Source organism: Salvia hispanica, unplaced genomic scaffold (genome assembly GCF_023119035.1).
Source record: "Salvia hispanica cultivar TCC Black 2014 unplaced genomic scaffold, UniMelb_Shisp_WGS_1.0 HiC_scaffold_746, whole genome shotgun sequence".
NCBI classification, from domain to species: domain Eukaryota; kingdom Viridiplantae; phylum Streptophyta; class Magnoliopsida; order Lamiales; family Lamiaceae; genus Salvia; species Salvia hispanica.
The window spans coordinates 2,213-65,609 of record NW_025952517.1 but is presented as its reverse complement, the minus strand read 5'-3'; the positions used below and the strand labels follow the sequence as shown (position 1 = coordinate 65,609).

The 63,397-nt window shown below is 38.9% G+C and overlaps 1 protein-coding gene, 2 long non-coding RNA genes, 1 other non-coding gene and 5 pseudogenes across 4 annotated transcripts; 4 read left to right on the top strand and 5 right to left on the bottom strand.

Moving 5' to 3' along the window:
* Positions 1–3,831: 3,831 nt before the first annotated feature.
* Positions 3,832–4,898, top strand: LOC125199939 (annotated as a pseudogene).
* Positions 4,899–7,888: 2,990 nt separating this feature from the next.
* LOC125199941 (superoxide dismutase [Fe], chloroplastic-like) lies at positions 7,889–9,723 on the top strand. The gene is made up of 8 exons (XM_048097782.1): positions 7,889–8,047; positions 8,186–8,257; positions 8,390–8,578; positions 8,648–8,819; positions 8,894–9,012; positions 9,138–9,164; positions 9,263–9,286; positions 9,367–9,723. Exons 1-8 carry the CDS (start codon positions 7,961–7,963, stop codon positions 9,577–9,579), a joined length of 903 nt encoding a protein of 300 aa, XP_047953739.1. The 5' UTR covers positions 7,889–7,960; the 3' UTR covers positions 9,580–9,723.
* Positions 9,724–9,931: 208 nt separating this feature from the next.
* Positions 9,932–10,565, bottom strand: LOC125199942. Its single transcript, XR_007172645.1, has 3 exons — positions 10,369–10,565; positions 10,183–10,281; positions 9,932–10,107 (listed from the first exon to the last, which is right to left on the bottom strand). It is a non-coding gene; the product is annotated as an uncharacterized LOC125199942 (long non-coding RNA).
* Positions 10,566–11,548: 983 nt separating this feature from the next.
* On the bottom strand, positions 11,549–14,259 carry LOC125199940 (annotated as a pseudogene).
* Positions 14,260–16,173: 1,914 nt separating this feature from the next.
* LOC125199938 lies at positions 16,174–18,104 on the top strand (annotated as a pseudogene).
* A 280-nt stretch (positions 18,105–18,384) lies between these two features.
* On the bottom strand, positions 18,385–20,345 carry LOC125199937 (annotated as a pseudogene).
* Positions 20,346–40,681: 20,336 nt separating this feature from the next.
* Positions 40,682–41,224, bottom strand: LOC125199934. Its single transcript, XR_007172644.1, has 2 exons — positions 41,124–41,224; positions 40,682–41,047 (listed from the first exon to the last, which is right to left on the bottom strand). It is a non-coding gene; the product is annotated as an uncharacterized LOC125199934 (long non-coding RNA).
* A 141-nt stretch (positions 41,225–41,365) lies between these two features.
* LOC125199935 lies at positions 41,366–47,158 on the bottom strand (annotated as a pseudogene).
* Positions 47,159–52,902: 5,744 nt separating this feature from the next.
* On the top strand, positions 52,903–53,007 carry LOC125199943. Its single transcript, XR_007172646.1, has one exon. It is a non-coding gene; the product is annotated as a small nucleolar RNA R71 (small nucleolar RNA).
* The last annotated feature ends 10,390 nt before the right edge of the window (positions 53,008–63,397 follow it).

The window sequence follows — 63,397 nt, the reverse complement described above, 5'->3', positions numbered from 1 at the left end:
CATTTTTAATGCGTTTAAGATTTGGTACAGAAATAATGTACAAATAGTATCTAATAATGTGCACGGATCGTGAATAATGTACGATTGAAGAGAATAATGTTGAAAGGAACTGAATTCATGCCATTTGGGTTTAGCAATCCATGGGCTAGGTTAGTACTCACTTACATTATTTCATGTATTGTCTACATTATTATATTAACAATGATATTATGATCTACTTTACTGATTACTAAAGGTTTACATTACTTTGAAGTATATTCACATTATCAAAATATTAGGGCACCAATATGTATGTATGTTCAATAATAATGTATATGTTTTACATAAAGTAATGTAATGTTGGGATCCTCTCTGTCCACATTATTTGATAGATAAATATTAAGTACACTATTTAGATGTGAATGTACATCACAACTCTTTTACATCCCAAAATCTAAGTTTAAAGTTTCAAAAACATTCATTATTTTACTGTTTCCATCATATTACAAAAAAAAAAAAATAATTTAATAAAGCGGACTCCTCTTGTCATCAAATTCGACCGGACCTCTTTGTACCTATTCATAACATATACATTGATTTGTCAAAATGTTACATTACTTGGTTAATACGGATTTCATTACTACAAATAACAAATAACACTAATGTAACACATCAAAATAATGTTGATCGAAGACAATGTCTAAAGGCCTAATGTATGCATATTTCTGTAACTTATGGCCGGTTGGTAAAAGTGTATCAATATAACAAAAATAATATGTAACCATCAAATAATGTAAAAAGAGTAGATAATTTATAGAAAAAAAGAAAAAAAGTAACAGATCATACTATAAAACAAAATAATGTAATGTAAATATTGGTTTAAAAAATGTGCATGTGACTTTTGAAAGTAGATAAAGGACCATATAGAGGTAAAAAACACAATAATTTGACACGAATAATGTAAAAATTTTTAGTAATTAATGTATAGAAAAAAAGAAAAAAAATAACAAATCACACATTCATACTAAAACAAAAAAAAATGTACACATAAAATTTTAAATAATAAAATATTGGGGTTTAAAAAATGAGAAGCCTTTTGAAAGAAATCAGGACCATATAGAAAACCGTAATCAAAAAATTTAAAATGGATCCCAATAACAACCCATTCAAATTAAAATTCGAAAAATATAGAAAAAAACATTTCATAAAACACACAACAGCCAAAATGACCATATTAACGATCAAGATTCAAATTTGACAAAAATTGGGTCCCAATAACAACTCATTTTAATATGAAGCTAAGTAATTTAAAAATAAGTGTATAAATATACACACCCTTATATACACACAATAATGTAGATCAAATTGTATCAAATAATGTAAAATGTTTGAGTAAATTAAATAATGTACCAAAAAATGAAAAAATGTAACGAGATCATACTATAACACAAAATAATGTACATCGGTATGGTAATGTAAATATTGGGTTAAATAATTGCATATGACTTTTGAAAGAAGATCAGCCATATAGAGCGAAACCGTAACACAATAATGTAGCACATCGTATCGAAAAATGTAAAATTTTGAGTAAATAATGTACGATAAAAATGAAAAAATGTAACAAATCACACATTCATACTATAATGTAGCACATCAATATGAAGTAATGTAAATATTAGGTAAAATAATGTGCATATGCCTTTTAAAAGAAGATACGAGGACCATATAGAGCAGAACGTAACTCAAAAATTTAAAAATTGGATCCCAATAACAACCCATTTAAATTAAAGTGAACTACATAATTAATCAGATCTTGTCATAGAAATACACAATGGTCCCTAAAAATTTTTATAGATTTTTGGTACAAATTGGATCCATAACATACCATTGAGAAAATCTCTAATGACCATCAGTGCATTTTACTTTATCCGAAAATTACAATTTTGAGTACATAACTTCAATCATGCAAATTTTGAACTAGTACAGAAAGCACCTTTACGACAAAAATAATTTTCTTTTGAATTAATTCACTTGAATTTTTAAATAATTACTTCATAATGTACAGATCACTTTAATATTTTTAGTAAAAAAATGTTACTTACAAATTCGCTTTAATTTATATTAGATATAATTCACTTAAATTTTAATAATTATATTTAAAAAATATTCTTCACTATACTATATTTTAATTAACGAAATTAAATATCTATTTTTCACTTAAGTATAGTAACATTTAAATATTTAAGTAACATTTTCTAAGTAAAAAAATTAACTATAGTTCACTATAATATTTTTTCTTCTCAAATTTTAAAAAAAATAGTAAAATTTTTGAGTAAAAATAAATCCCACAAAGAATTTTCTATAATTCACTTTAATATTTATATTTAAAAATATTACTATTAAATATAATATTTTCTTCGCAAATATATATATTAATTCGTATAAAAAATATTTTAAATTTTAAAAATAAATAAAGCATAATTAAAACATATGGTTTCTTATTTAAAATTTTGAAATCATAAAGCATCAAACATTATTTAAATGAAAGTATAATTGAGTTTATAAAAGAAAATGGTGATGAAAGAAAAAATTAAAAAAATTAAAAGGGGAATAGAAAGGTCTAAAATGCCCCAGAACTTAAAATATTCACACTAGTGGTGCCTAGGGTTACTTTATACCAAAAATTATATAAAAAAATTTTAGGAACCATTGGTGCATTTTTTGACAAGATCAAGGACTATTAGTGTAGTTAACTCTAAATTAAAATCAGAATAATGTAGTAATAAAATATTTCACAGAAACACATAACTATGCACAAGAAATGACCAGCAGCGTTGACAAAATTGGATCCCAATAAGAAAATGTATAAACGGCTTGAAACAAATAGATAATATATCAATTTCATCAAATAGTAAATCAATTAATCCGGCAGCTTTGAATATGAATTTACACTAATTGCATGCATCAATTTCATGAACTAGAAGATTACATTATTAATCATTACTTCGGCGGACGGAGCCGGTGACTTTTGATGGACAATTACCTTACTTGGTGGACGAAGCTCTCTTTTAGCGATGATCGGTGATTTTTTAAAGGAAGATTGCAATACTTCAGCGGATGGAGCCCTCGATTTGGAGATGACCGATGATTTGACCACGTTTTTTCGACGACGGACGAAGCGGGGTTCTTTTCGACGCCAATTTGGGGCGACTAGGGTTTTTTGTGGAGAGAAGAATTGAGGGACGTGGTTGATGGGAGAGAGCAGAATGATGGAGTGAGAAGGGCATGTCAATTAGTTCCCAAAAATCCCTTAATTATTGGATCTCGGTTTTTAAACGCGTGATATAAATGCTTTGTTTACATTTCTACCCTTATAATGTACAAATTCCATCTAATAGCATTAAACATGATCTCTCCTCAGCATCTAGTCCGTCCAAATCCTAATCTATTTTTAATTCTTTATTGTATTCGATGTCAAGAGTTTTATCCCCTCTTCTATCAACTATTTATTCCAGATCAACATTATGTTATAGTAGTATATTCTAATATCTGAAATATTATTGTTGATGTCAATAATTCTACAAATTATATAAAAACTAAAGGTCAATCAATTCCTTTTCTCTATAGCTATAAAGAAATAATTAAAAATAAATCAATATTTGATTTTAAAAATGAAATATTAACCACATTTGTTTTCTATATATTGGAAATATGAGATGGTGTACTTGGTGGGGCAGAGATATAAACTAGAGGCTGGGATTGTGTATTTGTGTATAGACAACACTAGCCTCAAAGATAACAACCCCATCCATCCCCCTATCAAACCAAACAAACACCACCTCTCATCCTCCCATGGCTGCCGCGCCTCCTCTCTTCTCCCTCCTCTCCATCTCCAGAATTTCACCCTACAGACCCGTGACATCCTTCCTCCACGCCCGCTCAACTCCGTTGAGGCTCCGAGCAGAGGGCCCCAAAAACATCGACATCCTCGGAGACTTCAGCACGGGGCCCTTTCCCCGCCGAGATCGAAAACAATTTCGCCGACAAAGTTCAGGGAAACGTCAGCACCGAGCACAAGATTTTGATACCCAATGCTTCCGCCTCTCCCTCGCGCAGATGCAGTGCGCTGCCATCGCCGACATCCACCACCCTTGTCCCTCGACGATGCCAAAAAACTGCTCTTCAAGGTCTCACCCCTCTCTTTCTTAACCTTATGAGGATTATATAAAAAATTACTCTTTTCTGAAATTAAGGTAGTTGGATGGAAACTGCTTGATGAGGAAGATGGTTTGAAGCTTGAAGGGGTGTGGAAAGTTAGAGATGAAAAGTGTGGGGAAGAACTCATCAATCGGATCAATAGCAAAGTCGAATCCACAGGGCATCTACCTCAACTTCATTTGAGGCGCTAAATCTAGTTAGAGCTCGCCTTTGGACTCCCTCACTTGGTATCATCTTATTCTTATTTTATCTTTCTTTACTTTACATTATTTACTAAATCTTGTGAACTAAAAGAAATGACTCTACTGTTAAAAAATGATTGTGTGGTCACACTATTAAAAATGAGAAAAGTGAAAGTAGCAAATTTTTAGAGACAAATGAAAATATAAATATGGACAACTTTGATATATTGATTTTATAATAGAATCTGCGAGTATAATGGGTTAATTGAGGTCTATTTACTTAGAATGAAAAAAATGTAAATTGAATCAGAACATCAGAAGTAGCGAAATGAGACGTTACTTAACAGACGGAATATGGCAAGTGGAGTATCTAACTATTGTTTGTCTGGTTTATGCAGGTGGGCTCAGTTTTAATGACTTCATCGTTGCTGCTAAAATAGACGAGATTAAGGTATCAGATCTTCAGCCGAGGCTCAGAGTGTGGGCTTAAAAGTTCTCAAATGCTAAATTTTCATAGATTTGTATTGTTTCTTACCTTTTATAATTATTACATACTAAAATCTTGACAATTATAGTACTACTATAGTAAACAGTAACAATACATGCCAAAATACAAAGCAATATCCAATCGTTACAATTTTCAAAACTGCAAACAATTTAAATAAAGTCAATCAAGAGGGAGACAGACTTCGACGCTGGTGGTCTTCACCATACCGCAAACAGGGCAGCACTTGGCGGCAGCATCACAGCGTTTGCAGACGCAGACGTGGCGGCACGGCCACACCATCATGTTCGCCAGCTCCCTCTCGCACACCTTGCAGTCGAGCCTGACAGGCCCCACGCGGTCAGGGTCCTCGAGCGCGACTCCCCTCCTCCTCCACCGCCTCAGCATAGTGGCCCGCCGCGTTGGCCTCCTGCAGGCCCTCGCTGAGCGACATCACCGCGTGCTCCAAGTACCTCACCCTCGCCAGCAGCCGCTCGCCTCCCCCTTGTACATCGCTGCCAGCCTCTCTAACTCCTCGTTGCGCTCCGCCTGCGCCTTCACCCGCTTTGCCACTGTCTCCTCCACCATCCCCACCACTGACTGCCGCAGTTTCTCATTCTGTCAGAAACAAAATTCATTAATTAGTTACACTAACTGAACTAATAGTAACATGTTTGGTAGCGAGATAATTCATATCTGTTCTACCAAACATGCGTTTAGTGCTTAAAAAGTTCGTCATGTGATTACATGGTAAGTTATAATTTGATTTATTTGGTCGCTCTGGTCCATAATGTTGTCGTTGTCGTCAACATCGTCGTTGGCAGTCAACAGGGCCATGTACGACAATGGCGCGGCGGCAGCGTTGTTGAGTAATTTGTGAACATGAGAGCGGCGGCGATCGACGGGAGTACTGGTGGAAGCGAAGTGAGGATTGAAGGTCTCAACTTCTCTCACCTTCCTTTTCCTAGCCTCTTCGCGGCTGCAGCGTTGCTGGGAAACATCGTGTATTGAACGATGTTTGAAGCCGGGAAGAAAAAGTGAAAATGGGAAGAAGAGAAACCAACCTGTGGAAGGGAGGGAGAGTGGTGGAGGGGATCAACGAAGGAGGATTATTATAAAAGAGGGAAACGGTGGAGGCGATCCATCCCAACTATTCATTACCAACAGACGCCTACTTCCATGAAATATGCTTCCATCAAAAACAACAATTTAACGGACTTGAAAAATAACTGACCAATTTGGTTTTAGTTTCTTTACAATAATCTTTTTTAAATATTTAAAAAGTAATTAATTCACTTCTAATTATGTTTAGAGAAAAAATAAATGTACATAAATTGTATATGATATCCTTAAAATTTACAAATTTAATTAAACTTATTTAAAAGTTAGTTTTGTTATTTATTGTATTTATTGGTTTTAGTTTCTTTATCATAATATTTTTTAAATATTTTAAAAGTAACTAATTCACTTCTAATTATGTTTACAGAAAAAATAAACGTATATAAATTATACACGTACATGATATTCTTAAAATTTTTAAATTTAATTGAATTTAATCAAAAGTTAGTTTTGTTATTTATTGTATTATATGTAGCAATTAGAAAGAAGCGATATTAGAAATTTATGTGAAATCGTAACATGATTTGAGCTTGATTCGAATTAGGTATACAATATTTAGTGAAAAAATATTTTTTTCTTAAATTTACAAATATTTAAGTTAAAATTTCAATTATTTTTGAAGTGTTGCAAAGCTGATTAGTAGTATGGAATTTATTTTAAATCAATTCTTGTTTATAAATCGATTTTCAATGTAAAATTTTAAAAAAAATTTGATTATGCACGTTTATCACTACCCGTATGTTTAATACTCCTTTTGTCCTATTAAAAATGAAATGTTTTCCTTTTTTGGATTGTCCTATTAAAATGAAACATTTCCTAAAATAAAAATAACACTACTACTTTTTCATCTCTCTTACATTATTATCTCCTCATCAACTCACAAAACAACACCACATAAAATTTCATGCCAAAAAGCAAATGTTTCATTTCTAATAGGATGGAGGGATAAGTGTTGATTAAAAATATCCTCTAATTTTGATGCATAACGCTTGCGTACTACAAACCAATGGAATAATTTTCCCGCCCTCAACTAAAATCAATATTTTCACTCTTGTAGTTAAGTCATTTGTAAAACAATTCAATTTGTGATTGGAGGTTAATTTTCTATTTCGGTCCGTTCGTGTCGTCCATAACTTGAAATTTCAATTCATTTTACTACTCTCTCGTTCCACTTTTAGGTGAATCATTTATTTTGGGATATCCCACTCTAAATGATACATTTTTAAAATAGAAATATCTCTCTCTATTTTTTTCCTCCTCTCTTCTTCTTTTCCGATTAGAGGTCACGTTCTTGAATGACAGGATTTAAGATGAAATAGTTGAGTGTGATAAAGTAGAGTAGAAAATGTGATTGAATATTTTAGTGAGGAGAGAGAAAGAAGAGAGAAGAATATCTTGAGTGAGAACTCAAAAGAAAAGATGGACATCTTAAATGATATAGAAGAATATTTTATTTCTCTACTTAACATAAAATATACTACATAAAATCTCATATTAAAATAAAAATGTTATACTTAGAATGGGACGGAGTGAGTATAAATAGTAAACAGACTTCGTATGGTATTAGTAATTCATTTTCTCAAATTTTATGATATATAAAAATAAAACTCACTTAATCTAATAGTAGTATTCTATAAAGATTACCCCACTTTTGGAGGAAATAAAGTAAGATAAATATGTTTATAAATGTGTTGAGTATACCAAAAAGAAATATCTCAGCGAACTGAAATGTTCCATATGATGCTAAGAGGATAATCTTTTGACATAACCTAAGACTGAAGTCCTTCCAGAACCTCGTAGCTCGACACTACTGTATGATTTTGTGCACCACAACTTTACAAAAACTAATTCTGTACTGCGTTGTAGTACATCATTGTACTACAAAACTCATATTCATACACTCAACTACGTTTATCTCGTGTCACACACACGCATTGCATCGTAGCTCTCCTTTTCTCTAACATTTTTATCTCAAGTTATGGCAGCGGCTGTTGCCACTCCTTTAAAATTCACCTTTTCCAGTTCCCACGGCTCCACGCGCCACCTTCAATGGCGGAACAATCAGGTTGGTGCTCGCTTCTTTACTTCCATTGAATTTCTGATTCCTATTGTTAGTGCGGATTAGGTGTTTGAGTAAATGATGCATCAACTTTTTGAAAAACTAGCTTCTCTGTTGATTGCTGAATTGATTTCCTCATTGCAGCGAAGCATCAAGAGGCCTTATCGCGGTGTGATAACAGCGAAGGTCGAGCATAAGCCCCCGCCTTACTCACTTGTAAGATAATTGAACATTGCTATCGCATTTCTCAATTGGTTGTATGTATATCTGCTCAGGCTTGGTGTGTGTTAACTATAATACTATCTCTGATAATTTCAATGATGGGGCTTTGTTGAATTGAATGTGTAGGAAGCTCTAGAACCTCATATGAGCCGTGAAACATTTGAATATCATTGGGGGAAGCATCACAGGGCATATGTTGACAACCTTAACAAGCAAATTGTTGGGACTGAACTAGATACATTGCCCTTGGAGGAAATCATACTTGCCACTTATAACAAGGGTGATCTCCTTCCTCCCTTCAACAATGCTGCTCAGGTATATCGTATTCATCTTCAGTCAGCAATTGGAGTTGTCAAATGTCATCATCTTGTTCATTATTGCTAGGTGTGGAATCATGAGTTCTTCTGGGAGTCAATGAAACCCGGTGGTGGAGGTCAGCCATCTCAACAAGTTTTAGATTTGATAAAGAGAGATTTTGGCTCTTTTGAAGCTTTTGTCACTGAATTCAAGGCGGCTGCAGCAACGCAGTTCGGTTCTGGTTGGGCTTGGCTCGTGTGTAAGCATTTCTCCTCTTACATTGTCTTCAAACTGATAACGAGAGTTGATGGTTCTGGTTTCTACACGTCGCAGATAAAGCAAATAAACTCGACGTTGGAAATGCAGTGAATCCTGTTCCATCGGAGGAAGACAAGAAGCTAGTGGTGGTGAAGAGTCCAAATGCTATCAATCCTCTTGTCTATGATTACTCTGTTAGTAAACTTTATTCTCCAACTCGTCTCATCGCAGTCTTTCAATTGGTATATGTTTATTACAGCTGTGCTTATTTTTATACATATATGTTGTTTTCTTTTTCGTTTTGGCTATGGTGTTGCAGCCGCTGCTGACGATTGATGTTTGGGAGGTAAGCAAAATTGATAGCTAAGTAAACACTTCAAAATTATAAATGGAAGGCCCCAACTAATTTGCTTTCTTGTTGATTTTTCAATTGTCTCTGTTCAGCATGCCTACTACCTTGATTTCCAGGTAAATCTTCCATCTGTTTAACCATGATACTCGTGTTTATGTGCTTTGTCTGTAGTGATAAAAAAGTGAATTTGTTACAGAACCGGCGGCCTGATTATATATCGACCTTCATGGAGAAACTGGTTTCTTGGGATGCCGTGAGTTTGAGGCTTGAAGCTGCTAAAGCTAGAGCTGCTGAGAGAGAAAGAGAGGAAGAGAGAGCGAGAAATGAATATGAAGGGGATGACAGCCAATCTGATCCGCAACCGGTAGAAATGTATGTGACTGATTCGGATGATTCTGAGGCTGATTGAGTTCAATCCCTATTTCCCACATGCTGTTATCAAAGTTTTGATATAATGGCGGAATCTTAGAAATAGCCAGAATGCGTAGAGCTGTCTGTCCAACAAAACTATAATTTGTTAAATATAAATTTCTGGCATCACTATCTTTATGGATTTTCTCAGTGATCCCAAATAAAATAAAAAACTGAGATGAACGACAATCACAACAAAATAAGGATTGTTGCAATAATACTGTTTGCAACAAATTCAGCTTCCTTGAGTTTCCCTTGAACTTCAAACTCATTTCTCAACTCTTCAAGGCAGCTGAATCCCTTTCTCAAGCAATTCATAGTATAGGCTAAATAAATGCCTCCGTTACACAATGATGATTGAATCTGTAAACGTGATGGTTTGGGCTCATCTTGCATGCGTTCCACAAGTAGACTCGAGTATCATTTGCACCACTGGCTAGCATGCTCCCTGCGGCCGACCATTTCAAACCAGAGACTTCACCCTTGTGCACTTTCACATGGCACACTTGACTGTTCCTCACTCTCACTGTCACAACAATTTTTAAGGATAACTGAGTCTTGAGACTATATTAAGGATGAATAAAGAAGCAACCTCATTTACCATCATGGTTGATGATAGCTCCACTAGAGCTTCCACAAGTTAGTGTGTGACCATTCCACGCTATCCCACACGTCCACGCTGCCCCTCTAACAACCTCACCTACGTAAAAAGACATAACAAGAACTGAAAACCAACGTCGTTAACAGATAAATAGTGCGCAATCAGCTTGTTCATCGGGCCACTTACTAGATGGAGCGACTCAGCATCATAGAGATGAATTTTAGAGCAACTATACCCCGCTGCTACAACTTCTCCATTTTCAGACCAGTTTACACTACCAAGATAGTCGGCTCGCTCGCTTCTGATACTAATTCAACTTTATAAGTATTTGCATTCCACAAGTATAATTTTCTGTCAAGAGAGCAGCAGCTAGCAGGTTTGTCTTCCCCAATCAATAACATTGAGATAATAGTCGTGACTGATTCTTGGCTTAGCGCATCCAAGATACGAGCTTCCCCTGGCACGACAAGCTAGTTATCATCAAAGGAAGACTGAGCAAGATCTTGGAAACACAACTATTTCAGTGAGTCTGAAGAAGCAAACGTAAGGTAGTTAAAGGAAAAACTCTTCACTAATAAGGGTATGTTTGAAAAATTCAGAAATATTAATAAATGATTATGAGCTATTAGAATCAACAATTCAATACTCCCTCCGTTTTTAAAAATAGCAACTCTTTTCATTTTAGTCCGTTCTTTAAAAATAGCAACTTTCAAACTTTCTATTTTAGAAATCTTTACACTCCTATACATCAATTTATTTACCATTTATACCACTATAATTAACAACTTAAAGTGGATCCCATGATCCACTAACATTAATTCCATTACTTTTTTCTCTCCCTCTCTCTTACTTTACCAATTTTTCTACACCCTCTCTTACTTTACCAAATTGTGCATTAAAACCCGTGTCGTTTCAAACCTTCCACTGGAATGTTGGCATCTTTCACTGCTTCCATCTTCACCTATACTTTGCTGAAGGCACAATACATACAGTAGAAAGCTGCAAGTAGTGCAACAGCCACATTTTGCAGATGTAAACACTTTAAACTCTGTGCCTAATGTTACAAACACTAAAAATGGAACAAAGAAAGGAAAGTTACCAGAATTTGTTTTTTTAAGTTTTGATCACCACAAACCCAATTTCATCATTGAGCTAAAAAAACCGTTACGAAATAAGTGCTCACAATAATCCATCTATTATACCACCATTGCAAGGTCAGGAATTGCACGATTGTGATTGCGTAAACCCAAAGGGAGCGCTATAATCAGAAGCCATGCATCTGTAAAACATAAATTCAAATAAGAATTGAATGGTTGAAAAAGCATGACCGAATGACAATTGACAGAACCACATTATTTATAAGATAATCAGAAGTAACAAAATTAATGTTTATTCAATCCAAGTCAGGCAGAATTTCTTCTCTGTGAATAAATTAAGATGCAAATTTGAAGAAACTACAAAAGCATCACACCTTCCTTCAAGATCAGATCTAGCTTCCGAAACAGAGCAAAATGCTGAAAAAGCTACCAAAAAATCAACAAAAAACAGAAATAAAGGAATACATATAAATAGTAAAGAGCAGCAGCATCTTAAGCCAGCAATGAAGTTTTAAATCCTGACATTAATCAGAACAGTAAAGAGCATCGCGTTGCAAGCTTGAAACCTTTAATGCAAAAATGGAAACCATGAGGGGGTAAGAGAGTAGTTACTACTGTAAGTGATGCAAGAGCTTAAGCTAGGAGAGAGAGAGAGAGAGAGAGATTTGTGTTCGTCCCTTTCTGTTGATCCCAAATAAAAAACTGAGATGAACGACAATCACATACAAAATAAAGATTGTTGTTTCGATTCAGAGTGTTGCTAGCATGCAATAATTCTCTTTGAACAAATTCAGCTTCCTTCAGCTTCCCTTGAGCTTCAAACTCATTTCTCAACTCTTCAAGGCAGCTCACAGGTAGCTGAAACCCTTTCTCAAGCAATTCATAGTAAAGGCTAAATGCCTCCGTTAGCTGTCCAGCTTCACAAACTCCAGTCACCACTGCAGCGCTACCTCCACGTCTACATTCTGGTCATTTTTCAGGCTAAACCCCAGCAGCTTCGATGCCTCCAAAAACTGATTATCCTTGCAGAGGAAGGATATCACATGTCCTATGTTCACAACAAACCCCTTTTCATACACACTCTTCACAAGCTCAAATGCCCGCTCCTTCCTCCTAGTCTTGAACAGCAAATATAATGCATCGGTCGATAGATTGATATTCGGTCTAATCTCATTGTTCAACATCAGCATCAACAAGTCTGCAGATTCACTAGCACGTCCCTTTTCATTGAGCTCCATAAGAATACGATGGACGCAGACGTCCTTGGGAGATGAGAGCTTCTCACCATCCTCTCCAAAGTGTCTAGTGCAGCGTTACCTCACCTTCTCTCAACAAACCATCAATCAGTGACTCGTAAATCTTCATACTAGGCACCAAGTCTCTTCTAAGCATCAAGATTAGGAGCTTGTGCCCATCCTCAAATGCCCCTCTCGACACTGACCCAAGATTAAGGTTTCAAAAGCAAGAGGATCAGCTTCCCTCGTCTCATGAGCTGCCTAAACACTCTCTCAGCTTTTTAGTCTTTCCATTTGCACACAAATGCTTAAACACCGGATTGTATGACGCAGTAAGAGGTGTGCTGCTCTTATCACGCAACAAAATCTCCTGCTCGTATACCTCATCAAGTAACTCCTCCGCCTTGTCAAAACTCCTCTTGTTGCACAAGGCGCGAATGAGATGCTATAGGTAGCTGAATCCTGCTCGACCTTCATCTCCTTCATCTTCTCAAAAACATTGAATGCCTCGTCCAAACTCCCCCTATCACAATGTGCACTCAAAATCGTGTTAAAAGTACACGAATCTGGAACAAATCTTACACCATCCTCATCCCTAAAACCTCTTTCACCATATCCAACCTCTGAGCCTCACAAAGCCCTTTAATGATAGTGTTGTAAGTGATGTGGTTAGGCTTAATTCCTTTACCAACCATCTCCTTCAACACATCCAATGCCTCCTCAATCTCTCCCTTCCCACAATATCCTCTTATCAAAGTTGTGTAACTAACCACATTTGGCCTCAAATTCTCACATTTTTTATGCATACCATTCATCACATTACGCGCAATATCAACCTTCCCAGCCCTACACAATCCATCAACTATCGTGTTGTACGTCACCAAATCCGCTCACCCAAATGTATCCATTTCCCTGAAAAATCTAAACGCTTCATCAACCATAGAGTTCTTGCAAAAGCCCGAATCAAGGACGTTAAAGGTGTAGATCGGCTTCACCCGAACGTCTTAAGCATTTCATGATACAGTTGGAAGACCTTCCCAACCCGCCCCTTTTCAGCAGGATCAAGAACAAGCTATTGAATGTGACAATCGAGGGCGAAATGGCCATTGACTTCATGGCCTCAAATACTTGACGGATTCCTGAAGAAGGCCAGCATCGGCGTAGCTCCGAATCAAGCTGTTGAAGAACTTGTCGGTGAGAGGGACGGAGTTGCCGGACTTTTTGGGTATGGATAGGAGGAAGTTTCGGGCCGGTTGAGGTGGCGCGCCCGGCCGAGGATTTCGAGCATCATGAAGTAGGAATGTGAGTTGTGAGTGAAGCCCGAGTGGTGGGCCCAATTGAAGAAACGGAGGGCTTTGGATGGGGTTTTGATGCGGCGGAGGGTTTGGAAGAAGGTGGTCTGAGAGAGAGGGGTGAGGAGCGAGAGACAGGCTTGGAGCTGGGCGGACCAGGGGCTGGTGTTGATGAGGGCGGAAATGGTTCGGGCTTTGTTGCTTTTGAGGGGATTTGCATTGTGAGTGGATGTGAGTGGCGGGTTTTGAAAAAGATGTTTGAGAGTGGGAGGGAAGACTGAGGTGGAAAAGGAACGAATTGTCGAAATTGAGTTGTTGGGTATGCTTTTAGTTTCGTGCGGTTGAGAGCAATGACGGATCCACCCAGAATCGTCCGTCGACCCATGCTGCTCCAGCTCCGACGCCGCGCTATGGCTGAAGATGACAAGGAGAAGAGAGCGCAGCGCTCTTCTGTTAAACCTATGCTTCTTTTTTAATTTTTTTTCTCAAATTTTTAACTTAATGAAAAAGTATACTTTAATACAGTCTAAGTTAATTGAAAATTATACAGAATATTATTAAGAAATTGGTAATAAATACGACCCATTAATTTAAATTTTATTTTGTTTTAATTTTGGGTTTTAGGGATTTTTTTTTGATATTTTAAAATTTAAAAATTTAAAAAAAATTACTTTTTAAAAGGGCTTTTTCTTTTTTTTTCGATAAAATTTAAAACCCCACAGCTACAAAAAAGGGGTCTTTGAAAGGGGTCGGTTGGGGCTGGCGCTTTGGGAGGTATTTTGGGGCCCCAAATGGATCCTCGGAGACAATGGGAAATTTGGGGCTTTTTTTTCCCCCCGTTTTTGGTGTTAAATCTGAAAACTCCCTTTTTTTTTTTTTTATAAAAAATGTTTTTTTGCCTATTTGAATTCAAACATTTTCACTCCTCACATTATTTTCTATAAATTTTTTTTAAGTAGGTTGTTCCGTTTTAAATTTTTTTAGAAGTTGAAATTTTTTGAATTTTGGGACAAATTTTTTTAATTTCTAGGGTTTGTAATTTTTTTAAAATTTCTATGGTTTGTAATTTATAATTTCCCAATGAAAAATGAATTTTTTTTAAAAAATAATTTTCAAAGTTTTTTTAATTTTAAAAATAAAATAGTTTGTTTTAAATATTCAAATTTTAAATTTGTTCGAATAAGGCGGGTTGTGGGAGTTGTGTCTTCAAAAATGGTTAATGATGACGTGGCGGGGGCGAGGCGGTCAAAAATGGGGTTGTGGGCAGGAAAACTCGCTTTTGCAATGTTCACAAAATTCTCAAAATATGAAAATAGGGGAAAAATTTTCAAATCCATGTCAATGGATTTAGCTTTTATTTTTTTGGGGCTTGGGAGAATAACAATGTCAATGCCCTAAAAAAATTTGCCATAGCTATGATTTTAGATGGTAGAGCATCGACAATACTTTCCCCCGGGCCGTGACAATCCCAAATGAGATACTATCTCGGGGTTATCTACCCAAAAGGGGACGACCTTTTGAACGCAAAAAGGCCTCAAAAATTGTAAAATGTTGAGGTTTTAAACACTATTGGTTATAAAAACCCCGTGTGTTTAAAAACTTTCTACATTTTTTGTGTATTACCCTAAAAAACAAGATAATTGAAACCCGGGGGGAAAGAAAATTTGTTATGAAAACCCCCCGTCTCCCCCAAAAGAACTCTCCCTAGGATGCACCAACACTATTTTGTGACCCCTGATTGGGGGGCTGTCCGTTCCCCCATGCTAACCCCCGGGATAATCTAATGAACATATTTGTGGGTTTGACAAAAGTAAGAGTTTCGGTCAAGTGGGGCCATAAATAGTAAAAGGGAATGGATTTTTATGGATGTATAATTGCGGTGTATCTTTTAAATAAGGAATGTATAAAAAATTTTGAAAGGAAGAATAGGAGGGGTTAATTGTTATGAAAACTCTTCTCTTCCAAACCATTTCGACAAAAATTCTTAGTCCTTAAAAAAAAAAAAGCGGAAAATAATTCGGTGGTACTTGAAAAAATCTTTTTTTCTTTTTGATAAAATATACTATCTTTATTAACTTTTTTTGAGTAAAAAATCTTTCTTCATTTTTTAAAAATGGCTTTTTTTAAAAAAATAAATTTTTCTCTTTTCTTTTTTTTATTTTCTTTTCCTTAACTTCAACAAATTGTAAAATCTACGGAAAAAAAATGTTTTATTATTAAAAAAGGAGTATAATATAGAAATATTCTTTTAAATTTAAATATAATATAAATAATTAATAAAATTACTTTTAATAGTACGTATTTACACTAAAATGTTTTAAATATTTTTTTCTTTGGAGATTTCGATGGGTAAAAATGATTTTGAAAATGACGTAGTCAATTTTTGACGATCGTGTTTATGGGCCTTCTTCGTATTAAAGCCCCAAATATCGTAAAATTTCTCAAACCCAAATCAATTTTTCTCCCCTCTCTCTCTCTCCCAAAAAAATCGACAACTGCGCCCCTCCCCCAAAAATCCGACATGGTTCACGATCCCTCTTCAACAGAGCCTCCGCCACATCCAGAGGTGGCGCCCCCAAAACCACGGATCCCCCTGCGGAGACGGGAAGACCCCAAATTTTGTGGAGCCCTGGAAAAAAAATGAACCCAATATGGACCCCCCTAAGACCCCGTCGGCTCATAAACCTCGGCCCCCCCCCTCCCAAACATTCCCTCCAAGCTCACTGTCAATTTGGTGTTTCCCCTTATGATTCTTTTATCCTCAAAAGAGTAATTTCATTATAATCATATCGTTGATGTCAATTGTCCCGGTATTTTAAATTGGAATTGTCTTTTAATTTTGGCTATTGATTGAGGTTATTTTTTTTCCCCTTTTTATTTTTGGCTATGGTTGTATGCTTGTTGGCCCCTATAGGTGGATTTGCAAATCTGAATTTTGCTTTCCAGTTTATCTAAATTCGGTTTCGAGTTGAAATGAAAATGTTTTATCGCTTTGTAAGATGGGTTGTCCATACGCATTGATCTTATTGTAGAAGACCGAGACTTTCAGTTAAAAAAGCTTGGCTAGGTGAATTTGCATCTTTTTTATAACTTGTTTTGTACTTGTAGACAGTAACTGTAGTTAGGGCCTTAATATTTTTTACATGGCTGCACGTTATGGAGCAAATTATAGATTTGTTCCTTATTTATTTAGTCCCATGGATTACTTGTGTTCGTGTTGTCTTATGGTTTGTTCTCTTTTAGGTCTTGGGAAGGACCTGTAAATATTTCTCCTTATCAGTTTCTTGATAAGTTAATTGTATTTTTATGTTCAAATCCAACCACTCTTAAAAATATTACTCTTTCGGGGGTTTGGACTAAACTCTTTTAAAAGTCTTGGGTTTGGTGTAAACATCAGGTGCTCTCGAAACATTTACAAGTTGGGTTATCTTTTATCTTCTTTTTAGATCCGAGTATCACTGAGAATAGTATGCTCATACTATTCAATTCCACATCTTTTTTCCCCTGTCTATTTGACGTTACTGTAGTCTCCTGTCAAGTTAATGCAGCTAACAGTATATCCATGTTTTGAATTTGGGAAAAGCAGTAGGACAGTTCATGGTTAATTTTTTTTCCCCAGTTGGAAATTTTCCCCATTTTAATAGTACTCCCAGCAATTGCCACTATTTCCCCTATTTGGACTTAAACCAAAGATCCATATAAAAACAAGTCAGTCATTTAATTTAATTTATTGGAATCAAATAATCAATGTATCATAGGTACTTCATTTGTTTCACTTCTTGCTCTGATCTGTTCAAGGGGGTTGATGTTGTAGTCAAAACTTGTAGAGAATATGTATATTGATGACTGTCGCCTGTTGTGTCTAAGGTTGATATGGTCATAGCCCCGGGCAACTACGGGAAAAATGGGTGTTTTACCTGGTCATGTAGCTACAATTGCTGGCAAACCTGGGGTTTTATCTGTTCTGAAGACATGTGCTAAGTATTTCCTGAGCAGTGGTTTTGCTTTTTTCCATCAAACTCTGTTGCAGATATAATTGCTATTGAGGCCCACCTGATCCCTGGACCCAAATTTAGTTCAGAAAGGCCTTGCAGACTTTCAACAAAAAAAACACTGCATCAACAGGCGGGGAAGCTGAAGCACAAATTGGCATAGCTACACAGTGCTCTCAATGCTGCTCTTACAGGGTTTAACGTCTGTGGGGTCGATTATTTATTTCTGCTAAGGAATTCTTTTTTGTACCCTTTTTTAAGGCTTTATGCTTGTTGATCAAACTTCGATCTCAGAATTTGTTGTGAAAGGATTTCTCAAATGAATAATCTCCCATCTGGGTCTGATGCTTTTCCCTTTCTTGTGATCTGGTGGTGGTAGCCAGAAAAAAAATTTACAATTGGATGATTTCATCTTTACAAGGTCATAATCCTGTATTCTTAACTCAGTTGCCATAAAACTTGTGTATTGTAGTCGATAAATACAATGGTATGTTGATAAAAACTGTTGTTGTGTAAACTATTGCATTCTAGATTCATATAACAGCCCACTTCTTAAGCTACATTAGTTGGAGAGTTGAAAATCTCATCACCTTATGGCTGATGTCTTGAAGAGAAAGGCCCCCAAATAGGACATCCTTGAATTCCGGGGCTGCTGGCCCAAATACATTCCAGAATCGAAGGGCCTCGTCTTCTCCGGCTGAGCGACAGTCAGACCATCAGGGCTCTGTCGGACTAATAATAAGTATACACACACATTGGTAACACTACAGTTCTTATTGCATCAGGTTATAAATCAGACCTGAGTTAGATGAAAAACCCAACGTCGCGTTGGCAGACTCTCCTATTCGGGACAGGGAAAGGGGGTACTTCCACAAGCATAACTGGTTTTGGCATTCGTAGCCGTAGCCATCCCCGCAATAACTCTTTGTGATGCCTGTTCCCTTTTAGCCCCCATATCTGTCAACAAAATCATCCCCTAATCAATAAATCTTCTGATCCAAAAAAGGGAAAACAAACAATCAAACTCGCCTTGACTTAGTTTCTGTGCTAGAGGTGCAGGTCCCTTTTTGAGTGTTCCATACTTTTTATTGCCATCGTCCAAGCCACCCCGGATGCCCGCACGTTATATCTGAGGGGACCAGAAACTTTCCCCCAATGATGATGAATCTGTAAACGTGATGGTTTGGGTCATCTTGCATCGTCCCACAAAATAGACTCTAGTATCATTTGCACCACTGGCTACATGCTCCCTGCAGCCCCACCCCTTCCCCGAGACTTAATTTTGCACTTTCCAGGGCCCTTGACTGTTCCTCACTCTCACTGTCTAAAACTCTGTCATTTCAACAGCCGGGTATATTAAGGATGAATAAAGCAACCTCTTTACCATCATGGTTGATGATGCTCCACTAGAGCTTCCACAAGTTAGTGTGTGACCATTCCACGCTATAGATCCCACACGCCCACGCTGACCCTCTAACAACCTCACCTACGAAAAACACATGACAAGAACTAAAAACCAACGTCGTTAAGAGACAAGGAGCAATCAGCTTGTTCATCTGGCCACTTACTAGATGGACGACTAAACATCTTAGAGATGAATTTTAGAGCAACTATACCCCGCTGCTACAACTTCTCCATTTTCAGACCAGTTTACGCTAGCAAGATAGTCGCCTTCGTACTTCTGACACTAGTTCAACTTTACAAGTGTTTGCATTCCACAAGTATAATTTTCTGTCAAGAGCAGCTGCTAGCAGGTTCGTCTTCCCCCAATCAATAACGTTGAGAAATAGTCGTGGCTGATTTTTGGGCGCATCCGGGATACGAGCTTCACCCTGGCCGGCAAGCTAGTTATCATCAAAGGAAAAAACGAGAAAGAGCTTGTGAACACGTTTACCTTGGGAATCTTGCAAGCGGTCTACAAGTAAGGTCTCGTTGTTACAACATCGCGTCTCATCAATCATAGGGCTCAGTTTTCTACTTGATTTGGGACTGCCCCTGAAAACAAGCATTTGAAATGGCCTACCTTCAGCATTCAAGGTCAGATTGCTCAAAGATTTCCTATATTCAATCTGTGATGAAAGAAAACATCAGTGGAACAGCTCATAAACTCAATTGCCACAAAGTAGAATCGAACAAAGCATCATAACTTTTGAATTTTGAGGCCATTGAACCCAAATTTAATCCCAATCCCAAAAAATACTGAATTGAATTTGAAATTCAAAAATAATTCGAAAATTGAAGAACTGACACTAGATTTGGTATGTGTGGGTCGTGCCAGTGGTGTTGGTCAATGTACCGTGGGCTTGATCGAGATCCATAAGACTCCGATTTGGGATAAACCTATCGCCCTTGTCAAACAAAACAACAAATTGACAGAAATATAAAGTAATTATCGAAGAAATTGCGAGAAATCATTCAAAAGAATAGGTACCGGAAAATCATATTTGACGGGGCTGTCGTGGAGGCGAGTTGGAGAGTACCAATCGGAGGCCAGTCTCCAATCAGTCTCATTATCCATTGTTACTGCTTCAAAAATTTTGCGGAATAGTGAAAATTATGGTTGAGAGGAATTCATTTTCCAGATGAAGACTGATGCTATTTGGCGCCAAAGGCGTTGCGTTTTGTTGCCGTTGGATCTTGTCAAAACCGTTAATTTTTTAACCCTTCCTCTTCTTAATTTCATTTTCTTTTCGATTTTTTTTTAAATTTTCTTCGAGTCAAAATGAAATATGTCTATATATAAAAGAAGTTGTTGAGATAATTACCGCCTCCAACCATACACCAAATTCCATTTTTGGTGTAAAAATGTTCTCTAACCATACTCCATATCCAAATCCATTTTGATTTTTTTTTTCTAATGAAACAACACCAAATTTAAAGTAAACACCAAATTGAATATCTACTGCAAAAAAAATTTATATATTGCATAATAGTTCTTATAATTAAATAATTATACTGCCATAATTTATGTACTGCTTAGATAGTTGAATCAGCCACATTATTTGCACATATTGAGTAGAGATATGTAAGCTTGTTGTACTAGGGTCTAGGAAATCTTTTACACACATTTTTTTTATGGAATTTGCAAATAATTTTCCGAATAATTAAATCGGAATTAGCAAGCTCACCATATCTTATGTTTTTTTCTTTGCAAATAATAACTAATAAATTTACTAATATAGGAATGAATATTTCCAAAAAAATCTTGTTATTGTTGCTTACCGTTATAATTATGTATCAATAGATTAAAGTTGTTCACTCGAGATTCATTCATTACTAAAGAGCTATGGATAGATGTCGCAAAACAAAAGCAAGTCTTTATTAAGAAAGCAAGTTAAACCTCAATGCATTAAAATAAAATTAAACACGAACAACAAATGATTGTAATAAAATGAAAACGTAATAACAATCTAGTAAATCGAATCGGATCCTCCAATATTGTCAAAGTACAAAGAATATGCTCTAATTGCACTATCCGTTGGTCTTGTTGCGAGCTCTTTTCTATAAAATGTGTTTCCGTTCAACTTAAAATAAGCACGACTTTGAGGATCGTCTATGAGCTCAAGTTCATAGCCATTATTTTATTTTCTTCTCTCATTGTTTTGAGTTCTTGAGCCCCCTTTTTGATTTTCCCAAACTTAGCCATGTGATCATTTGCTTTTTAATACCTTCGTTTAGTTCCTCATTTTGTTTTTAAAGAGTAGCAATAAGAGATGTTGTATTCTCGGATTGCTTTTTCTTTCGTTTAGCCTTCTTTATTCCGATTGGTCTTGATGAAAAGGAACCCCCCTTTCCTCCTCATCATCACAACTCATAGGAAATGAAGACAAAGTTTGAAGCAAGGGCAAAATATGAGTCTGGCCTTCTGAATTAGAAGACTGAATTCCACGTGATGCTTGTTGTCTAGAGGTCCCTACATAATCTTGAAATTTTCAAAATTCAATCATTTCCCAAACATGAGAAAATTTCCAACCTAATTTGTAGTTTGCATCTTTCTTGAGCAATTGTATAGCTTCATTCATCTACAAATGGTTATAATCAATTAATCACAGGTACATTTAAAAGGAAATTTAACATTAAAAAATATGATTAAATACTCACTATGTCGCATTTGAAGAACCGCTAGATTTCTTGCTTTAGTTTCTCGGATACATCCATGAAATTTCTTTGCAGCTTTTTCAATCGTTGAATCGAGCTTGCATAGATCTTTCGTATGCTCCGAAAGTTACATCTCTAGCTTCATTGAATCCATCTTTGATACGAGTATATCTATAAAAATCCCCATATCTATATTATTTCATATATTATTGATTTCCATATCTTTCCTACTTTTTGATCACTAGTTAGGTTATTAGGGAGTATTATAAATAGGAGTCGTTGTTATCTTTTGAAGGAATCATGGAAGAAATATAATTATCTTTTATCATTCCCGTCTTTTATTTTTCTGCAATTTACTTTTTCCCCGCCCTTTTATCTTGCTCGACGGGAAATTCCCTTCATGAACAAACCTCTTTTATCCGGGGATTTATCACCATTATTCTCCGATACGAAACTTATTTCGATATTTGGTGCTTTCATTCGGTTCTCATCCTCCGAATTTCTGCCATCATGTCATACACCTACACCGCCTACCACCATCACCAATCCCACAGACAGTCCCCTTTTCCACTGCCCATGCCGAGCCCCACATCGTGTTGGTACTCCCGGAGACTAGACGTGCAATTTGGGTACCCCAATCCAGATCTGGCGTGCCCGATTCCCGCTACCCTTTAGCTGCCAAGGCCCTCTTCGGTGTTCTATCCGTGCCCGAACCTGGCCCTCCCGATGGGCACCCACTGTACCCCCCTGCACAACCGCCTTACCAGCCCTTCCAGCCGCCATCGCCTCCATATCAGCCGCCTTACGACGGTGTTGGCCATACAGAGCCTCTGGCATGGCATGTGATCCAGTGATGCCGAATTTGGAACCGAACCTACAGTTGGCTGCCTTGGTTTCACAGCTTGGGGCACTTGGCCGCAACTGTCCCAGCAATTTGGGGCTCGGGTGGATGCAAACAAACGCTGCCTGGGCGATCCACACGCCGCATGGAGGTCGGCGAGCCATCTCCGACAGCCGCCCCACTGGCCGCTACAACTGCTGTCTCGCCCACGAATCTGCCCCAGCTAGCTCCTCCGTGCAGCCCTGATATCAGTGGAGATGAGGGGAAGTGAAAAATGACCCACTTCCACTAGCCGTGATCTCTCAGTCGGGCGACCCCAATCCATTCTGACATCAGTCCCTCATTCTGTACTTGTTTTCCCCGGTTCTATAAAATTGGGGATTTCAGGGGGTGTGAAACAGGCCCGGTTGTAGTTCTTCCCCGGCAAGAAAAGAGTTACAGAGAAATTTCACAATTTTGATTTTATGGGTTTTTTAATGATAGAACCCAATTGATGGTGATTTGAAAGAATGAATCATCAAAACCCAACATCATGACGGTGATCCCGGTGAAACCCTTAACGATAAATTTTTGGGAACCCCAAATTGGTCATCCTTTGATGTTTTTTGATGGAGGTGATGAAGGGAGATACTCTATTGTTCGGTGTGCGTTTGATCCGGGGGGAATCCCTCCCCCGAGCTTGTCTTTAATTCTCGTCGTGGCTTCATGGTTTCCACCTTGAGGAAAAGGGTTTAAATTTTTAAACCCGTGGAGGAGTTGATACAGTATATCTATAGAATATCCCCATATATCTTTTTTCCTATATTATTGATTTCTGTAACACCCGCATTTTTTGAACCATAGCCGAACAAATATCACCTTGCATTAGTTGTTATTTCTTGTTTGTTGGGGTTTTTTAAAATGTTTTCCGTCTGGGTAATCAAAAAAAAAAAGGGCGTTTAATAGTTTTAGTAAATGCGGTGAAAAAAATCTATGAGTTCGTTTAAAAACAAAGTTCAAATAGAATTTGTAAAGCCCTCCCTTTTATTACAATTTAAATTTTCGAGGATAAAGCAAAACAAGGGGGCGTCCCCCGAATCTCGGCGGTTGTCCCGTTGGGACCTCCAACTTCTTTTCGTTCCTATCATTTCTACATCGCACATTCGGAACCTACAAAAGATAGACAAATATTAGTAAATCCCCACATCTTTCAAATCAAGACAAGACTTTTGGAAATCACATCACATCAAAGCACGAGCCCCCAAAGGGGACCGATTCCCAAACGACGGTCGTACTTGCAAACCGTCATTTTGAGTGACGGATGTAATATTCTTGCCATTTTGGATATTGAATGATTGATTTGCCAACTTGCTCCTTTTAGAAAAAAAGTCTCTAACTCTTGTGTAATAGTTTGCTCCCTTTGAAACATAGAATTCCCATGTAGAACCATACATCCTTTTTTACCTATAAATATTTCCCCAACCTTTTTAAAAATCTTCCTTTTGTTTCTCAAAATAAAATCTCCAACATCATTAAAAAAGAGAAAGTGAGATCCCATAGTGAGTTCAAGGAACAAGGGGATCAAGCTCTTTTAAAATCCCCCTTTACTCCCTCTTCATGGAAGGTAAATGCTTTTAAAAACCCAAAGTTTTAATTTAGTTCTTTCTTTTTATTCTTTTTGCCAAGCATGACAGAAGAGATAGCAGCTTCCAAGTACCACGAATTTAGGTATTTTACCAAATTCTCAATATCAACAAGTTCATATTCTAGTGAAATAACCAAGCACCCGAAAATTTTAAAAAACCAAGCCCAAGTTCATATATATCCTCATAACTAAAATTTAAAAGTAGGGGCAGGGCCTTTTGGTAACCAAAAAAACAATAATAATAATCGGGCATGAAGCATGATTGGGAACCAGCTTGCGAGTGCATCTTTGAGCACCTCCCAAAGGGGCGCCAGCCCGCCGCTGCCACCTCGCCGGAGCAGTCCGGCTGTTGCTGCGTTCAGCAGCATCTGCCCTCCCGCTGCTGCCCACGCGGCCCACCCCTAAGGGAGCCCCCCTGCCCCCCTCTCCCAAGTCGCCGCTGCTGTCACACCCCGCAGCTGCTGCCACGGCCACAGATGCTCGGCAGCCCCCCTGCCGCTGCTGTCCCCGGTGGCAGCCCCCCCTGCCCCGGCCCGGGAGCAAACAACGTTGCCCTCTTCTCCACTCGCTCGCGGCTCGGTGACTGAAATTTAACCTTAGAAAGAAATGAGGGGTGTGTAAACATATACATGTGTTATGCGTGGCAAAAAAAAAAGGAGGGGAAAGGAGAGGGAGAAGAAGATGTACATGGAATAGTAACCCGGCGACGGCATTTGGAGGTGGGAAAGCCGCCCAGCCCTTCCGGCCGGGGGCAAAGAGAGGGAGAAGGTGCGGCCCCGGGGGGAGTATAAATGTGAGATGGGGTTTTCTCTTGTTGGATCCAATTAAATTTATTGGACATTCTTTTAGTTAGGCCAATTCGAGAATGAAAAAAAGAGAAGTTAAGAGTTTCTTTTAAGTCTTGAGGTCCCTTTTTAAAATTTAAAAAGCTTTCAATTACTCAAAGTATAGACTAAATTTTTAAAAATTTGGGGTTGGGTTAATTGCATAAGTAACTGAACCTTCAATTCTCACTAAAGTACTTGATCGGGAAAATTTTAAAAACTCCGATGTAATTATCTAAAAATTCGTTTGAACAAGATAAAACTAGGATGCACACTCCCCCTTGGATCTTTCATATCATTCTTTATGAATGTTCTTTAACTAATTGGGTCGTAATAATCTTTCAAAAAGGATTTTTGGGGGAGTTTAATTTTTTAAAAGGATCTTTGCTTGGAAACTATGTATTTTGGAAGCATCGAGGTTTGGGGTTTCTAACCTATGTATTAATGTGGCTTTGTGAATAATATTTCAAGCCTATTTTAAAAATGATAATGATTTTATGTTTGAGCTTTGCTATCATCTTTTTTTTTGTGGATGAACTTTCGAAAAGTTACGAATGATTTATGAAGTGATTGTTTATTTAAAAAGCTAAATTTTTTTTCCACAAAAGATTGTCAATGCCATAAATGTTTTTGTTTTTTGAGATGCCTATTTTTTTTTGGGTATGCCAAAATGAATGAATGAATGAACGGAATGATTCGAACTTAATAAAGGGTTGAAATTCCTATTCGAGTAGTGTGCACAAAAAAAAATGGGCCGTGAGTCATCGAGAGGGGTTGGCTGGTCAATGTGCGTGGGGGGAAAACCCTTCCCCTCCCCCTTAAAGGGAAAGCGAATATGGCGAGATTGATGGAAAGAACTTAGGCTGGGTCGGGAAATTTAAGCTCACAAATAACTTAGTAAGGGTCGGGCCTTTTAAAATAAAACCCGGGATTTTTTTGTGATCATGGGAACAAAACTTTTATTTTTTATGTATCTTTTGGCAAAGTGTTCAAGGAATTTCTCTCGTACTCAGCCACCAAAATTTCTAAATGTGCAGGTTGGCCGTGGATGAAGGGTCTTTTTTGGAGATTGGCTTTTTTATCTTGGGACCCCGAAACATATGTCTCCATACTATTTCCCTTCAAACCTTTCTTCCGCTTGCATTTTATCATTGTCTTGTTTATAACTTATTGATGAGAACTATGATAGGAATGTGAAGTACAAATTGGGGAACTCTTTTTTTTTTTTTTTTTTTTGAGCCCATGACCATGTAAATCCCTTGTGAAATCTAATTTTCTCTCCGTAATAAAATGGACGTTTGGTTCACGATTGGTTTCCTTTTTTTTTCCTTCTTTTTTTCCCCTTTTTTGTCATGTTTTCCCTTTTCTTTCTTTAGCAAAGTGCGGTCTACTTTTCCATATTTTTCCTATTTCTTGATCACTAAGTTGGTTATTAGGGAGTATTATAAATATGAGTCTTTTTATCTTTTGAAGGAATCATGGAAGAAATATAATTATCTTTTTTGTTCTGTCTTTTATTTTTCTGCAATTTATTTTTCCGGTCTTTTGGTTTCAAAATTTCTTCCCCAAACAACCTTTTTTATCCTTGGTTTCTAGCCATTATTCTCCGATCGAGTTTACCGTACAATCTTTCACCCTTCCAAAATCGTTGTGCAATTGAGATATTCCATTGTTTGGGATTTTGTGAAATTTGCATATAAATTTGACATAAAAGAATGTCTTCATTCTCTAAATAACTTTCTTTACGAATCGACATTTTGTGAGGAAAATAGCAAAAGTAGTTTTTTTCTAATTGATGAGATTCTGCATTTTTAGGGGGGGGAAAAAAAGAGCTATACTCTATAGTATCCCGACTATATTCCATCCCAAATTTGAATTATTATGTTTGGATGTTTGAATTAGTATGTTTACAACTGATTTAGAGAAACTTAGGGTGTTTTAATAATATGTTTAAAAAAATTTAGAAATTTAGGGGTGTTTGCAACTGGGCCGAGTCAGTATTTTTTACCTTTTCTGTAGGAGAAAAATTTTTGTGTTTGCAACTAATTAAATTTGACTTGAATTTAGTATTCAAAAATTATTTTTTGGAATCTAAAAACAAAAAAATTTCCCCAATCGCCCCGTAAGTATAAAAACATAATCGATATTAACCAAGGGTGACCATAAAATTACCTTAGATTGCATAATAACGTTTTTGTTGCATAGTACAATTTATTTTTATTTTAGACTAAAATCAAAATAAATTGCATTTTAAACAAAATAAAAATCTTTTTTGCAATGCCATCTAAGTCATCCATAAGTTTTTTTTTAATAACGTTTTTTTGTTCTTTTAACCCGTGACGGATATAATTGGGGGTTTTTTATTCTAATTTGAGTTATTTTTGAAGCCCCCTCTTTTTACATATTTTTGCTATACTTATTTTATTTTTTAAATGATGTGAACCCCAATTTATTTTGATATTCTTCATCTTCATCAAGATGAAGATGATGAAAATTCTAATATGATAAACACTTACCAATATATGCAAAGTATGCAATGAAGAATCAACAATAACAACCTATTGATTCAACACCTTGCGACCATCAAAGTCTACAAATACATCGTGGATCAATTCTGGGGCATATTGTCATCAATCGTGATTGAGAGGGTGCCCACACTAGATTGTACAATGATTATTTGCAGATAACTCATTATATAATGAAACCATGTTTCGTAGGAGATTCCAGGTGGCTCGTCCATTGTTCGTTCATTGTGGATGCAGTTAAGGAACACGGTGACTACTTCATAAACGACTAGATGCAACCGGAAGGCTTGGACTATCATCTCTTCAAAAGGTAACACGCTATTCATATATTGGCGTATGGTTCTGATGAGTAACCATATTGGCATATGGTTATTAATGAGTATGTGAAAATAAGTGAGAGTAGTACCATCAAAAGCCTAAAATGTTTTTGTCGTGCAATAATAGAGATCTTTTCAACTCAATATTTAGAACTCCAACGGCTAATGATATTGCTAGACTTTATATATTGGCGAGCAACGTGGATTTCCTGGATGTTAGGCGCTTTAGATTGTATGCATTGGAAATGAAAAAAATGTCATATAGGATGGAGTGGTTCATATCCAGGTTGCAGTGGAAGTCCTACAATTATTCTTGAAGTTGTAGCCGATTATGATCTTTGGATATGACATGCTTATTTTGGATTGCCTCGCGTGAATAACGACATCAATGTGTTTGAATCATCTCATCTTTTTTATAATCTCACTTAAGATATCACTCCTCCAGCTAATTAATGTTATTCAAGGAAAAGAATACAATATGGTTATTACTTAGCTGACGGTATTATACCCAAATGGTCTACTGGTGCAAACAATTCAAGAGTCGCGACATCAAAGACAAAATATTTTGTAATGAAACAAGAGGCATGTGAAAAGATGTGGAGCGTGCATTTGGCGTTCTCCAATTACGTTTTGCAATTGTGCAGACCAGGTGTTACTACTCGGATAAAGAAGTATTGTGTGACATCATGATTACATGTATAATATTCACAATATGATAGTTGAAGATGAGCGTGACCTTAGTTCTCCAATTGAAGTTGCTAGACAAACGCCACAACCCGAAGTTGATATGATGACAAATGAAGATGTTCGATTTCAAGAGAGATGGCCCGATATGACGCAATAAGTAATAAAAGTACTCATCCGGAACTTCGAAATGCACTAGTTGATCATTTGTGGGAACAATACACAAATTTTGAGTCTTGAATTTTAGCTATTTTTTATGTTTATCGTGATATGTTTTATTTAATTGAGATATATTTAAATGTGTTTCAATTTATATTTGAATTTTATTATAGTAGTTTAGTGTTTTTTAATTTTAAAAGTAGTGTAATTTTTTTGAATATAAAGTTTATTTAATACATAAATATATTAATAAGTAATTTTGTATACTTATTTAATTTACATAAATATAACATTATCTTTATTTTTCCTCTCTCTTATTTTACTATCTCATCTTTAACTCACAAAACAACTCTACATAAAATAACGTGCAAAAACAAACGTTTCATATTTATTGGGATGAAAGACTATAAAATAGTTAAAGTGGAGATAATGTAAAATAAGAGAGAATATTATAAAGAAGAGTCTTATCTATATTATGATATCTCTTACTTTACATTTTATCCACTTTAACTATTTTATACTACTCCCGTCCCAACTAATTTGAGTTGTATTCCTTTTGGATGTCCAACTAAGTTTAGTCATTTCCGTTTTTAACAAAAAATAAAACATCCAATCACCTCTTACTTTATTCCGAGAAAAATTTATGGACTCACACACCACGTGACATGATGATGTGGTGTGTTCCACTAATTAAAAATTGACAAATGGAAATATTAAGAATATATAGATTAAATTATATAAGGTATTTAGTTCTCGTTTTAGAGAAAAATTAAGGGACCTCACACACCACGAGACATGATGATGTGGTGTGTCCCACTAATTAAAAATGGACAAATGGAAATATTAAGAATATATAGATTAAACTATATAAGGTATTTAGTTCTTGTATATGGAATATAATTTTTAAATTAAAAAACTTTCCATATTACAATATAATACTCGCATATACTACATAATAATATATTTAATTTTTTTTCTATCATATATTCACATCATTTTAAGACTAATTTATATTAAGTGATTTTTTTATTTTGTGTAATAATAAAATAAAATTATATAAATACTTTTAATTTCATGCCTATAGGACTAATATGATTAATTATGATTTAGTATATTAACAAATGGAGTATTATATTTTTATTTGTAATTTTTTCATATATAAATTCAAAATGAAAAAAATAGTAAACTTAAAGTTAATGTATTGTGATTATTTGAAAAACACACAATACTAAGTAATTAATTAATTTTGTCTAATGGTAAAATAATACTATAAATATTTTTATTTTCGTGCATAGTACTAACACGATTTATTATGATTTAGTTTATCATTATGTTTTTGTATTTTCTATTTTTTTTCATGTAAATACAATTAGTTGTACTAATATTTTTCATATAAATACAAAATGAAAAAAAGGTAAACTTAAGTTAATGTATTGTGATTATTTGAGATGCATACAATACTAAAGTACAGAATAAGTGTTGGATTGATCGAATGTGATCATTGATTTCGGATTGAAATTCCAATTTTTAGTTTCAAACAATTTCCACAATCGACAAGCAAGACGACGACGCCACACACACGCAGATCTCAAAATAACGACTCGAAATATGAAAACTAGGTTAGGTGATTTCAGCCTCGCCTTAAGGTGCATCGACATTACAAGTTGCGATCAACGCCGCTAGTTGGGCAGTAATATTATTTGGAAGCCTACTACGTCACGCCAGAGATGAAGACGGCAGGATGAGGTTGAAGGGGAGCATGAAGTGACGAGGGCGCAGCCGGTGGGCTACGAGAGGAGATGACAGGGGAGGCAGCTGCAAGAGGAAGCCGGTGGAGGAGGGCGCGCCGGAGAGGAGGTTGATTCGTGTTCCTCCACCTCCTTCGTGAGAGAGAGAGAGAGTATGCATGAATGTGATGTTTATGTCAAAATATGGAACAAAGTTAATTTCCCAAATTATCCCATGCAATTTTTATTAATAGAAAATGAATACTTAATTTAGTCATTAGATTAAAATAATGAGTAACGAGATTTATTCTCTAGTTATACACTTAAAATTAGTTAGACCTGGATCACTCTCATCTATTAGTAGAAATAGACAAATGAAGTAGAATGTTTATTACATTAATGAGGATAATTATGACATTGATTGTGTCGATCGACTATTAATTACATGAGTGATTTTTTGTGGTGTGGATCATGCGATGCCATGGACAAAAGACAAGCCCATTTAGAAAAAAGGTTAAATTACTAAATCTTCTATTAAAATAATTTTGCATCTTTTGAATTTATGATAATAATGTACTCCCTTCGTCTCTTTGCAATACATGTATTCTTCTAAACATGAGATTTTAGAAAATTGTATTAAGTAGATTAAGGAGAGATAATAAAATAGGAAAAAATAATAAAGTAGAAAGATGAAAAGAGAATAAAGTAATAGAAATGAGTTATATTATATTTTATATAAAAAAAATGACTACTTAAAAGTGGGACAACCCAAAAAGAAATACGACTCACTACAAAGGAACGAAAGGAGTATTACAATGTGTAGTATATTGTTTAGAATAAGAATGGGAAGAAGTGAAAGAAGAAGAAGAGAGAGAAGAAGTCCAATAGAACATTTACACCGAAAAATGGATGACGATTGCTAATTCGCACATCGATGATGCACTTGTTGCCCGTGATGAATACTTCCTAGAACGACATGTCGGATTTGGCTGCTCTAGCCTCTTTATGTTGCGAAATGCATGATAGAACCACTTGCGATTTAAATGTTTAAATGTTTAACTGAGTCATTTAAATGTTTAAGAAAAATCTTATAAATGTATAAGCAAACACCAATATGGTAGAACCACTTGCGATTTCGAGACCGAGAGAGATGGCTTGTAAATCGCTTCCAAAACCGAGGAAGACTGATCCTCTTCTGAACCCTCGGATAATGTTACTCCTCAAGTCTCGAATGATGCCCCGGCTCCGCCTCCGATTGCCTCCATATTCCTTTTGTATTGATTTTAATCCACCCGTTGTCCGGTGGAATCCATCTCACGAGTTTGATCAACTTCGGGCATTAGGTTTCCATGCTGATGTGTTAAACCCTTCGAGATTATCGCAACCATTCCATTCTTTCTTTCCCATCCTTCCCGCCGAGATCAGCTGTTGGAAATATACCTTGATACGGTTGAACACCGTGTCTGCATTAAACTTCATCCCGCGGTGGATGTTCCCGTTACGTTCGACCAAATAAACCATAGAACTAGGCATGGGGAAATCATGCTCGATGAGTCTCGGCCTGAGGTGCTCGCGGTGCTAGAATCTAATACGCGTCTCAAAGTTCGTGATTCTAAGGTTCCATCTCGGCATCTTAATGAACCAATTTGCTACTCTTTCCTGCATCCCAGAGCTACTTCGCCTTGTAAGAAAAGATGCTCCCTTGTTTCCACATCCGGGATTTGCAGCACCTACACTTTGAGGCAAGGCTGGCTCTTCTCCATTGGAGCTTTATGTCAACCGAACTGCAGTGGCAACGCCTCCAACGAAGATGGAGATTGAAGGAAGGATGCACTCGCTCCAAATTAATTTGAAAACCGGCGTGTGGGGGTGGCGGCAGCTCCCATGCGAGGTTGTGGTGAAGTTGTCGTGCAGCACCACTCCATCTCAAGGAGTCTTTGCCCCGAGTTCAATCGGATTTTTCCAACCTCTTCGATCACCGCCTGTGGAACACCAAGCGGAAGCAAGTACCCGAAGAAGAAGAAGGAACATTCCAAGCTCCATTCATCCAAAATCTTTAACCAGCTTGAAAGGTAGCCTTGACTCGGGTTGCACATTTCACTCAACGGTTTGTCTCCCCACCAAATATCCTCCCGAAATGGATGTCTCCATTTCCTAGTGCCCAAAGAAAAGTGTTATGAATCTTGCTCCCACTCTAGCCATGCGTTTCCAAGTTGAGCTCGGTTACCGGAGTAGTTTGCTTTCGAGGAGCGACCTTGCGGCAATATTTATGGAGCATGAAGTTTTCCCATAATGAATCTTGTTCCCAAAATCTCACCCATAGTTTCATTCCGAAAGCCTCCACCATTTCCCCGAGCCTCCGGATACCCAAACCACCCTCATCATAGGGATGACAAATTTGTTCCCAACTTATCCAATGAGTCGCCCTCTTGTCTTGTGTTGATCCCCAAAAATACTTGGCTAAGAGACTCTCCTTTTGTTTCATAGCCTCTTTAGTTGGTTCCAAGACCTGGAACACATGCAAAGGAATAGCTCCTAACGTACTTTTAATCAAAGTTAACCGACCTCCAAAGGATAGAAACTTATGTGACCAAGAGTGGATACGGATGGAGATTTTCTCTCGCAAGAACATGAACATGTCGGTTTTCTTCCTTCCTTTGAAAATCGGGACCCCAAGATAAATAAAAGGGAACTCCCCGTTGAAATCCTCATGTCGCTTGGATATTAGGTGCCCACCCGCATGCTTGTCGTCCACGTAAACCGGCTTTTTCCATGTTAACTTTTTGACCCGACACGCCGCATAGTGCCGAAGACATTCAACAAATTCTCGATGGATTCCTGTCTCGCTGAGTGAAGACAATGACATCATCCGCGTACGCCGATGTGAGACCTCCAAACCATACCGCGATGTAAAACCTCATCTCTCTCATTCCCATAATTAACTTATTTAAGCTCGAGAAAGATATTCCGCCAAGAATAAAAAGAGAGGGAAAGAGGATCACCTTGTCTAAGTCCCCTTGTTGACTTGAAGAATCCACGCACCAGTTAATGAGAATCGAGAACCAGCATGAATTGTTGCAACGTTCAACAAGCCCAATCCAAGTTTCGGAGAAACCCATGCGGCGTAGTACTTTGATTAGAAATGCCCACCGAACCCGATCGTAGGCCTTGGCCATGTCTAGCTTGATTGCCACGTTCGGTGGGAGAGCAGTTTGGTAGATCCCGGATAATTTCTTGCGCAAGTAACACATTGTCACTCAATAATCTCCCTTTGATAAATCCGCCTCGGTTAGGGGCAATCAAAGTAGGAAAGCGCATAAGTCTAGTGGAGATGATCTTGGATATTATTTTATTTGTGACGTCTGCATAGATCGATCGGTCGATAATCCGACCACGTGCTAGGATTTTCTTTCTTTGGGAGGAGCACGATCATGGTGGCAGAAGCTTCTTGGCATATACCCTCCCGTAAAGAAATCCCCCAGCCGTAGCTAAATCCCCTCCTACAATCTCCCAAGAGGCACTATTTGTCGATATTCCGAATACGCTGCTTTGACCTCCTCCATGAGCAGTATGTTACATAAATTCCCCGTATCAAGGTTGTCCGGAGCGGATTGATTAGCTCCAAAAGCGGCTCCTCCAAGAAGTTGGCATTCGAAGAGAGGAGGTTTTGATAAAAACTTCACCCAGATTGTTGAAGCTCCTCCTCGTCGAGATTGAGATGCCATCTACCTCAATTTCATGAATTCTCGACTTAACTCTTTTTTGACGCACCCAACCTTGGTAGAATTTGGTGTTCCGTTCTCCTTCTACTACCCAACGAATGCTCGCCTTTGTCTCCAAATATCCTCCTCCATACGGAGGCATAAGAGGTATTCGAATTGCTCGTCTATTCGATATTCTCTGGTTGGGGAAGGCTCGCTCAAATTTGATCTGTGCTTCCGCTCCCTCTCGCATTTCGAAGGCGGACGAAAATATTTCCAAAGACTTCCTTTTTCCCACGCCTTGAGCCCTTTCTTGACGTTACCGAGCTTGATTTGCAGATTCCGCATGCCATTAGCTCCGGTTTCAATACTCCAAAGTTTCTTAACCTCCTTAAAAACGGGATGCCTAGTCCACATGTTTTGGAACCCAAGGGAGGTGCCTCCTAGTTTCGATTCCATGCACCGACTAACAATGGGCCATGGTCCGACACAACCCAGGTAGCAACCGTGACCCTTGTGAGGCTATATGTGATGCCCAACCTTCATTGATGAGAATCCGATCCGACGTTCAAACAACTCGCCTCTTGCCCGGTGAACAAAGGGCCATCGAAGCCTGGGTCGACTAGGTGGCAATCGTTAATAGCCCCCGCGAAGTCCAACATTTCACCGGTTTTACTCCGTGCTCCTTCAACCGCTCCTCCTCTCCGTTCTTCCATTAAAAGGAATGTTGAAACCCCCCCCCACATCCTCCCTCCACCGCCGATTTCGGGGGATTCCTGAGCCCCGCCCTCTCGAGCATTTTCCTTAAATCACCGATACAAAGGGGTTTTTTCAAAGGAATTTGATGAGACATGAACATGAAGCCCCTGTTCGAGTCGAGACAGTTTCCACCTCCCAACCCGGCCGAAAATCCAAATTTTGTTATCGGTTACGCCCTTTGAACCCAAACGACCACCCGCAAAACCCGACGAGGGGCAAGAGGTTCAATGATAGCAAAAAAAGACAGCTTTATATTTACAATTGATAGATGATTTAGGACATTTTGGGTAGGGCATTCGCCATTCCCCCCATTCCAGACGCATTTTGACACATAAACAACTCAATCGGTGGGGGAACCCCCGTTCCGGGGAAAAATTTTCCTCCTTTCCTTCACAAGGCGGGTTACCCGCCCTTTGTAAAAATTCACCCACCCCCCGAGAATTTTCCCTCCCCCCTCTCATCGTCCCTTCTTTTCCCGCCACATGTCCTCCGCCCAAAGGCCCGGTAGTGGGTTCAAAGTGTTGGGGGAAAGTCAGGGTTTCCCTATGCACCCCTGCCAAGGCTTATTCCCGGTGCGGGGTCAACGATCACAATTCCATTTTTTCCCCGTTTTCCGGGAGGCTAGGTCTCCCATCATCGCTTTGTCCCAGAGGGATCTAGGGAGCTCGCCATTTTTTTCGCCATTTCTTTTCCCTTCCTACCCCCGGGGGCCCCCCGTTTGATAAAACCCCTCTTTGTTCAAAAATCGAATTGAGGGGGATTTTGGCAGCCGAGGCGTGTTCACTCTTGGGTCCCGCTCCATTGGTTATGACCCCGTTTTTCCCTTGTGTCCCCCGTTTTCCCTTTTAATGCTTCCCCTTTTTTCCTCTTGGTATTAAGAGGTGAACCTCCTTTGATTGGTCGTCTCCCGATTCTCCCTTGCCCCCGGGGGTTGTTGTTTTTTTTTTCAAAGGAGGGGCCCTCCTTTTTTCCCAAACCCCTGGGGTTTTTCTTGTATGTCCAACATGCCGGCATTCTTACAATAAAGAGGGGGTTCTATCCCACTTAACTTTCAAGCACTTCCTTTCCAATATTCAGTACCACTTTTTTTGAGGTTTTGAGAGCCCAAATTTTAAAATTCGAGCAAATGACAATCTCATTTTGTTTGATGTAGCATGATCGAGCAATCGTTACCCAAAAAAAGATCCAAGGGGGAAAATGCCGACACTTCAAAAAAAATGTATCGAAACCGACATTGACCATACCGCCAACGGAGTTTCAAGAAGGGAATTTAAAATTGGGGCCCCTTTGAACACCCGATCGGGGGATGATCATGAACCCTACAAATTTGGGCCCCTTCATCATTTTTCATTCCTCAATTCTTTAAACTATTATGATATGTTTCGTTTGATGGTTCCATGGAAGCTTTTAAAACTCAATGTTCCCAACATCTTTTGACTTGAGAATTTGGGAAGAGTGGGAGAATCCCAATACGTGGTTTTCTGAGGGGGGCCGTATCCCCCCCGGAAGAAAGTAAAGGCCCCCCTTTCCTCCAATCTCCCAATTTTGGGTTTTTTTACCCCTAAGAATGATGGTTCCTTGTTGAGTGAGCCCCCCCCCCCCCCTTCTTCCCCCCTCGTTTGATGTGGGGTTTTCCCCTCCTTGTCTGGGGGCTCCAGATTCCTTTTTGGGGGAAGCACCCTTTGGGGAAAGGGTCGCCTTTTGACTATCCCGCGATCACTCTTCAAAATTTGAACCCCTATACTAGTTCTATGACCCAGGGTTTATCCCCCCAAGAAGACCTTCATTTTTTTCTTTATTTTTGAGAAAGTCATGGTCAAAAACAGAGGGTTTTGGGGGTTTTAGTTCGACTTCCCCGTCTTTTGAGGGTTATTTTTTACTACAACCGGGGGAGGAAATTTGATAGGTTTGAGGATCTAAGTCCCCCAAAATCGTTGCTGAATAGGATATGCCCCCACCAAAAATTCTAAAACGACTTTTTCAAACCATCACTTTTAGCGCTCCAAAGTTTTTCAAAATGGAAATTAGACATTAGTAGTGCAAGCCCAAAAACCCAAAGGGCCGTGACCCCCCGGGTTCATTTTTTTAGGCATCCGGAAAAGGAGAAAATCCCAAAAAGAGTTTTTGTTGGCCAGGAGTCCTTTGGCATGGCGCCACCTCCTTCCACTGGCCCTTCTAGCCCGGGGCGAGCCTTCATTTTCCGTAGTTGTGGAGGATTGTTGGTAGTTTTCAATTTTGCAGCCGCCATGATGGTTGTTTCCCAAAAATTTTTGCCCGGAAGGGTTCCGCCCCAGCCCCAACTTTTCCCCTCTTCCATCGATTGCGTTTATTTTCTATTTCTTGTCCCCCGGGGTAGCATTTCTCCAAGGAGAGGTTAATCTTTTTCTGGGACCTTTCACTTTTCCGTTTCCCTTTTTGCTCGTTTCCTTGGGGGCTTTCCCCCGCCGCCGGGATCGGCGGTGAGACGTTTTTTCCCAAACGGCTCTTCCATATTGGGTGACACCAAGTTTTTTAGCTTTCTTGTGGTTTTAAAAGGGAGCGCGGGTTTTCCCACCGACGGGGAAAGCCGCCGGGGACCGGGGGAGGCTCGAGATTTAGAGAACTAGAGAAAAGCTAGAGCAATATGGTGAACCACTTTTTTTAGCCAGAGCATCCCGCAAGGGCAGCCCCATAGGGCCCCCCATTTTCTTGCCCCGCGCAAACTAAAAAAACCCCAAGGACGCCCTTTCCCCTCCCCCCTTCCGGGGCCCCCTTGGGGGTGTCCTTCCTTGGGGGGGCTCAAAAGGGGCCGATCTTGCCCCATGTTGACGCCGTTGTTAACCGTGGATCCCCCACCCTCCAACCACCCCCCCCCCCGGGCGATCATCCTCCGTCCACCCCCCGGCCGGGCCCGGGGTGCGATGCCCTCGCCGGCCGCCCCCCCTTTCCCCCTTTCCCCCCTCCTTTTTCTTGGGCCGGCCCGGGGTGACGGGGTATCATCGCCCGAGATCGATCCCCATATCTGAATGGAAGGTCATCCCCCAAAGAACCCCCCCGGGGGTCGCGTGTGACACGAACCCGAAAAAATAAAGCGGGGGCCAATATCCCGCGTCCCCCCCCGGTGACCCCGCCCCCCCGCATCCGGGATGCTCCGTGCGGCACCCCCTGCCATCCTCCCCATATCTGTGGCAGGGGATACCCCCACCCCGGGGGGCGCGCCCCCGGGATCCCCCCGGATACCCCCCGGGGCCCCCCCCTCGCCCCCCGGGGCACCGCCATCATCCCCTCATCGATTCCAAAGGATGTTAAACCCCGGGCCCCTCGCCCCATCCCATCCCCCATCGGAGTCGAGATCCGCTTGCCCGGGGGATGATCCATCGCCGATGATGTTTGTAGGGGAAAAAGAGAGAAAAACCCTTAAAAAAAGTGATGAAATGAAAATGAAACGAAAACGCGTTTATATGATTTAAAAAAATTGAAAATCGTCGCGCGACGGGGGCCGTCGGGGCCCCCAGGCGGTAGCGTCGGTGGGGCCCGCCGCGGGGGGCGGCCCGCCCCCGCCGTCCGCCGAAAGCCCCCGCCGGGTTTCAATGGTTCGCTAGCCGATCCACGGAATTGGCTAGCCGGGCCTAGCCAATTCGGATGCTCTTGGTAAAAGTGGATTGAGATATTATGTTTAAAAATTTAATTGTGCAAACTGCTCAAAATGTTTTTTTTAATATCCCGTCCTTACGATGATCAATGTAATATTCTGGTTAAAATAATAATCACCGACATCTCATGCTTCCATAATCAACCAGAATCATTTGTAATCTCTAAGTTAGAATTCAAAGGATTGAAACTGTTCACGATAAGAAAGTCTCCTTCGTATCTATAGTGGGGAAAAAAATAAGTACTACTATTTAATTATGCAAGGAGGTCAGATAATAAATTTTTTTTTTTGCAGAAATGAAGTGACTTCTTTTTAAATTTTCCCATAGTTTCCTTCTAGAGTTTTATACTACAATGCAAGATCTAGTAAGAAGCTATGCTGGTTTTGAATCCCACAAATCCATCTGAGAAGCTTCATCCCAAATTTGCTGGAGATAGTTTATCTTGAAGCTTTGCTATTCTTGCCTTGAATGACTTTGCCGACGAATGGAGGGGGTCGCTTTGTCAAATCGATCCATAGCCATATAAACATCCCCTTTTTAAAAAATATGCCTGAGGATAACGAGGTGCGAAGTCCCAAAAACCTCTTTTTAAAGTCCTCAAACGCTCCATCTGTCTCCCATCCCAACCTTTCCTTGTACATAGTATGCAAACCCCCAAATGGTCTGAGCTCTATAACCCGCGACAGTAATTCAAAAGTCTGGGTAAAATCAGCCTGAGCCATCCATCTTCAGCTCTCTTCCCCCAGCGCCAGCGCCTCCAAACACTTGTTCTCAGCATCGCCATTGTCAGCACCCACACAATTGCCATGACATTTGCGGCCTTGCTGGGGTCCCACACCCCCCCGAACACACCCCCTGGAAGGATCACGATATTGGGGCCCGGGGCCCCACCCCGGGGGCCAGAGCATCCCAAAAAGCCCCGCTTTCTGCAAATCCCGTTTGTGCACACTCTAATTTCTTGGTGTGAATGGGTTGGGTTGTTTTCTGAATTTGTTAGTGGAATAGAGGAGCAAAAATGGGAGGCGGAAGCAGTGGTTCAGATAATAGAACTTGAGTGACAACTCGGTCACCTTTTACGTGCAATGCGTATTACATGACCTTTATTGTTCGAATTAAAAGAGAAAATAAAAAGCAAAATAGTTAAAATTATTTATCCTCGTAATATTGGAGAAAAGGTTACATATACAAATAAGTAGCTCAAGTGTTCACTTCTTTTAGAATGTAACATAACAAGAACAACCTAACATAACAAGAACTCAGTGGAGTCTGCAATGGCTCTCAACTGTCAATGCGAGCTGGTGCATGGAGTTTATATAACCACTTCTTTACGCACTGAATTCCTAACATATATTCCAATACCTTCGAGGAGTAAAAGAGCTACCCCCTCCATCTCATAAATATTACTATCACATTTTGACCGTATAAAATTTTTAAAGAAATTTTAGTATAATGGAAAATGAGTTGAAAAAGTTAGTGAAATATGGACCCTCTTTTTAATTATTAATTTTATACAATGAATTAGTGAAATGTGAGGTTCACTACCAAAATGATATAAGTGGTATGTGACAAAATTTTTGTGCGATGAGGAATGGAAATATGTATAAAAAAATTTCCCGGGACGGATAAAAGTATAATCAAACTACCTAACATATACAGGTTGTTCTTTTGAGTGTAACAAGTTCATGCTCAACAAAACTCAAACTTGATCCCTTCATGATCCAAAACCTTGACAAAGAGCTACTCCGTCCGTCCATTAATTATGAAATGTTTGTTTTTTAATCGAGATTTTATGTAGTTTTATTTTGTGAGTTAATGAAAGAGAATAAATAAAGAGATGAAAAAAATAGAGATTATGATATTTCAATTTTAGGAAATGTTTTATTTTTAATGGACAATCCAAAAAGAAAAACTTTTTTTTAGTGGGACGGAAAAGTATAATATTGTCTCTCACATACCACTTGTAGGTAAAAATTTTTTTAAAGAAAAAGTATTAAGGTATAAGATATTACTACCATTTACATAATTATTAATTACATAATAAAATTTTTTATAGTACTATTTATTTATAAGCTTTTTCTCTACAGAGTAACCTTCAACGGATGTGATGTTTTGCTCCTCTTAGATTATCTTGAAGAAAAAGCTTCAAGCAGTACCCTTAGTTGGCCATAGAGATTTGCTTCCAGTTATAGGATACACGACTCAAGTAAGCTCTGATGAGGGCTGCCAACACTCTTCGACAAGCCATAGCCGATGCCACGAAGAGCATCGATAATGAAGCATAGTAGAATCTTAAGAGCAATAGAGGATCTTTCCTAGCAGAATTATAAGACTTGGTGAAGATCACTCTGAGACGACGATCTGTAAAAGAGATTCATATTCGTCGTTTGTAGAGGATGCATGTGGTTTCTGTCGGCCAGCGTGAATGGAGAGCTACCTTTGGGGATATTGAGACCTTTCTCCATTGCTCCAGATATCCATTTGTATATAACATCTGCAACGACCTGACAAAGCTCTTGGCGGAACGAAATGGCCTCCTTCGAAGCTTGGCGCTCGAATCAGTGAGCTCCATCCTGTTGGACAACAGATGGTTTGGTCTCAAACTAAGGAAGATAAAACTCACATTTCACTTTCTACTGCAAAGTATTCATGATTTTAATAAATGACTCGCACTTAAAGAAAATGGCACATCATTATCCGATAAGTTGATTCAGTTTTCAAAAGTAGGAAGGGCCCACTATTCCGGTACTTGGGAAGCCGTGTTGGCAATTGAAAATCTGCAAAATGACAATTGACTTTAATTTTGTGTACAATTTCCATGTAGATTTCCAATTGCCAATGGGACTTTTAGTATCACAAAGTGGACCTGTCCTAGACTTGAAAACAAAGTCAATATATTGATTATGTCATTATGTGTACTAACATGTCATTCTCGAATGTATGGGACACTTGCACGCATACTTTTGAATAGAAAGTGAAATGTTGATATGCAACAGCATATAAATAGGTTGAAGTAAAGGCGCTTACTGCAGTCATCAAGAGTCTTCTTAAAACGAGGCCGTTTTTGGATGGTAGAATTTTCAGTGCCAGGTTTGTGAGATTCATTTCTGGAGCAATTCCATTTGCAGATTGCAGAGAGAAGTATGCGTGTTTTGTTTCACCAATGATTTCAGTTCTTTCCTGGAAACAAAATGGAAATGGTAGTCATAGATCAAATGCGACGGATATAGCATCTGTCCACCCCAAAAAACAACAGAAAATTAAAAAAATAAAAGAAAATAAACTAAGGAAACACAAATGCTTCTGAAGGAGAAACAGCCTACATTTGTTCTGACAACTTGCCAATATTAGCGTGCAGAAACGTTTCGATAATTCAAACTACGAGAGGAAAATTCAGTATTAATTTACCTGGTTGCTCCAACTCTCAAGAAAACAGCAAGCTTTTGCCATTGAAATTCTCTTCTTCTGTTGAACACAACCTGAAAAGTTTAAACAGAGTAATTAGAAAAAGATTTCAGAGGTTATGGTAATACATTCCGAATATAGACTTTCAGTAGCCAAATTCTTGGTGTCTGTTAGATGGCAAAAGTTTGAATTATGTATTTTCCTAATCATTCGTGCAACCAATACAAACATCTTAGCCAGAAAATAATAACTTAACAAAACAGGAAAATGTTAACTAGGTCAAACGTCTTAGATGAATTGCAAGTGCTTGTATACGATAGAACACCGTAAAATTAAATTTTATCATCCATATGGTACCGAGTACAAGATTCTCCTTGTAGCAGCAGAATTGTCAACAAGAAGCTTCTGAAAAACATATGGATATGCAGCTTCAAATGTCTTAAACGTAGGATCAGCAGCAACCGCCAATCCTGCAGAACAAACAAGGGAATCAAGTAATAGTTTAAAACATTATCACTGTGCACACACCAAGTTATGTAGTTTGAAGATGAAAAGTAGTACTCCCTCCGTCCCAAGGAAGATGACCCCTTCCTTGGGTGGCACATGATTTTATGCAACTTTATTTTGTATGTTAAGTAGAGAGAATCAAGTAAGAGAGTGGGAATAGAGTAGAGATAAAGCTTTTTCTATATTCAGCAATGGTCATCTTGGTTGGGACAAACTAAAAAGGAAAGTGAGACATCTTTAGGGGGACGGAGGGAGTAGTAGGCACTTAGGTATATATTAAGTTGATGTCCATGTATAGCAACTCATATAAAACATGGACTAGTGGGAAATTTTTATGCACATTTCGTGATGTCCCTTCCTAACCAATAACGTTTGAGGCTCTCCACAGGTATATGTTTAACGACATCTTCGACATTCATAGGTTGCAGACTATCAAGCATTATAACAGAGGCATACAAACAATGAATTTGCATCCCTCTTCTAGGGTAGGCAGAAATATTACCTTCCAAAGACGCCAGAGACCGCAAAACAAGAACATAGTACGGAGGCATGCGGCAGTGATACTTTAGAGCGACAGACCATATTTTACCCAGTACCTTCAGATTAAGAAATTTAAATCATTAAAGGAGCACATACAAATCGAAAGGCACACTCAGAATTTTCAGATGTCTCATTAAAAAGTTAATTTGAGATTATACTCTATTGATTTACTAATTGATTCTCACCCGACTAAACTTGACATCTGGTATTCCATTGGTAAATACCAACTTCCCCATGGAATCTTCCAGGTCCTGAATTATTCAGAAAGTCAGATTATCTGATGCAATTGTTTGAGGCAAACACCACTCACGAGATGGTAATAAGAACCATATGCAAGTGTAGTTTAAAATTATCAATGATATGGATGCTACCATGGTAAAACGCCTTATGTTAGTCCCAGGTCTAATCACATCCATTTCCGTCAAATCATACACAAGAGATGCCCAATCACCATTTACAATGTGAACTATGGCACCAAGCATGGCGTACTGGTGCTTCTTCTCCATCCGACAGAGCAAGCCAAAATCAAGGAACCTATTCCAGTAAATCGGTAAAGAGAAGCATTCAAGTATTAGACATCATAATATAACTAATCCATGATCAAACTTGTTTTTAGGATTGAAATTTTATTTAACGTATATGTGCCTATTAATAATTTATTTATGAACAGGTTAGTACCCAAGTTTCCCAGATGATGTGTAACGCAAATTTCCTGGATGTGGATCAGCATGCATTAGGCCAGTCTCAAGAAGTTGTATAAGTGATGCCTCCACACCTTTGTTAACCTAAAGTAGGATAGCAGTACCTAATAGCTTTTAAATGATACAAGAATGCAGGTGAATCACGAAAAATAATGGGACCAGTAGATATGATGTTACTCCTTCCCTGTGATACGTTAAAATGCAAAGTCTAGAAATTATACTGTAAGTTCTAATATATGACACCGTCTCTAATCTCTAGTATGTGAGCTATGTATAAATTTGAACATATCTTTTGTAGTGCCTGCCACTTCTCCATCATGTGTATCTAAAATTAAGAAAAAAATCTAATACTCCCTTCGCCTACAAAAAATAGTCCCATTTGTGCGGCACGGGTTTTAATGAGAAATTGGTAAAGTAAGAGGAGGGGGGAGTAGGTAAAGTAAAGAGATATGGAGAAAAAGTAGGTAAAGTATGGGAGAGGGGAGAAAGTGGATAAAATATGAAAGTGAAACTTTCTATTTTTAGAAACGGGACTATTTTCTTTGGACATCCCAAAATGGCAAAATGAGTCTATTTTTCGTGGACGGAGGGAGTATTCATTTGTTTCTGCAATAGAAGCAAGATTAGTCATTCAGCGTTATTATAGGGGAAACAGGAAGATCTAACTACTTTTCTTGAAATCAATAGATGCACTTTATGTATAATCTTGAATTTCAGCAGTTACAGTCTCAAGTTATTCCCATACCAAATCAAGAAGCTTTAGGTTAGACTCCTCAGACGAAACAGATAGCAACTCTGTTGGACTATCACCAGCCATCCATTCCATAGTTAGAACTCGTTTCCTGGTCAAATGCTTAAATACTTTTGGCAAACAAATAAATGTGAACCGAGAATGAGCTTCCTGCAGAAAATTGAAAGAATAGTATTCAAAAACTATTTTTAAAAGTGAAATAGGATTAGTTATACTGTTCTGATAGTGTCAGCATACTAGACAGGGGAATGCCTCTTCACATGAACAACTTATATGCTATGCATCTCTGCTGCAGTTACATGTATGACCAAGATCATCAAGATAGTATTTCTCTTGCTAAATATGAATAAAAAAAACTTTCTCCACCTATTTGAAGGAAAATACATGCATGAGATGATGAGAAACAACCAAATAAAGTTCATAACAGAAAATTACCATGAATTCTGATGCATTAGCTGCCTCAAGATTGTAATCTAACTCCCTATCAGACCTTTTCCCAGTTCATCCGCATATATAGAAAGATCATTTTTCCTTTTAGCTATCTTCTGCAGAAGTCCTAGCTAAAAAGAATTGCTCAGTGTTAATTCAGCATCTTATATTATTCTGAAAGAAAGATGACATGCAAGTGTATGAGACAAACCCCTTTATGAAGAATATAAATATCCCGAACAACTATGTGATGTAGTTAGGACGCTGAACTTTCACCGCCACATCAAATCCCTCATGGGTTTTGGCCTTGTAAACCTTTAAATGTCAACAAAAACATTAGAAACTATACGGTGGCAAACTAAGAAACATAGTAGAGAAATCTGTCCATAATTGATCTTACTTACCCCTCCGTCCAAGAAAAAAGGCCTATGGATGAATGGCATAGGTTTTAATGAGAAATCGGTTAAGTCAGATAGAGAAAGAAAAAGTGGGTAAAGTATGACAGAGAAACTTCCCATTTTTGGAATGGGACTACTTTTCGTGGACACCGCAAAATGGAAAAATGAGACTATTTTTCGTGGACGGTCAATTTTTAAATTTCCCAATAGTTCCATAGCCCATAACATGACACAAAAGCCTTCCATACCTGCCCAAATGAAGCTGCAGCTACCGGATCCTCAGAGACATAGCTAAAATACTCGTCCACAGGAAAACCTAATTCGTCTTCTATAATCTTTATTGCTTCAGCCCGTGGGAACGGAGGGATTTGATCATGCAGCTCTGACAATGCCTGCAATCATAACTTCGCCAAGAAAATAAAATATGAAATATGAATTATTTTCGGCATAGAGAACAGCACATGGGAATTATCAATTATGTCAACAGTCTACAGAGTATTATCAGTTGTCACAAAGAACTAACAAAATGAGTTTCTTTCTTTGTTCTTTTGGTAGAATGAGAAGCTAAATAGAGTGTTAGTCGAATCAACTGATAAAGATGCCGAACATTGATTAGGTAAATATGGGACTGCCAAATGGATCTGAGGATATTGACAATTGAGTTCAATTGCGGGCTGGAGTCAAGATAACAAAAACTTATTCACTGCTATGGCACAAAATTTGGGTGAAACACATAAAGCGTAAGTTAGCTCAATTTAAAGAAAGGTCCTAGTACACAGCAATTCAAAAGAAATAGATGGTTCAGTTTTACACCTTTGAGACTTCATCACCAATTATATCTGGCCTTGTAGAAAGGGACTGACCAACTGCACACATATAAAGACTTGCATTAGAAAATTGGGTAACAAATGCAATTGTAGTAGTATCTCGTTTGGATATTCACAGTCCGTTGAGCATGTTCATGCTGCTGCAAACTCAATAATTATTTCCTACTCCAGCTTCCTTCCATGATGTAGAAATAGCATTACCTTTGATAAAGTTGGACCCAATTTTAGCATCGTGTCTTTTAAAATTATCCCAAAATTGTAATCAGATACACTTTTGACGAGCATCCTCCTCCGCATCACAGCTGATGCTAGAGATTCTGATTTGATTGTAGCAGAAATAAAGGCAACAAGGACCTTTCAAAAGATAAAGGTGAGTCAGGACGCAGTTTATGAATAAAACTTCCAGCTACTATTTTAATGACTCAAAAGAGTCCTCACCAAGAACTTCCAACTATACAAACGAAAACAGCAATCGCAAAAAGCACTAGAGTGATTAAAAAGGAGTAAGCAGAAGAACAGATCAATGACTTTGTTAAGCATGTTAGCATGCAGAATCTCAAAAGGATCAATTCGCAGGTTTCAGTTCAAGGATCTTGTTTCCAGACTTCAGATAACTTGAAGAAGTCATTTCCAAGTATAAGGAGAGCACAAAATAATACAATCTTTAACTTGGAAAAAAAAATTCCGGCTAAACTTTTTATCACCTCAAGAAGCCGGAGGATCACCACATGAGGCCTCAAGGTGAAATACTCTGTAACTGCCCTCTCGTCATATGTTTCAGGAAGAGGCTTTGTCCACATCTTGGATAGAGAGTACCAATACCAACAATACACCTCTAAGGCCTTGATATCAGCCATAAACAAATCAGCACCAGTGAGCTCGGGAGGAACACCAAAAAGATCAGAATCAAGCATGTTCAGTTTTATCAATATAATCATTCACCAGTTGTTAAGAAGCTCACGGCCCTGAAAGTCGTACTTTCGGACAAAAGCTTGACACGAGTTCTCATACACATGCAACAAGCCAACAAGAATATGCAACCAACTCAAGCAAGGTAAACATGATCCAAGTGTAAATTTTCGATCAAATTCTTTCATATTTCAGCATGATTCTTGATGTTAAATGTTCTTAGTTCACTTGAATCAAAATTGGTGCGATCATATCGTCCAATTTCTACGAGAATTTGGTGAATTTTTTTGTCCAAATCCAACTATTTTTAAAATAATTAGGATGTTTTTTGCTTCATTCTTGCTTTAATTTTTTAGGGACTGGTGGTAGTCGAGGTTCTCATTGGACAACCGCGACATCACGTGGTGGTTGGCGGCATTGCAACGACAACGAGACCACAATAAGTTAAGTCACTTTTTGGTCCAAAACACATGAGTAAATTGATCTTTTTAGCCTCAACGTTAACTTTTAACGGCTCCATCTAAAAGACACCTAAATTTGTTAAAAATCATATTGTACAAGAATCGAATGACAAAAACATAGTATTGTTTAGAATGCAAATCATAAAAAAAGGTCATGTGTAGATGGGCCAAAATGGACTTTACTCTAATCCCTAAACTGCAAAAACAAGGGAGCAATGTACATTGAATACTCACAATATACAATTGCTTGTCCTCATCACATACACACACACACACTTACATCTATACTAAGCAAAAGATCACAGCGTTCATTTGTGTGATAGTGATTAAGAGGATGTTTGGTTGAGCTTATAAGTTCAAGATAAGAGTGAAAATTTCTATACAGGTTACAAGCTCCCAAATACCGACTTATTTTCATATCTTATAAATCAACAATTAATTACAAAATAACTGTATTATAATTAGTTATTTTCAATACATCAGTCAAATCTTCAATTCCCACACTCTCGAACTCAAAATTCTCACTATCTAACTATCATTTCTCTTTGTATCCTATACTAAGTTGAATCATCCAAATACTTTTAGTTTATAAATTCTTAAGACCTTATTGAAAATCATGCGATTGCTTTAAAACCAAACCAATAGGGGCTTTAATAACAAACAGGCCAAACACCTCCTAAATAGAATTCAAGCTTCATGCACATCACACAATATTTCTCACTACTTCAAACCACACCTGTATAGCAGGGCTGGCCCGAGCGGAAACGCCGGAGCGCCGCCGCCTAGAGGATCCTCCACATTCCGCAGCCCACAAAATCCTCCACGTCTTAAGAAGCCTCTGGAATCCAGAAACATATTCAACCCATTCAATCGCTTACGCTCCAAACCTCTCCCTGCCAACTTGACATCCTTATGCACTACTTCCAATCTCTACTCAAGCCATCTCCTCAGCTTCACTCGCTATTTACGACTTCAGCAGCGGACTCCCCAGCGCGCCTAGCATTTTCCTTATTGAGGCTCGCAATCCTGCTGTTTCTGCTGAGCTCATTGCTCTCTTCAGGGTGGAGGTTCCGCTTCGCCTTGTCCGAACAGGGCGGCGGCGATAACGGCTGCTCCATGAACTGCTGACGTTTTCAGCCGCAGAATTGGGAAAGAAATTGAGCCGATTTTTTATGAAATTGACCGCTGGATGACTAACTACGGATAGAGTACCCATTACCACTCCATAATTTCAGGTTGAAATCGATTTTTTTATATATTACTTCATTTCTATATTCTTGCACTACTATCTTCTTATTTAAAATTAAATCGCATTAATTTGACTAAATGAATACAAATTCTAAATAAGTATTACTATACACTTTAAAAATATACCTACTCTCTATGTTCCATTTTATGTAGGCATTTTCTCTTTAGCATAAAATTTTATACATCTATTTTGTGAGGTGGGCTTGAAAATAAAATTTCATGAAGGCGCAGTAGGCGAAGTTTGACTAAATAAGATATAGTTACAAACCGTACTACTATGCACTTTAAAAAACCTTTACTCCTCTATGTTCATTTATGTGGCGTTTTATTTACGTAAAATTTATACATATTTTTTGTGATTAGAAACTGAAGAATTAGTAAAGAAAATGAAGTGGAGATAGTCCAAATTTCTTTTTAAAAAATGTATGATAATTAATGTGGACGTTAAAAAAGAGCTTAAAGTAAAAAGATGAAATTATATATCTTGTCCGTCCCAGTAGTTAGCAGATAAAAGAATTTATCGCGATAATTCAAGAAATTGTGTTGAAAAGTAAGAAGATAAAGAATAAAGTAAGGAAGATGAAATAGAGAAAAAAATTAAATGATTTGATGGAAGAAAGTGAAATTGTAAATTAATATTTTATTTTATTAAAAATGACTCGAAACAATTGAAGCGTAAAAAAATCTGGCTAGAAAAGCTGATTGGAATGGAAGAAGTAACGCGTTATTAGATATCGCCGTCCAAGGGAAGATGATCATTTCACTTGGGTGAATAAAATTTATGTATCTTGTGTATTAAATGAAAAGTAAGCAAGGAAGAAGAAATAAGTGAGATAAAAATGTTTCAATGTTTAGTAATGGATATTCATCTTGAGTAGAATGGCTAAAAAGGAAAATTGGATTATCGCTAATCAAGATGGAAGAAGTATTAGATATATATTATTTCAAGAATTTAAATGCAACCGTTAGATTTATTTTAGAAAATAAAAAGCATAATAGTATTACACTCGACAACATGTAGGATTGGATAAAAATATATTAATAGATGCCATTACACAATCGTTCAGGTATATATGTTTTAATATCATTACATGAGTATCAATTTTTAATTATTAAAGATTAAATGAATCTTTATCAACACAATCGTTTGAATGTTTAGTTTGACTTTAATATGTATCATGCATATTGGATTCAAAAAGGAACATACGGAGTTAAAGAGAAGGTAAAATTACAACTTGGAATAGATAGGAATAGTGAATAAGTGGCGATTGTGTAGAATTGGAAAGAAATTGGTATGATTTTTATGGGGTTGGGGTCGTATTTTCAAGGAAGAAATTGAAAGTAGGTGGAGGAAAAAGGAAAGAAAAAACCTTCACTTTACCAAATGTGAATCGCGTCTGCGACTTGAACAAGGCCGTGGTGGTATACCATGAAATAAAACCTTCACCCAGTCGTTGACCCACAACATTAGTTGCAGCCCATGTCGGTCCGAATCATGTTCTCTGGACTTAAAAGAGGAAGCGACATTCTGTTGTAATGTCTGTGATTAGTAGAAATTAAATATATATATTTTTTGTATGTACACGATTGCACAAAATATAATGAAATAAAAAGAAAAATTAAAAGATAAAGAAAAAATAAATAAAAGGGAATGAAGCGTTAGGTTTGTTGGGGTTTGTATACTAAAAAGTCTTCGGCGTCACGTACTTGCTGCAATACGGTCGGTACAAATGCGTGTATATAAAAAAGCAGCGTCCCATTTGTTTACCTAATTATGAGAGTAAATAATATAATATAATGGTTTATTGTAATATAATAAAAAAGTCTAAGGGCACTCTTACTAAGAAGGTCGAGTAGGGAAATTCGATGAATCTCCTCGTAGATTTTCCGGTAGGGGACTTGACCGAGATCTAGTAAAAGAAGAAAAAGCATCATGGCCTGAATGAGAACTTTGACTATAATGGTATGGATGCGGTGTTTGTGATAATTCACTGCTATACGAAGAGATTATTAACACCGGTGTGGTTAGACATTGAAAGAATCCACAATACGAAATGTATTCTTTATTGTGCTATCTACGTAAGAATAAATTTCGGAAAAGTTTATTATTTTTACAGTCATGATATTAATATCGATATTGTTTATTCGCAGGGCCTTTGACTTATCAATATGGAGTTCCCATACGTAACTGAACATGATATCTTGGGTGGTAGTAATTGAATAACGTGATGGTGATGGAATATTATTTTAAAGTTAAATTCGCGTGCCGTGTGGTATGATTAAATCCGAAAAGGGTGATCCACAGAGGTGTTTGAAAAAGGAATTTATTATTCGAAATACGTAACGGTTAGATTTTATTCCACGAATGTCAATAAAGTTTCAAACTATAAAATCATTGGAAAATTAATTTAATTCAAGTGTATGGGACCCGAAAGGAGTGAATTTGACGGATCAAGATAATCTTAAACGCGGGGAAATATTGTAAAATAAAATGGACCCAGTTATTTGTAATTTGGTGATTTAGATGGGAGTGTAATATTTTTCTTTAGTAGAACAAGATAATATTCCATTGATAATATATTAAATCATGTGTCATTTGATTTAATTGATATTTATCTAACGAGGTGAGCCAACATCTAAAATTTCATGGATCCAATCTCCAATTCAAGTCAAGCTATAAATAGTGTAGAGATAGAAAGCCTAGAGTACCACAACACAAACACTCTAACCCTAACCCTACCCGCCATAGGTGGCTCTCTCTCTTGGTCTCGATGTTCGTGCCCTAGCACGTGGGAGAGTAAGGTTTTTGTTTTTGTTATTGTTCTATCCTAATTATAGGATTAGGCAGCGATTTCGTGTTGGTTGGTTTTCCTAAATCTCATATCACTTTTATTTGATTGTTCGAGACCCGCCCGAGATAAATAATCCAGACAAGGAATAGTATGGAAGATTAGTGGTCGATAATCAGGATCTCGGGTGGTGCAGCAGACGTCAATCCTATGATGGATCGAGGTAACAATCGAATCTACATCAAATTGATGATTATCTGTTTTAATGTGTTTTATCTATAGATCTAGTTTATTGCATGAAATTGGAATCGAATGCATGATCACCTAAATAGATCTGTAAGGATTTGTTTGTTTTTCATGTCTTCCGCTGGTAGTTCCAACATGGTTTCCTTCCAACAAGCGCTTTCGTTTAATTCGTTAGCTCGACGTCAGTAGCCTTTTTTAAGTGGGTGGACTGATAATCTTTATCTTTCCCACCGAAACGAAATTAACTTATTATATACTTTCTTCCACCATTTGAAAGTTCCATTCGCGGTCTTAATGGTGTGTAGACCTCGGAAATCAGAGTGAGTGGCTTTGGCCTCCTAACCGTCCTTTCCTAAAAGAAAGTACACAAATGCTTAGGTGGTGTTAAACCCTCAAGATTATTCAACCTTGCTTCAAGTTCAACGACCCTACTTTTGGTCTCGTTGGCTTTTCTATTTTCTCATAATACTTTCAAGATCTTCAAACCCCTTGCTCATTTTTTTCTTTTTCTTGAGTGGCTCCACTACTTTCCTTTGCTCACATTAAATCCGCGGAGGTTGGAGAAAAATTATTAGAGTAAGAGAGGTTAGAGTGTGTGCCGATTACTATTATACTTATTGAATTACGCCCCGGGGACTAGGGCGATAATTATTTTTTACGGTTTTTATTGGGACCACCCCTTTTTGGACATAGTTGACGTCCTCAGAAGGGGGAAACGCTTTTTGGGGGAAGAACAAAAACGGATGTAGGTTGATTGGCTTTTTCCTAAACTCTCAAGGCCAACTCCTTAGCAAATGAGCTTTCTTTTTTTGTTCATCCACGACAACCACTCTCCTTAAGTTGTGTCTCGTAATGACCATCCTCTCCGTTGTGACAAACTCTTCAATGACTTTCTGGCTTCGGCCCACTCTTCCTTAGGAATTCTCCATTTGCTCCGAATCTAACATAGCCACAATTATTAAAGGAAACCATTGTAAAAAATTTCCCTACTTGGTGGTCTATAAGAAACCATGGTTGAAGCATTCGGAGGAGAGCCTTGAAACGTGCAATGGCTTCATAGGGGGGTTCATCATGTCCTTGCACGAATTGGAAGATTTCACTTTTGAGCTTCAATATTGTACCCGATGGATAGTATTTGTTGAGGAAAAGCACCACTATGTTCTTCCCTGTTAGAGTTTGTATACTAGAAATCATCTTTAAGTGATTGAATACTAAAAAAACTCTTATTTATTTTCCATGGAATAAAACATATTATTTTTATCATAATGCTGTTATGTTTTACATTTAATGGATGTTTATTGCATATTTAAATGTATAAGAAACTTAACAAAGTGTAAGTTTTTGTTTTAGTAGACGGTTGATGGCGAGTCACTTTAAGGTAACACGGTCACGGTCGTTTGAACAAAGGAAAGGTTGCAATGTTAGTCCGCATACTTCTAAGTCTTACTGAAATAAGATGATATTGGTGGGTACAAACCTTGAACGGATCTAACGGGGACGTGTCTTTATCTATCTCAAGGCGAGGTCTTGATAAACATTTATTTTTTTAAATATGCATACGATATTGATTATACATTACTTAATTTATCAAATGGTGTGGACTTTTCACAACCCAATAATCGATATCGGGTAGTGGTGATTAATATCTAGGGGTGCTAGGATTTTTTATTATATTGAATCGTGCGCGAAGGTGAGTCTCATTTGATAATGTCCGAAAGAGGAGAGTGAAATAAGGTTTTATTATTCGAACCTAGCTAGTGGGAGTTTGATTACTATATGAATAATACATGTTTTCATGTTAAGTCCACTCTTGGAATAAAGAAGTTAATTAATTACTTCTATAGCGATAATAATTAATTAATGGACATTTCCATCTTAATCACAAGAAATAAACGTCGAACAACGGAAACCCGGATTACTTGTAATTTCGGATTTGGATGGCGGTATATTATTTCGTAGTGGTGCTAATAATATTCCAATATAAGATTGTATTAAATTGTGGGTTAATTTAATTACTAAAGAGCATTAATTTGGTGAGTGATACGCTCGGATTTTACCGTTTTAAGGCCATTATTTGGTCCGTTTTATGTCAAAGTCACCTATACGTCCATTATTTGTACTCCATCCATCCCATAAATATGAAACGTTTGTTTTTCGGACAAGATTTTATGTAGTGTTGTTTTGTGAGTTAAAGAAGAGAAGTAAAGTAAGAGATGGAAAAGTAGAGATATAAAGGTGTTTCTATTTTAAGAAACGTTTCATTTTTAATGGGGCAACCCAAAAGGAAAACGTTTCATTTCTAGTGGACGAGGGAGTATATTTTATCTATTTTGGTATTTTGACGTCTTTGTGAGAAATGTGCATAATTGAGCCGAAAAAGGGAGTCAAAAGCAAAATCTGGGAAAATTTTACGTATTTTGGTTATACAAATTCCTTTTTCTATTTAATATCCGTTTTGTTTTTTTCTTTGTTTCTTCCTAAGTAATTCGATCCCCTTTGCAAATTGAGTGACACAATCTTGTGATTTAATATAACTTGCTTCATACTGTGAGAGAGTTATAGCGAGTTAGGTTCACTTAGTAGACGCTACGAGTTATCTTCCCTTGAAGCGACACCTGTTAATTGAGAGTGATGACTTTTCAAGGGTCTTAGGAGCTTTTTGGAGTTACGTGTTAGGATTGACCACCCTAATCTTGTAATCAACGTTTGTATCGCATGAGCATAAGCTAGGCGACTCGTCCATCAAAGTAATAAGCGTGCTAGGGTATTGTAGTTTGGAATTTGTATAACCATAACTATGAACGCACATCCTCAGAGTTTGTTATTTGCTTTCAATTGTTTTCCGTTTTCAAAATTTCCCAAAAACTTTCGGTTATCCGAAATAGTAATTGAGTTCTAGTAGAGGATAAACACTTTGTGTTTGCCTTCCGTGTTCGATATCCGATCTTGACCTTTAGCTATATATACTATATATAATCTGTATACTTATGATTTATTTAGTGCTAAAAAATAGTGCATCAAGTTTTGGCGCGTTTGGAAGACAATTCACTTTGGAGTGATATCTTGAACGAATAATTTTACTACTTTGGATTTTAATCGCTTTCATTTGATTTTTATTTTATTTTTATTTCCTTTTTGTTTTAATGGATTTTCTGTAGGCATGGAGAATCCATATAGTTCTATGATGAGCGGCAAGGGGATATAACGAGCGGTGCTATAGCCTGACCATGGGGATCATACTATGACCCAGCTCACGATTACTCCTACGATGCACAAGATTCTGTTGATAATTATTGAAAATTTGTGGGGTATGGAGGATCCAATCCCGTGTGGGAGGATCTGTTAGAATTGCATTCTTGAAGTTCTCGAACATAGAAAGGTGATGAACAGAGAGGTTTGGAAAATTTGGAAAGAAATACAAGCTTCTTGGAAAGAGGGTTGGCGAACCTCGTCCTAAAGTCGGGATGTTGGAACTCAACATTCGGACCCTAGTCACAACAAAGGAACAAGCCACTCCAGTCGCTTCTTAGCCCCCGAGAGATAACCGAAAGGAAAGTGTCATCTTTTGGGGTTTGCGTAAGCGGAACCATATCAACCGGACGGGGAGACCGGGCCGGGGAAGAAGGGAGGCGAGAAAAATGCCCATCAACAAGTCTCCCCGAAGAGGGCTGCGGCAGCCGCCGCACCACAACCGGCGACCCGCTTCCCCCGGGAGTCGAGGCGGACTCGAGGGGCCGCGTGAAGTCCCGTGCCGCCCCCCCATGGGGATAGTGGAATTTTAGGTGTTACCCCATGGAGCCACTTGTTCACACACCCCAAAAGATTCTCATTCTTTTTCACTCAAGCGGCGGACACAACAACGGAAGGTGTTATCGGCCCCCCAGAATGCGTACGAGATGTTCGGGAGTGGCTTTAGCTCTACCTTTGGCGGTCCGTAGCCTTCTGCCCCCTCCTTTCCATGGAATTTTGGGGCGTCGTAGATGTTGAATGTAATCTTTCATCGTGTAGCTTAATGTAAGCTCTCCTCGTCATTATCATGGCTCCTCGGTAGTAGAAATGGTCTTCAAGAATTAAAGGCACCTTCTTGTCTTCTGCATGTCTAATACAACAAAATCGGCTAGGAAAATAAATTCTCCAACTCTTCAAGACATCTTCCACTATTCTCATTGGTGTTGTTGTGCTCCGTCTGCCATTTGAAACGTGATTGAGGTGGGGCGGATGTTATCAACATCAAATTTCTGTAAAAGATAAAGGCATCAAATTAATACTAGATCCTAGATCACCAAAGCCACCTTTCACTCATTCCCTAAAACACAAGACAAAGTAAAACTCCCTGGATCTTGTGTTTGGTGGGTAATCCTTTTGGACGATAGGCGCTGTCATAAGCCTTTTCCGTACTTTCCCCGATTTCTTTTTTTGGCCACCACATCTTTCAAATATTTAGCATAATTGGGCATTTGTTGCAAGGCTTCTACCGATTGGGATGTTGATGTGGACTTTTGCTCATTCTTCAAGAATTTGGCCAGGGGCATCAAGCTTCTTCTCTTATCGTTGAGGATATGGGACGGTAACTACCGTTGTGTGGTGGTGCGTCGGTTCTTGCTTCCCGTCGGCGGGCGCGCGATGGGGTTTGGCGGCGCCGGATTTCCTCGGTGATAGTTCGAGCTGCTCGACTTTGAGGTAGACGGGCCGGTCGCCGTGTTGTGGTGCGACGAGCCCGCCATCAGCGACTTGTTCTTTGGCGACTCCTCGCCTCCCTTCCCCTGCCCAGGGGTCCTGCCTACGGAGGTTGATATGTAGTTCGATATGCAGCTGACGGCATGGCACTTTCCTTTCGGGTTTACCTCGAGGCTAGGAAGAGTACCCGGAGTGTGCTTCTTCCCATGGTTGTGGCTAGGATCACAGAGTTAAATTCCGGATCCCGACTTGAGTGATGAGGTTTGCCAATCCTCTTTCCAAGGTACTTGTATTCCTTTCCAAATTTTCCGGCCTCGGTTCGTCCCTTCATGTTCGAGAACTTGCAAATTTTCCGGGCCCCTTGATCCTCCCATTGGAGGGGGGGTTGATCCTCCATACCTGCCATATTTGAGAATAATTATCGAGCGTAATCTTGTGCGTCGTAGGAGTAATCTTGTCCTCGTAATATCCCTCTTCTTTTTTTGATAAATAATTTCATGCATTGGTTATGGGTTGATACACTCGAATTTTGCACTATTTTATGGCCATTATTTGGTCCCTTTTTGATGTCAAAGTCTCTCTACCGTCCTTTATTTGCATATTTTTATATTTTGACGTGTTTTGTGAAACTGCATAATTGAGCCGAAAAAGGGACCCAAAAGCAAAATGGAAAGGGGGGGTCGGCCGGCCACGCGGGGGAAATGGGGCCCCCGGGGGGCCCCCCGCGGGGGGGTCGGAAAAATACGTTGGAAGAGAAGTACGCCCGGCCCCCCGGGTCTCGGGGCCCCCGGGGAGAACCTCGGATCAAAGGGCCGCCCAAATGGGGGCCCCGGGAAAAGGGAAATCAGAACCCCTAGATTTGCGCCCATGTTTACCATATTTTGGGATCTTTTTTTTACAACAAGGATTGGCTTTCCTCTTAAATAAGACCTCAACCATAAAAAAGGAGAGTTTTGTTGCAAAAATCCATAGAGATTAAAAAATAAATCCCCAACGTAAAGGTTGGAGAAGGATTTCAAGAACATCAAGAGCAAAAAGGATAAACCTCGGGTTTTATTTGTTTTAGTTTTATGTTCAAATTGTCTTCCCTTCAATCTATGTTTTTAGCTTATTCATTATGTGTAACTAAACTTAATGGGATTCTAGGGATGTGTTAGTAGCGACTTTAGTTATACAAATTCCTTTTTTTATTTAATATCCATTTTGTTTTTACTTTGTTTCTTCCCTAAGTAATTCTGATCTTCATGATTGAGTGACACAATCGTGTATGATTTAATATAACTTGCTTCATAAGCGTGACCGAGTTCTAGCGAGTTAGATCCACTTAGTAGGCATTACGTTAGCTTCCCTTAAACGACAGCGAAATTGAGAGTGAGGACTTTTCAAGGGTCTTAGGAGCTTTTTGGAGTTACGTGTTAGGATTGACAACCCTAACTTTGTAATCAACGTTTGTATCGCATGAGCATATGCTAGGTGACTCGTCCTTTCAAAGTATAAAGCTGCTAGGGTATTGTAGTTGGAATTTTGTATAACCATAGCGTAACGCACATCCCCGGGATTCTCTTATCTCTATCGCATCTCAGTGTTTCATTTGCAATTAGTTGTTATATGCTTTTATTGTTTTCGGTTTTCAAAAGTTTTCAAAACCTTTGTTTTTCGATAGTAATTGAGTCTTAGTAGAGGATAGACACTTTGTGTTTGCCTTCCGTGTTCGATATCCGGCTAACCTTTAGCTATACTATATATACTTTGTATACTTGCGGGGTTTATTTTGTGCTAATAAAAAGTGCCTCGGGGTTAAATTCTATAATTTTCCGGATCGACAAGGTTTTGTAAGCCAGGTGTGTAGAAAAAAGGCCGGATCCGGGAAAAAAAAGAAATCGCTGGAGAGGAGCGGAGAGGAAGCAAGCACAAAGGAGAAGAAATTCATTAGACGGAGGAGCATTCTGGACAAGGGTAGAATGGGAAGCACAAGAAAGAATATAGAAGCTCCATCCCTTATAAATAAGAGCACGCGACTTACATGATCATGATCATAATCCTCCTTTAGCTCTTAAGCTTTACTTACCTCTCTACACACTTACACACTTGGGGAATTCAATTTAGGGGTTTTCGGTTCAAAGTTCATCCGTAGTTGTGTAACACCGTCTCCACGGGAAGCGAAGATACAATCTATTTTTCTGTTTTCGGTTTATGTTTGAATTTCTCGAGACTTCGTTGTTCGTAGTTCGCCAGTATTTTGCTAAGTTTCATCGGATATTGCACTCTTGTGTTATGGAATCCTTGCTTTTGTTTCGTTTCATGTTATCGCTTGCATTTTCGTTTACTTTTGATGTTTTTTGGTGATTGATCGAGTTTGGAGTTGAATTGTATGGAGATTGTAGTTTTTTTTTTTTTTTTTTTTTTTTTTTTTTTTTTTTTTTACAAAAACACCTGGCGGTGGAGGGTTCGTGGGTCCCTCATCCCTATATACTGAACTCAAGGTGATACATACTTGGCCACGCCCAAAAGTGACGCCGAAGGGAAACCATACTTACAAAGCAAAGACCAATCAAAGCGAAGCACCGCGAGAGTAAATAGAGGACAAGCGGAGTGGCTTGACACCTACCTACTCTACGGTGCCGCTTGGTCAAAATTGGTGTCAATATTAGGGATACCATCCTTCTCTAATCGGACCATGGCTTTCAAGGTATTAGGGGCCGTTTGGTGATTAAAGGTGATCGGATTGTCATGTCCGCAGCCCGTTCCACCGGGCGTGTGCGATACGGTTTTCCCGACTACGAGAGCTGTGGTGAATTGCATCTCATCTCCTCCGGAGGAGCAGATTCTTCTTGTCATGAATCTCGTATAGGGCGGGCCGTTCACCTTTGGCAATAAGGTTGATTGCCCGCTCGAGTCGGCTCAATATGTATTTGCTTGTTCATGTCTTTTCCCGCTTCATCCGTGTAAAATGGCTGTCAACATCGTATCAAGTTCGAGCACGCCGTGAATGTGCCCGCATTGGCGATCCCGTGATCAATGCGTGCGTTTATTGTCCATTGTCGAACCCGGAAAAATCGAGCCAATTGTTGTTCAAGTTGCTGGATAGCACCCGCCGTGGGTTCAAGAGATGGAAGATGTGTAGAGGTATCGCTTTGAGGGTACTCTTGATCGGAGTAAGCCGCCCTCCAAAGGAGAGGTGGCGGTGCGCCCATCCTTGCGTTCTCTGGCAATCTTTTCTCTAATGAACATAAAAGATCAGTCCATTTGGCACCCGAAAATTGGCACGCCCAATACATGAAGGGAATGCTCCTCTAGAGAAGCCACCATTATCTTGTATTGAGTTCGCCAGTCTTCATGTCCCTCTCGAGATGTAGAAATTGCTCTTCTCGATATTAATCTGTTGTCTGAAATGATTTCATACTCCTCGAGGCACTCCGTAGCTTTTTGGGGGGAGGAGGCAGCCGCTTGGGTAAAGACAAGAATGTCATGCATATGCCGAGGGTGATTTCTAGCGTTGCGTGAAGCTCGGAATTTCATACTGGATTGCCCAAAATGACTTTGTCGAGAGACCATGAGAGGAATCACTGCGATGACAAAGAGAGAGGGGGAGATGGGATCTCCTTGTCGAAGGCCTCGGGTGGAATTGAAGAAGCCGTAGGTTCTCCATTAACCGGGCGAGAACCAACATCTGCGTGCATCGATCAATGAGCTTGATGAAGCCTTACGGGAATCCCATCTGCCGGAGGATGAAGGTGAAAGTCCCATTGAACTCGATCATGGCCTTGCCATGTCAAGCTTTAACGCCACATTTGGGGTAGGGTTGCATCGATTTAGCTCAAAGAACATTTCCTAGGCTAGGAGGAAGGCATCCTGAGTACAGCCACTGGATGAAACCACTCGGTTTGGGGCTATTATATCGGGAAGGAGAGGGTGGCTGTGCCATAATGCGTTAGTAATGATTTTATTTGAGACATTACATAAAGCGATTGGGGCGGTAGTCGGCCCAGATATCGGATTTTCTTTCTTTGGAATGAGGACGATAGATGTGGCCGTGAAGCTTCTCGAAAGGTAGGCGCCTTGAAGAATTGTATGACCGCGTCCACAACATCTTTCCCAACAATACTCCAACATTTTTGATAAAAGTCCATGAAAATCCGTTTGGTCCGGGAGTGCTATTTCGGAGATACTAAACACTGCCTTTTTACTTCCTCGAAGCTTGGGGCACGATATAGTTGGCTCGTATCATATTCCATCGGGAGGTGACGAAAACCATCCAGGGGGTTCTTTGTGAAATTACAGGAGGGGGCTAAGAGATCTTTAAAGTGAGCCTGCAGAATGGCGTACCTCATCCATATCTGTGATTTCTCTATCCCCCACCATGATTCGATGAATGTGCAGCGCGTGCATTTTTGCTTAATCCAGCTCGATAGAACTTGGTGTTTCGATCGCCTTACGCCGGTCATCTAGTCGCGCTTTTTGTTTCCGAAGTTCTTTTCCATCTTGAGGAGGATGATGTATTTAGCAATGGCCTTGTTTACGCGATGCGATGAAGGGCTTACGGTTCGCTTCAAACAATGATTGGGCTGATGCAATTAGCTCCTGTTTGCGAGGTTGTTGAACAAGTTTCCGAAAACCTCCTTATTTCATGTCTTTAGGGCTGATTTTAGGCGCGAGAGTTTGATTTGGAGGTTGAGTAAGCCTCGGCCTCCGTGCTCGTCTTCAAACTTCATCCACAAGGCCCAAGAACTTGTGATGCACGAGCCACATGCTCAGAAGCGGAAGTTACTACCCGTTGCCTTCTATGTTGCAGGCTACATCTCATGAGGATGGGCTGTGATCCGACGAATTCTAGGAGATTGGATACCGGGATGAAACAAAGGTGGAAGTCCATCCCTCATTGATAATCATTCGGTCAAGTCTTTCCGATGCGTGCCCTTCTCCGGGTGAACGAGGATCCATCATATCTCGGGTCGAGGAGCCGCGTCTTCCAAGGTTTCTGCGAAGTCGATCATTTCCCTGCCCTATTTGTAACACCGCCCGTCCGTTCTTGTTCGTGAGGAAAGTATTAAAGTCACCGCCCACCATCCAAGCCTCACCTTCCATATTCAGCGAAATATTTTGAAGCTTGTTCCAAAGTGGATAGCGGCCAGCTCTTGAGCATTTGCCATAGAGCTCGAGATGAAAATCGGTTGTTCAATTGCTGCTCCTCTGATTTTAGAGTGAAGAAGTTGGTCGAGTCGTCTAAAATTTCCACCGAGAGGTCTGAGAAGAAAATCCAAATTTTTCCACTTGAGTTCAACCTCTAACGTGAGCCCCAAGGCTCTAGAGTATAGCTCCGGATCAGGGGCCGTAGCGGCCAGCTCTTGAGCATTTTCCATAGACTACGAGATGAAAATCGGTTGTTCAATTGCTGCTCTTCCGATTTTAGAGTGAAGAAGTTGGTCTGAGTCGTCTAAAATTTCCACCTTGAGGTCTTGAGAAGAGAAAATCCAAATTTTTCCACTTGAGTTGCAACCTCTAAACGTGAGCCCCAAGGCTCTAGAGTATAGCTCCGGATCGGGGCCGTAAGGGGTTCATTATTCAGAAAGGAAATCCGATATGTGTGAATTAATCTAGCTAGGACGTTTTAGGATCCCGCATTAGCCCGTACGTTCCAGAAGAGAATGTTGTATGACATAGTTAAGGAGAGGATTTTGTCTCCCTGCAGGTGGGACCTTCATCGCAATCACCTCCATTTGGGACATTTCATTAAAGGCTAGACATCCGGGGTCATCGGATTCGATTTGTGGGTTATCTAAGGATCAACATGCTCTTCTTTGTCATTGCTGCTCCCACTACCCATCTTCCAAAGAATCCGTATCAAACTCCCCGTTTTCCATCAGCTTGTAGTAGCGGTTACCGCTCATAATGTTTCCGAGCTGGCCATAGGTCTCGGACCCCCAAATCCTTGATACGCCTTATATCACCTCGGCCCCCTCGTCCACTAGCAACCAGCCTTCTCGGTGGGGAGGAGGAAGTTGGCCTTCGATTTCCACTACCCCTGTTCCTTGACCAAGGTACGACTTTGTGGCAGTTCCCCCTTTACGAGACGGCTAGACGTGTTTCCTTTAGATGATTGCACCTACCATTCCGATTCTCTCGGCCATCGCTGTCTGTCTTCTGTTTCCATTGGGTCCCCCATGATATCGGGCCTCCGTCTCCTTTCATCCCATCGTCATTGTGGTTATCTTTAGATCTGCTCGTGTTGTTACTTGTCGGGGTGAGGTTGTCCTTAGGCCGCAAATCTCCTTGTTGAATTGTGGGTTGTCCTTTAAATCTCCCTTCGGCGTTATCCTTACGACCAGGTGCTCGGCATTTGTCTTTGGCGTGTCCTACATGATAACATTCCGTGCGGTATAAAGGTAGTTATCCTGCCACCTCCGGAGGGGTTAGTGATATCAATCTCAATGTGAAGACGAGCAAAGGAATACCTCGGTTCGCGTCGTTTGGTCAACTTGTATCGGGTTGCCAAAAAGTTTACCAATCGCAAAGAGCGCAGCGTATCGAAGAGGTGGATGGGCGAGTCAATAATATTACACCAAACAGCGGCAATCGGTGTTTCACGAAGAAATCAAACTCCGGGGACCACTTAAAGACTCGCGTCGGGTGTCGATCGATGAACCATATTGGATTCCCTTTAGGACCGTTCAGCGGTTGGCGTAGTCCGCGAGCTCGTCGAATTGGAGTAGCACATGTTTGGCATTGATATACTTCCAGTGAACCCCTGAGAACTTGATATGATCCAAAGTTGGTGCAAGGTCGGAAGGGTGTGTGAGAATTTGCCGATGATGGCGAACCCCGA

Bases quoted from the DNA above. Each gene is read 5' to 3' on its own strand.
- LOC125199941 (XM_048097782.1), top strand. From the start codon at position 7,961: ATGGCAGCGGCTGTTGCCACTCCTTTAAAATTCACCTTTTCCAGTTCC. The intron at 8,048-8,185 runs GTTGGTGCTCGC...TCCTCATTGCAG, and splicing joins TTCAATGGCGGAACAATCAG to CGAAGCATCAAGAGGCCTTA. The intron at 9,287-9,366 runs GTAAATCTTCCA...AATTTGTTACAG, and splicing joins CCTACTACCTTGATTTCCAG to AACCGGCGGCCTGATTATAT.